The sequence below is a fragment of the Camellia sinensis genome, chromosome 4, assembly GCF_055761805.1.
Source record: "Camellia sinensis isolate YWXY chromosome 4, ASM5576180v1, whole genome shotgun sequence".
Classification (NCBI taxonomy): domain Eukaryota; kingdom Viridiplantae; phylum Streptophyta; class Magnoliopsida; order Ericales; family Theaceae; genus Camellia; species Camellia sinensis.
In genome coordinates this window covers 213,885,239-213,957,327 of record NC_138964.1, presented here as the reverse complement: position 1 = coordinate 213,957,327, position 72,089 = coordinate 213,885,239, and the positions used below count along the sequence as shown (strand labels likewise).

General features: G+C 38.0%; 2 protein-coding genes and 2 pseudogenes across 44 annotated transcripts; 3 read left to right on the top strand and 1 right to left on the bottom strand.

The window, feature by feature from the left end:
- Positions 1 to 16,790: 16,790 nt before the first annotated feature.
- LOC114289932 (endoglucanase 10-like) lies at positions 16,791 to 34,434 on the top strand (annotated as a pseudogene).
- On the bottom strand, positions 19,817 to 29,140 carry LOC114317376 (uncharacterized). 43 transcript variants are annotated; one of them, XR_014328379.1, is made up of 12 exons: positions 28,889 to 29,139; positions 28,718 to 28,754; positions 28,292 to 28,351; positions 28,063 to 28,134; positions 27,165 to 27,252; positions 26,890 to 26,970; positions 24,477 to 24,554; positions 24,126 to 24,320; positions 23,075 to 23,247; positions 21,805 to 22,239; positions 21,357 to 21,540; positions 19,817 to 20,105 (listed from the first exon to the last, which is right to left on the bottom strand). XR_014328379.1 is itself a non-coding variant. In XM_082867512.1 (11 exons), exons 1-5 carry the CDS (start codon positions 28,956 to 28,958, stop codon positions 26,928 to 26,930), a joined length of 306 nt encoding a protein of 101 aa, XP_082723638.1. In that variant the 5' UTR covers positions 28,959 to 29,138; the 3' UTR covers positions 19,817 to 20,105; positions 21,357 to 21,540; positions 21,805 to 22,239; positions 23,075 to 23,247; positions 24,126 to 24,320; positions 24,477 to 24,554; positions 26,890 to 26,927. The 43 variants fall into 43 exon arrangements, 11 of the variants coding, with proteins under 11 accessions (XP_082723638.1, XP_082723639.1, XP_082723640.1 ...); XR_014328381.1 differs by lacking the exon at positions 27,165 to 27,252; XR_014328396.1 differs by lacking the exon at positions 27,165 to 27,252 and having other exon boundaries at positions 23,075 to 23,245; positions 28,893 to 29,135.
- Positions 34,435 to 46,254: 11,820 nt separating the features above from the next.
- Positions 46,255 to 46,725, top strand: LOC114289933 (uncharacterized). The gene has a single exon (XM_028233779.1). It carries the CDS (start codon positions 46,255 to 46,257, stop codon positions 46,723 to 46,725), a length of 471 nt encoding a protein of 156 aa, XP_028089580.1.
- Positions 46,726 to 59,907: 13,182 nt separating this feature from the next.
- Positions 59,908 to 61,528, top strand: LOC145824438 (uncharacterized; annotated as a pseudogene).
- The last annotated feature ends 10,561 nt before the right edge of the window (positions 61,529 to 72,089 follow it).

Below are 72,089 nucleotides of genomic sequence, written 5' to 3'. Positions count from 1 at the left end.
TCCCAGAAAAACCCACTCAGCAAAGGTCCAGTCCGTCTGATCCGCAAAAGGCCAACTCAAAAAATATCCACTCAATGCCAAAAGACCAATTCTAAAAAACCCAATCCAGTCAAACATGTCTAAACTAATCCAGTTCAGATACATCAAGTATAATCGGGTCGAAATCCTTGTTAGTCAGCTCTCAGCTTACGCCCATCCATTTCCCCGATTGCCAACTTAGCAGACCCGTGATGACATAGAGTCTAGAAGAAGTTGTGGCCATGATAGCGACGTTAGGCCAGGGAATTGCCATGTAGGATACGACCAATGCTGAAATGCAACGCCCAACTAGGGCATTTACCACACTTCCAGTCTCGGGCCCCCAGCTGAACTTTGACCCACCTCCGCCAACTGATGATTTGCACAGCCCAAATCCTCGAGAAGGGTTAGCTCAAGCTCGAGTTTTCAGACCCCTTATGCAGCCTAATGAGGGGCTTTATTCCCTTGATATTGATGATCTCGACCCGACATTGTTAAAAATTATTAACCTTGAGAAGCAATTCAAAAAGGCACAGGGACTTAACTCCATTCCTGACATTGAGGATGGGTATACCGAGGCTGTTGTAAGACTCCTAGACAGATTCAAAATGCCACACATTGACCGTTTCGACGGGTCTGGAGATCTTATGGTACATATATGGATTTTCTTGGATGTCTTGAAACCGATGGGTCTAACTAAGCTTCAGAAACTCTCTCTGTATGGAAGAACCCTGTCGGGTATAGTAGCCACTTGGTACGCCAAGTTGGAGGATAAAGTGAAGCAAAACTGGGAAGAGTTAGCTTAGGCGTTTGTCAATCAGTATTCTTACAATACCTAAATTGAAATGACCACCCAAGACCTTGAAGCAACCCACCAGAATCCTGAAGAGCCTTTTGTGGAATTTGTTGCAAGGTAGAGAGCAAAGGCAGCACAGATGACAGATTGCCCTTTTGAGAGGGACCGATAGCGGATTGTGGTGCAGAATCTTGAGCCTAATATGTTTCAAAAATTGATAGTCACTCCACTGTTAGTTTCAAAAATTTACATGAATTAGGGGTTCAGATCGAGAGTGCATTCAACAAAGGGATTATCCTCAGAACAAGCGAACCAACAAGGAGGGTGTTTTCCGGGAGTACCAATGCTAGCAGTAGCACTAGTCCCAAACCCACTAAAATCAATACTGTTGTCGCCACTCCTAAAATTGTCGACCCGTTTGCCAATACAAGCCCACAAATAGCCAGCCCAACCCGAGCTTAAGGTAGAACTTTTACCCCCCTCTATATAAGCCTAACCAGCGCACTAAAAGTCCTGATGAAAAAAGGGTATCTCAAAGCCATTGATCCCTAACCTCTTCTTGACCCACTCCCTGCTAGACATAACCCCACCAAATACTGTGCGTATCATTAGCAACGTGGTCATGGCATCGATTGTTGCAACCGTCTTCGTCATGTGATTCAAAATCTCATTGACAACCAGATGATATCTCCACCTAAAGAACCTAATGTTACTGCCAACCAAGTACCTCCTCCTCACCTTAACCTCATCCATACACTGCCACCTCCCTTTAACCCCAGCATATACATCATCCCGGCCCATTTACCTAAGCCTAAAGTGTTCATTTCAGAAAGCACTGACTTGTGCATGATGGATGCACCCAATCTGGTTCAGGTACATCAAGAGCGCCAAACGGCCAAACCCACTACTGCTGAGATGTTGAGAATGATTGAAGACCTTCAAGGAATGGTAGCAGATTTAACATTTGGGGTTTTGATCCCATCAAAAAGCTCCCTAATCCTAGGGTGAGCTGCTGTTAAAAAGGGCCAACCCGAAACTATCTCAAGTCTGGGTGATGACAGATCAACAATAAGTGGGCCTCGCTTCGATATAGCCATCCAATCTGTTGGCCAAGCTAAAACAAGTAGCAAGAAAAAAATTGGGCCAAGTATTGATCCCTATGAACATCTTTGGTGGGCTATTGAAACTTTAAAGGTCAAAGGGTTGAACAAACAGCAAGTGCTCGCAGTTGTCGTAAAGACTGCAGATGACACTTTTATCGCTTAGGTTGAGAGCATTTTGAATTAGGGGCAAACAATGAAAATGGATGCTTTACCAGAAACACCCATCATGATTCTAGTCCCAACCCCATGAATACTCGACCAACACCTACCGACCCATTTGCCAATGTTTCTAAACCTAATGCTTCCTCCTCCAAAAAACGAACCTTCGCCCAACTCCATATGAGCGTAACCTGTGCATTGAAGGTACTGATGGAGAAAGGGCATCTCAAACCGCTCAATCCTCGACCTCTCCCTAATCCTCTCCCACCTAAACACGACTCTACCCAATATTGCACATTCCATTAGTAGTACGATCATCATACTAACCGTTGCTTTCGTATTCGCCATGAAATCCAAGACTTGATTGACAAAAAGGTCATCACCCCACTTGAAAATCCCAAAGCTGTCAATAACCCTCTCCCTAACCGTAATAGATTGCCATTCTATAACATAAAACCCATACACAGCTTGCCACCAACCAACCATTACCCTAGCCAACACATCATACCCGCCAATGAGCCCAAATCCATTGTGTTCATTCTTGAATCTTCTGATTCCGATCTGAGCAAAAGGAATTAAATCTTTGAAGAGATGAAAATTTTACTCGATCTTGGTGAGTTCAAGCTTAATGAAGTAGTGATGCCAACCCTGGTGGTTGGAATGATGAATCTCAGTCTCAGTTAAGGGAATACATTTGGAAAGAACCTTCTGAACTAGGGGCATGGTGTGAAGAAGCAATTGTTTTAGTCAAGAAGATGTGTGGGGACAACGTAATTATGAGATTCAATCTGTGAGACCCGATTTGAAAGTCAGAAATGAATCCTTCTGGGTGTGGATGTGTATTGCTGAATTGAAGGCAGGTCTGGACTTTCCCGTGGGCTACTTGAAGTTGTTTTTGAAATTCTACAGATGGACTTGGAGAAGGGAAACCCCCTTTTGTCTTAAAAATGCTTATTTTGGTTTGAGTTATGTCCTGCAAATAGTTATGTTATGAGTGTTATTTTCTTTGTCTTTTCTTGCGTTGTTGCATCAGTTGAGTCTTTTCTTTTAAGTCGATCTTGTGTACCCTCAGGTCTTCATCTTTATAAAGAAGTGGGAGTCAAGTTTCTGATAATTTTATTGTGCCTATAGTGATGCACGTGTGACCTTTTGCAAATAGAAAAAGGCTTTAAATTTGTTTTTCAATTTGTTTTTTCAATTTGAATGAGATTCTGTTAATAAGCTCGAGTATTGAGAAGGATCCCTTGAATGGTTTGAGTGAATTGTGACTTATCGGCGCAAAGTCATTCATGATTTCAAAAATTTTAAGCTGTTTCTTTTGCAAAACATGTGACGATAGGTTCAGAATTATGCGTGGTATTTTACATTGTCCTAGGGATTCTGTTCACTGTTAGGTGATCATTTTGGCAAGCACAAGGCGGTTTTCAGACCTGCAAGTACAAGGTGGCTTTCAGACCTTATAATCATAGAATTGTTCCCCTGGTGTTTTCATTATTTCAAAGAGAAAATGATAAAAGAAACCTAAAAAAAAAGAAGAAAAAAAAAGAAAATGATAAAAAAGAAAAAAGGAAAAAAAAAGAAAAGGAAAAAAGAAGAAAGGAAAAAAGAAAAAAGAAAAGAAAGAAAAAGAAAGAAAAAGAAAGAAGTCAATCATCAAGCCAGGGACATTCATTGGAATGAAATCCAATCCACTGTGAGGAAGGGAACTTCTGTCTGAATTCGAGGAAGCCAATACAAGAAGGTAACACATTGCGAGAAGAACCAACTCTGAAAATGGAGTGGAAAGAAATGAGGAAGACATGCATAAGAGAACGGAGGACCAAGCTCAAATCAAGGCGAAGCTAGCTCCAGTGTTAGGGCAAGGATGATTATTGATCGAATTCACCACAAGTGTTGTAACGTTATCCTTGAGAGGCTCGTTAGGCTGAAAACTCGAAAGGGTGACCTAGACAAAAGTTAGAGCATGAAAAATTAGAAATAAATAAAAACTGAGCTCACAAGGTTGAAAACCCTAAATGGGCGACTTTGGCAAAAGTTAGAGCGGAAAAGGAGAGTGTTAACACCTAAATGAACCTCAATCATGAACTGCGTTGACCTAATTTCCATTCTTGGGATACGTAGGCAACTTTATCCTGAAGTTTGGTCTCGATCATATCCATCTTATTCATCTCAACCTGATCACCTTGCCCAATTTACGTCGTCAGCTTTGCATCGATCCATGAGCTACAGCGATTGCTATACTTGCGTTAGGTAAGAAAGAACTAGCTTGAATCAACATGTGGAGCAATTTTCAATACTTGAACTTATCAGTAGAATCTCTAATTGGAGCAACAAAAAAGAATTGAAACTTGGGTTTTGCGAAATTGAGTTTAAAGGGAGCATAAGTAATACTAGGGGCACTATGAATCATTAGTTACCTTTGTGGGAGCCAGAAAAATATAGGTACTAGCTTGTTGGGCCTAACCCAAATAAAGCCTACAATGGGTCCAACCCAAACAAATATTATACCCCCCATTTATATAAAGGAGGGGCCATCCCAAGTGGGAGGTGTGTCTCATCTCTCTCTACAAAACACACACCCCTTCAAATGTATATACTATTTCTTCCTTGATTCAAGGACTGACTTCATCATCGGAGAGTCCCCGGCCGGCAACCCCGGTTGGGTGACACTGACTATGTTCATCATTGCAGATCTACAGGGGTGAAGCTCTTTTCTTCGTTAGATCTCCACAACATCCATGTGAGAGGATATTTCATGGTCTCACAATTGGTGCCGTCTGTGGGAACGACTGAATGAGATCAACGAAGAACACAACAAATATACTGCTGTAAGTAAACATATATTGGTTGCTTTGAGGTCAGTGCACTTTCTACAAAAGTAAAATCAATCCCAAGTAATACGACCCACAACTGGGTTTTTGGCTTCTTTCATTTTGATTATGTTTTTTGCTAAAGTTCAGGAATACATATATATATATATATATATATATATACACATCTATGTATGTATCTATTTATGCTCACAGATTTGATCAAAGCATTGTTGAATATTAATATTGCTTAGAAAGGTTGTCAAAACAAGATGAAGTTAATAGCTGTTTTCTCTCTCTAAAAATGGGTTTCACACCTTTATTGGTACGAACATCTTTTCGGCAAGTCAATATAGTTACTCGGCTAAATTAATACATACGTCTATCTATTTATTTATTTATTCTTTGTTTCACAAAACATATCTTGAAGGTGATTCTTCATATATATGCACATGTACACAAGTTGGGTTCACTTTTTCTCTAATGGCTTACGTTGATGCCAACCCAAATCTCGGCAAAACCAAAGATCAACGGTGTTGCATGCATAAAGCAGTCTTGCCGACCACATTCTCAGCAAAGCCAAATTCAAAGAGATGCCGACCAAGTGATTCGGCACATCGTGAAACTAAGAGAAGTTGCCAACCAAGATCCGACTATTACAAACTCAAGATCCAACTATTACAACTACGCCTACTCGGCAAGGCTACAAAGCTGCTCGGTAACCATTCCACACTAAGCGGCCATTAAATCACGACCTCTGGCCGTTTATTAATTCGTCTCTCAAACCATGTCTGACCTTCTGAACTACAATGCTGAGAACCAAGTGCTTCGGCCAGCCAAAGTGTTGTCGACACCGTTTACGTACCCAATTTCTCTCTCTAGCAAGTGGGTCTACATTTTTCTTCAAGCGAGCAAGAATTTGGTGGCCTACCACTAGGTTCACGTCAACTAACGGAGTCACAAACACCGACTAGTAAAGCCACGAACTAATCGTAGGCCGCGATAGTTGCAAAATCAACTAAATGTCCAGAAATTGACATTTTTCAGCCTTGTCGAACTCAAGTTTTGACTATATCGGTGTGAAGTCCTCATGAAGACGAGTCCAACGCCACAAACCGCGTCAAAATCAGACTTAAAATGAAAGAGATACAAGGCCTCAAAGTCACGAGCTCAAAACTGGAAAACTTTGCCTTTCACGGCATACATCATGAAGGTGATGAAATAAGAATTTATCATGCGCTTCTCGGCACAATGTGCTCCGTTGCATCTTACCGCATTCCAGTTAATCGGATGGTCCAGTAATTTCGAGGACGCCTACCCTCTAGTTTTTTGTTGTGTAGAATCCATTTTTGAGGTTCAATTTTGTGAATTTCGAGTATTAGCTTGGGATCAATCAATTGGCAAATCGAGGACGTTAAATGATAGTTCACCGGTCAGATCGTATCCGATCAACGTGCAATTTTGATAAGCAGGCTCCTAGAGCTGGGCCATGATCATCCATCTTCACCGATCACTCACCTCAACTTGAATTTCTTTTACATTCGGCTATCACAACTACGGATATACGGAAACCAACGAACCAACTTATATCCACAATTAATTTGGTAACTCACTAACTTAATCGGCTCATTGCTTACTCGACAACACTACTCGACCTCAAGACTACTCGGCCGCCCATACGTCACTGCATCGGACAATCCCGCCCCATTATCTACGTTAATCGGCTCAAAATGTTATATGTCAACTTATTCGGCAATAGAATTCGTCGGCGTTATGAACGCTGCTTGCATATGATCAACTCGACTTATAACTTATTTGGCAAAAATTACACCTCAACATTTCTTATTCGGCACATTCTTTGACGTCTGCAATATCATTCTGCAGCAATATGCGGCAACTTTGTGACTTATTCGGCACTAATATCTTGGCATAGAACTAGCATCTCGGCTTGCCGAAATCCACATCTGAACATACCACAGGATTCGTGTCGGCTCAAAGAGTCCAAACCCACCAACCCGAGAAGTCCAGAAGTAACCAAAGTATGCCGAAAATTGCGATACGGCTCTCATTTTCCGATAACTGAAATTTTCAAAGCTGTCAAACTCAAGTTTTGCCTATACCAACATGAAGTACTCATTGAGACGAGTCCAACGCAACAAACCGCATCAAAATCGGAGCTCAAACGAAGCTGTATAGGCCGCTCAAAGTTTGCCCAGAAAATGAGTTCTTCCTCTAGGAAGACGATCCAGCAAGATATAAAGAAACGATCATGTGCTTCGCGGTTGCATTACACCCTGTTGATTTGAACCGTTAGATCCATTTTGGCTATAATTAAGCCATCAGGAGTCTGATCACAGCGATCCAATAGTCCTTTCCAGCTATCTGACGCATTCCGGGTCCATTCGTATAGTCAGAATTTACAAATTCAGCTCAAAATAAATAAATAAATAAATAAAAAATTACAGATTTTATTAAAAAATTGAGCGCAATGACTCATTTCGCATTTACCAAGCACCCTACTTTGTCTCGGCTTCATTCTGATTTCGCCACGGCACCAAACAGGAGCACGAAGTCCGTTTCATTTTGTTATCGGTCTACTCGGCAATTTTGTCCCAAGACAATTTTATTCCTTCCGAATAACCAATGTCATTCAAAAGAAATGGGGCAAATATACGTTATACAAGAAGCTCAACTTCACTAAATCAGCAACCATTGCTAACCAAGTTCTTAGCAAATCTAACTCCAAAGGAATGCCGACACACCGTGAAGCTAAGAAAAAATTACCGACCAAGCGATCGGCACAATCACTGACCCAAGTGTAAACGGACACTGATGTTTTAACACTAGTTACTTGGCAGTGCATCAATTTTACTCAACAATATTATTCGGCACCATTATTAATTCATCATTATGATCATTATTCGGCCGTGCATCAACCTTCTTCGGCTAAACAACATTATTGGTCAACTTTATGCAGTAATGTTGGCCACAGTATTCGGCAACTTTATTCGCCTAACAACATTATTTGGCAAAACAATTGCCCACTGGGACATCAGTCAATTTTTTGCTTTCTAATTGGGGCACATCAGCCGATCATCATCTCGACACCTTTGATATGCATGCATACTCAGCCAACTTGGTACAAACATTACAATGACGCTTACTTGAGTTACAAACTCCCGCTTCTTTTCACACAGCTTGAAGCAAGCACCCGTTTTGGGGCAATACATTACACACTTGGCAGTCGGCAGTTTGCATATTTTTACGTGCCGTCATTTTACCAAAGCCGAATCTTCTCTACAACATAGGGCAATGGGAATCTACATTCCTTCTGACTAACAACTGTCATTCGAAAGCAATAGGGCAAGTCTACCTTGGACTAAACGCAAATCGAGCAACTCGGCAATTAAATAGTTGGCCCAATATCTACTTGGCAATTCCATACAAGCGGAGCAATATTAGTGGTGATTAACATGTCCACCTTATTCAGTACAAGATACATTATTCAAAGTCCTTGCCATATTGGCACTTGGTCGCCACTTAAAATCAGTAAAAGTCTCAGAGTACAGCGTAATCTTCGCACTCGGCATGGAGGGCCATCAGCAAAGGCCTACACCTATGCTTGGGGGTTATAATATTGCGGCCTACACCTACGCCCGGGGGTTAGAATACCGCGGTCTACACCTACGCCCGGAGGTTAGAATACCGTGGCCTACACCCTCACCCGGGGGTTATAATACCGCAAGTCTAAACCCTCACCCAGGGGTAATAATACCATGGTCTATTTTTTGGCTGATATATCTACCTTATTTAATTGCCTTCTTTTGTTCAGGCAATCATTTTCGTGCTTGGCATATAGAATATTTCTAGCTCGGCACGAAAGTTCATATTTGGAAGCAATCTTCGCACTCGGCACGGAACGCAATCAGCAAAGGCCTACACCTACGCCCGGGGGTTAGAATACCGCGACCTACACCTACGCTCGGAGGTTAGAATACCGTGGCCTACACCCTCACCCGAGGGTTATAATACCGCAGGTCTAAACCCTCATTTGGGGGTAACAATACCGTGGTCTATTTTTTGGCTGATATATCTACCTTATTTAATCTGCCTTCTTTTGTTTAGGCAATCATTTCTGTGCTCGGCATATAGAGTATTTCTAGCTCGGCACGAAAGTCCATATTTGGAAGCAATCTTTGCACTCGACAATATACTACATCCTTGCCCGGGGTTATAATACCGCGGCCTACACTCTTACCCGGGGGTTATAATACCGTGACCCATCGTTATAGAGATAGTATTACTCACTGAGCTTTAGCTCACTTCTCTCCTCTATATACATATATTGGTACATACATTCATACATACATGCATTCATCCAGCCATTCATTCATTTATGTTATTCATTTATCAAATGTATTCTTTGTCAAAGGACCTAACATCTATTTGAATAGCTTAATTCGGCAATAAAAACTCTCATTCCTTCTACCGAATACAATGAAAGTTTTGGGGCAATTGCGGGAGCCAGAAAAATATAGGTACTAGCTTATTGGGCCTAACCCAAATAAAGCCTACAATGGGTCCAACCCAAACAAATATTACACCTCCCATTTATATAAAGGAGGGGCCATCCCAAGTGGGAGGTATGTCTCATCTCTCTTTACAAAACACACACCCCTTCAAATGTATATACTATTTCTTCCTTGATTCAAGGACTGACTTCATCATCAGAGAGTCCCCGGCCGGCAACCCCGGTTGGGTGGCACCGACTATGTTCATCATTGCAGATCTACAGGGGTGAAGCTCTTCTCTTCGTTGGATCTCCACAACATCCATGTGAGAGGATATTTCATGGTCTCACAACCTTGAGCCTTTTTTTACTTTTGGGTCAGTTATGAGTTCTATTGTGTCGTGTCTAGTGTTTGTTTCAATCTGTGCTCTGTATCGAGTCACCATAGCATGTCACTATTCATCGAGTCACCATAGCATGTATGTTGCTCAAAGTCACTCTTCATCGAGTCACCCTAGTGAGTTTGTCGCTCAAAAGTTCAATAGAGTGGCATGGTCAAAATTCCATACACAAAGGTTTACTCTAAGCTCTAAAACAAATCCATGTGTGGAATTCATAAACAAACTAAGAGTGCCCATACAAGGAGCAACGCATTCATGATCGGTGTATATGAGGAATCCGTTATTGCTTTGGGGGGGGACTAGAGTAAGTTCTCAACATGCCGAGACAGATGGGAAACATGAGTCTGATTGGTTAGCAGCTGTTCTAGGATCTGATGATCCCCATCTCACGTGCCTGCATAATGTTAAAAACCGGTGGCCAATGACTGGACACTAGGGGCAATTTTTAGTATATCTGACCAGGCCATCCATCGAACAAAGTGCATAATGTTGAAAATGGTGGCCAGTGACTGGACACTAGGGGCAATTTTTAGTGCATCTGATTGGGCCATCCATTGAACAAGGGGCATGAACCCAACCGGTGGCCAATGATTGGACACTAAGGGCAATTTTCAGTGCATCTAATTGGGTCATCATTCGAATAAAGGGCATGAACCCAACGTTTCCCTCAGTTTGTTCAAAGCCTTTTGTTAGGCACTTTTCCCTGGATTAGGATGGGCTCACCCCCATCATGATTCTGATATGATTCAGCTTTCGAAAGTTATCTCCGACCATTTCAAAACTCTCTTAGGATTGCCATCTTCCCTCTGATTAATACATGTGCTTTGGATTATGCTTGCATGCTTATACACTCTGGCTGTTTTGAACTGTGTGATTGGTTGTTCTTGCTGTTGAGTTTGTTTTGTACTTAAACAGAGTTTTGTCGAGTTGCCTCTCTTTGTGTTACATTTCAATGAGTTGTGGCAAGTTGCCCTGCATTGATTTCATAAGGTACATGATGCACTACTCTATGTACTGCTCATTTCCCTCTACATACCATTCATCTTAGATCGCACTGTTTTGTGCACCTTGCATTGCACTATCTTGTGCATTTCACCTTGTATCACACTGTCTTGTGCAAACTTGCATCACACTGTTTTGTGCATTTAACCTACATTGCACCCTAACCAGCACTTTCTTGTGTATTCACTGGATTCATTTGCATCGCACTGTCTTGTACACCTACATCGCACTCTCTTGTGCACCCCGTATTGCACTATCTTGTGCACCTTAAATCGCACTGTCTTGTGCACTCTGTATGGCACTATATTGTGCATTTTGAATCGCACTATCTTGTGCACCGCGTATCGCACTGCCTTGTTGATTCTCATTTATTTTGTGCATTCATTCACCTCGCACTGTCTTGTGCAAACTTACATCGCACTGTCTTGTGCACCCATTTAGCACAGTTTTGTGCATTCGTCCGCATCACATTGTCTTGTGCACTTACATTGCACTGTTTTGTGCACCTTGCATCAAACTGTTCTGTGCATTCACCTTGTATCGCACTGTCTTGTGCAAACTTGCATCGCACTGTCTTGTGCACCCATTTAGCATTGTTTTGTGTATTTAACCTGCATCGCACTATCTTGTGCACTTTGTATCGCATTGTTTTGTGCACCCCACTCACACTGTCTTGTGAACTCCTTAGGTCTAGGAGACCTTAAATCCTCTAAAGACGCAATTCCTTTGGTATTTGTCGTGCCCGAACGACTTTATGAGGTCTGGTATAGCCACTTGACTGTGTTTGTAGTGAGTTCCTACGAGATCAACTGAGACGGAGGAAACTAGAGTTCGAATGATTGAGGCCTAGAACGTAAAGGTTTGGGATTTCCAAGATTAAAGTCTGGTTTAAATACCCAGGGGTGTATTCTCGGCTTGACATTTATATGGCAGCCCTATAGGTTGAAGTAGCTTGTATATGCCTCAATTCTGGATAATGAACCAACCTAGTTTGTCACCTTGTTGGAAAATAGGGAAAGTTGCGAACATAGTCAAGGAGAAAAGTAATACCTGTGGTTTGGAAGCACAACTAAGAAGAAGAGGAAGATCCACAGCAGCATAAGGTGAGTTATCGCCAATTGCCCCTGTAAGGTACTTTCACTTCCTTGCTACTACATCGCATTTTATTATCTATTACATCTATCGCATTGCATATAGAATTTATCGCATGCATCTATTACATCATACCATTTTACTACTGTATCCTTTCCATGTTAAGCTTAATTTGGCATGTGCTCATACCTTTCCCTTGTCGAAACATGGTTTTGTCATGTGTAAGTACCCATGCTACACTAAGGCCAGTATTGAGGGTGCCAACATCTTTTCTGTGTTAGACATAGTCTATTTTGTGCCTATACCTTTTCTAGGTGAGAAGTGGTTCGGCCTACGCCTTTATTCACTACATCCATTGCATTCATTGTATTGTACTTTGTCTTGTTGTATTCACCATTTAGGATAATTATCTTTCCCTAGCAGATCATTCCTCACTTATATCATACCATCCAATTATTTGTACTCTTTCTACCAAAAACATAGTTTTGTATGTGCTCGCACCCCTTTCATGTTAAAACATGGTTCTATTATGTGTAAGCATCCATGCTGCGCTGAGGCCAGTATTGAGAATGTAGGAACTTAGCCTGTGTTAGGCGTCGTTTGGCTGTGATGCAGACCATTCTTACGAAAGATGTGGAACACTTGTTGTTTCCTCCTCCAGTATTAGGATCCAAGTGTTCCTCCTCCTCGCTGTGGATGTCATCCCTCAATTCTCACTTCTTGTCTGTTGTCAGCCATTTATCCTTACTAGGTTCTCACAGACGGTACCAAATTGTGGGTATTGATTTCCAACTTCACAACCAAACTGGGAACTTAGTTGGAGAGCATGTGGCAGGATAGACTGAACCAACAACCTACCAACAAGACAATGAGAATACCACGGTGGCTCGTCCACTCAGGGGCACTCTAACGATCAAGTCAGTAGTCTTATCTCTCAAAGATATCACACAAACACTAAACTTCACAAAATAAAGCATACCTTAGACCCATAGGGGTGCCTTTCGTTTATAGCCAACAGTGCCCAACTTTCCTAGAGGTCTTACTTCATAGACTCAAGCACAATGCCTATCTCAAGATAGGGATAAACTCCTTAAGAGCCTTGTCTTTATCCAGACTAAGTCCCCTTTTTTATCTAGGACTCTTGTTCTCTATCCGAATATCTCGGGATTTCGACATTACTGCATCGAACCCAGGCAATGCCGCAACCACCTCGGCAACATGACTTGCCCACGTGGCACTGAGGCTAACACCTCGGCTGAACGTTGGCCACGCGGCGTCAGTCTTAAAGTACTTCCCCACAGTTAACATTCAGAAAAAAAGAAAGAATAATATTTAAAATTTGTATCAAAAAAATTGATAAAACAATTGAAACAGATGTTGATGTCATATGGCGATGAAAAAGAGATTAAAATCTTTGGGTGAAGCATCAATAAATCCTAAAATGTAATCTTGTAAACTATTTAGTCCTTTTTTTTTCTTCATATGAACCTAAAGATCCTATTAAAATGGAAACTACACAAAATGATAGTCACTTACATGTTTTGGTTTAATTTTTAGGGATAAAAGTGGATTTCTTTAAATGTGAAATTACATATTTGGACAATCTACACTATAGAGGTGTTGGATTTTTCCTCATTCTAAATCAAATCCCACATTACAAATAAGAACGTAACACTCCAATAACTTAACACTCCAATGTATCACACTAAAAAACTCCTTAGTATATTTTTTCCAAACGTAATAACGTAACACTTCAAAAAATCTCTTAGTTCACTTTTTCCCAAACTTAACACTCCAATGTAATATACAAAAAAATTCCTTAGTGTACTTTTCTTAAACGTAATACTTCAATATAATACACTCTAATGTAACACATACAAAAACATTAAAAAACTTTTTAGTATACTTTTCCCAAGCGTAACACTCACAGTTTGAAATTATATATTTGCTCAAAACTTATTAAGGAATTTTTGTACTCCTTTTAGAATGGTTTGAATAATCTCACATCCTTTTGGAATAGTTTGAAAAATCCCGTATACACTGAGGGTGTGTTTGTTTGAATGGACTGGATAAGGGGAGATTGTAATCCACTAGACTATTAATTTTGAGATACATTGTCCCTGAACTACGAGTTCTGGGATACATTGTCCCCGGACTATTTGACTGGACTGGATTTGTATCCTATGTTTGTTTAGTCATGTGATTAGATGTCTGGATTGGACTATTCTATTGAATCCTATGTTTGTTTAGTCATGAGATTATATATTTAGATTTTACTATTCTATTGAATCCGATGTATATCCTATTTTATTTAATTTTTTTACCAAACTTTTAAAAAATTAAATAAATAGAACACCAATAAAAATTATATAAATTTATTTTAATTTTTAGTTGAGGTTTTTTAATTTTATTTTAATTTTAACTTTTCAATAAGTTGAACTTTCAATTTTATTTTTAATTAAATAGATTGTATAAATTGAACTTTTAATTTTATTTTTGATTAAATAAATTGAATAAATTAAATTTTTAAAGGGGGATTGTAATGCATTGGAGTGTTAATTTAATTTAATTTTTAGTTGAGATTTTTAAATTTTATTTTATTTTACTAAGTATAATTAAAAATAATATAAATAAAAAATTGAGGACCAAAAATGTCATTTTAACCTTCCAATCTGAAGGAGGAATTATTCCACCTTTTTTTTTTATCTCACACCCCTCCATGGGACACAATAATCCCACAAATAAGGAATTGATAATCTAGTTAGACTATTAGTCCAACTTATATTTTTTGAATCAAATGTCGGACTATCACATAGAATAGACATGCAATTCTATCCCACGATCTAATCTCTCCAAACAAACACCCAAAGGGCATTATGGTCGTTTCACATAAAGCACAACCAGTTTAGTTCTTATCTACGGGGGAGCTTCTATTTACACACACTACTTTCTCTCTATACACATCCTTCTTAGTTCACACACAACAAATATATATATATATATATATATATTTACTCATTACACACTGTTATTCCAATTATACCCCCATATCTAAAGCATACATACACAACTTTTCAACACACTCAATCCACCCACATTCCCTTACTTTTTTCATTCTCCAAACCCTAATCCTAAACCAACCACCGTCGGCGACACCATGGCTTCCCTTGCAGTCGTTGTTTCCAGTCATCACCTTACTGTTCCCTCCACCCACTCCACCGTTCCCTCCACCTACCATTGCAGCCCACGCACCCGTCCAACCCCTCTGCCGACCACCCCTCGTCCCTGCTACTACCACCATCACAGCGGCGACCCACCATTGTGACACATTTGCCATTTGTTAAACCAGGATCGAAAATCACACATCAATTTAGCCATCAACATCTGAACAAAACACATTGGTTCGACCTTCAACATCTGAACAAAACACATTGGTTCGACATTGTACTTCCGAATCACTGTGCTTGGTTCGAAGGGGGTAGAAAGTGGAGGTGACGGCGATTCACTTGGCGGCCACAGAGAGAGAGTTGTAGATGACAAGGAGAGGGCTTCAATGGGAGAAAAGGGGGATTACGGAGTGTGAACGACGAGCGATGGGGTGAGGAGGGGCTTCCATTCGAGAAGAAGGGAGCTGGTGGGAGAGGTGATGGAGGGGGTGATTAGGATTAGGGTTTTGATTAAAGAAGAAAGAGATATTTTGATGATTTTATTTTAAGATAAACATGTAATAAAAAAAATATCATTAAGTGTGTGGGAAGAGGGGAAATGATGTGTGCAAATAGAAGCTCTCTATTTACGGAGCTTCCAGTAGTTAGTGAAGAGGAAGGAGTACATCTCTCTCTCCTCTTTGTTTATCTCCGCAGAAAACAAGAGTTCATCATCTTCTTCTTCTTCTTTGATTAGCTCCGATCTTCGTCGCATTGTTTAGATCCAACTCTTCAATTCCATTATCATCCTTTCTTGATTCAAATCACTGCTCTTTTTATATTGCCCTGTTAAGTCCCAAAACCCTGTGTCAAACCAAACCAAACCAAATCAAACCAAGCCTTAAGTCCTAGCAAATGGGGTCGGCTACATGAATCTTTCTTCTCCACGCGGTCCTATCAAAGGCCATTTCGTTAGTCAAATTAAGTAGATCCATATCTCTATTTACAATGCTAACCAACGTTAATCTAGGCCTACCTCATCCCCTAACACTTCCATTTACCATTATAGCGTCGCATCTCTTCACTACTGCCTTTGTTGGTCTCCGTTGAATATGACCAAAACATCTCAATCGATTCTCTCTCAACTTATCTTCTATCGGTGCTACTCCTACCTATTTCCGAATACACTCATTTTTAATTCTGTCTTGTCTAGTCTTGCCACACATCCACCTTAGCATTCTCATCTCAGCCACACACATCTTATCTATATGTTGTTTCTTGGTTGCCCTACACTCCGTCCCATACAACATTGCTGGTCTAATAGTTGTTCTATAGAACTTACTTTTAAGTCTAGTGGGTATTCGTTTATCGCACAGTACCCCAGACGCACTTCTCCACTTACACCATTCCGCTTTAATCCTATGGGCCACATTAGCATCAATCTCCCCCGCTGTTGGGATAATTGACCCTAAATAACGAAAATGTTCACTCTTAGGTAGTTCTTTGTTTTCAATCTTCACTTCTCCTCTGCTTTCATTGTTATTGTTACTAAAGTTGTACTCAATGTACTCTGTCTTAGTTTTGCTTATCCGGAAACCTTTAGATTCAAGAGCTTTTCCTCAAAACCCTGTTTCATTTCGATAAAATAGTAAAACATTGCTTCTGCAACTTGCTCTATTGCTCTGCTTATTGAAAATTTGATATGGGTTTGAGTTAGATCTTGAATTTTCACATTCTTTGTTGGTGAAATCAAATGTGGGAGCGTTCCAAGTCGAAAGGACTTTGCGGGTGGTTCCTTGTCTTAGTTTTGGTGGCTTGCATTGTGGTTGCAATTGTTCTTACCGTGAAAAAGAAGACTGACAAACACTCTCCGCCTCAGTTGGGTCTTGTTCCTGGGCCTCTTGGTGCTGTTGATAAGCAATACGGCAATGCTCTCAATCTTGTAATGCAGTTCTTTAATGTCCAAAAATGTAATTTTTCTCATCCTCTTCTTCTCTCTCCACTGTTTTTTTTTGTTTCATAGATTCTACAATGTGGGTTTTGTTCCATTCCAAATCTAAATTCTATACCTCATAAATGGTTTTTTTTTTTTGGGGTAAAATAGTTCCAAATTGTTTTGTCTTTGAACTCTTTATTAGAATATTGTAGACAAATTTTATGAATTTCAGCTTCTCTTTGTGTGGTTTTGTTGTTGTAATGTCTGTAGATACATCAATGTATTTGTATAGTTCATAACTTATCTTTTGGTCATTAATTAGTTATTCATGGTGATGACTGTATTTTTGTGTCATTTGATGCTTTTCTTAGTATTTATCTGTATCTACGAAGAGCCACACTAACTGACCTGGAATGAGTACTTGTTTAAGACTTTTAAGTTAATGGGAAGATGGTAGTTATTTTTTTATTGTACTTGAGATTGGGGAGATGGGGTTGCCATTTCATTTTAAATGGGGTATTTGCACGATGTTTTTTTTGGTAAGAAAGAAGAACAAACTAAGACACTGCTCCTCAAGGGGAGCCCCGATGAACTGAATCCCAAATCAGCAAAGGTCTAACCGACCAGGGAGGGTTCTGGACAAATTGTCTTCTATAGATTTTAGTTTTGGTTGCAAATGTTATTTTGGACTTCTTTTTTTTTTCAGTTGTCTTGTATAGATTTTGATTGTGGGTACAAATGCAATTTTGATCTTGTAGCTGGTAAGTTGGTAAATAATAACATATCTTGGAGAGGGGATTCGGCAGTTGATATGATGGCAGTGACGCAAAGTTGGATCTTTCAAAAGGAATGTATGACGCAGGAGATCATATGAAGTTTGGATTTCCAATGGCTTTTACTGCCACAGTGTTGTCATAAGCAATCCTTGAATATGGGGGGATCAGATGCAAACGGTCAATCAGTTAAAACCTGCTCAAGACTCAGTTAAGTGGATCATGGACTACCTTATTAATGCTCATGCTTCAGACAATGTGCTTTATATTCATGTCTCTCTAATCTTTGATTCCTATAAACTGCTCTTATCTATTTGTGAGCCTGCATGTGCACTTGTTTATGGTCATCTTTTGTCCTTCTTCCTTATTACCTGTCACATTGCTATATTTTAAAGCATTTTCATGATTTTTGAAATATCTAGTGCAATTTGGTGCAGTAAAGGTTAAATTTATTTGTCTATTTTTGGGAATGGCTATGTCAAATTTTCTGAAATGCTAACACGATAAGTAGTATTTTCATTTTGTTTTTCTTTAGAAGTATATGAAGAATCCTTGAAAGTATCTAGATATTTTAGCTTCTCTTGTGTCAAAATAGTAATAACTGAAATATATTATCTTGGACATGAAATACTACAGTTTGAAAACTTTTTTTTTTTTTTTTTTTGAGTGCTACACATGGGTCATACTTAGTATATCCTGTTTGATAGAGTTTGCACAAGTGAATTAAATGGTCAAACATTGATCCACTTTGATTGTAAGAGTAAGTGCTATTTTTTTTTTTTGTTTCTTTTTTTTCTAATCACTGTTTTATTTCTGGAATAGGTGGGTGATCCAGATATAGACCATAAATGTTGGCCTCTCACACAGGTGAACACTTCTTCCCCTGGAACATATGTTGTTGCTGAAACTGCAGCAGCTATGGCATCGGATGAAGGGGTGGTGACCACTATAATATGATGGGTGTTAGAGAAAAGAGACATTCATATGTTATTCATCGACCTTGAGAAAGCATATGATAGAGTGCCCCGATATATAATATGGTGGGTGTTACAAAAGAAATGGGTGATAAAAGGCTACATTGATGTGATTAGGGACATGTATGAAGGGGTGGTGACCACTATTAGATCGCCTGCTGGAGAAACAAATGAATTTCCTATCACTGTTGAGTTACACTAAGGATCACTAAGGATCTACCTTAAGTCCTTATCTTTTGATGAGTTGACGAGAAATATTCAGGATGACGTGCCATGGTGTATGCTTTTTGTAGACGATGTCGTGCTAGTGGATGAGACTAGCGAAAGAGTTAATACAAAATTGGAGATTTGGAGAAAAGTTCTTGAATCTAAAGGTTTCCGGAACACTACAACAAAATGGTTCTTTAATGACAAAATTACTTCGTCTCCAATAGTACAATTTTCGTCACCAAACTGATCTGTGACGAAATTATTTCGTCACCACGTTCGTCACCTATTGGTCGTCACAAAAAGTACCTGGTGACGAAATTTTATTTTGTCACCAATTATTGGTACTTGGTGACGAAACATTTCGTCACTAAATGTTAAATATTTTGTCACCTATAATGTCTATTTCGTCACTAAAATTAAATAAAATTTTATTCTATTTGTTTTGGGTGACGAAATATTTCGTCCTTAAAAATAGTGATAAAATTTTTAGTGACAAAAATATTTGTCACCAAAAGATGTAAAAAAAGACCCTTTAGTGACAAAATTTTTGTCAATAAATATTTTAATTTAGTGAAGAAATACTGAACATGTGTGACGAAATTATTTGTTGAGATTAGAAAATTTTAGCGACAAATTTTTTTTTTTGTCGCCAATAATAAATAAATTTTAAAAATTGTGGCATATATATTTGCAATTTATATATATTTTTTTCAATAAGCAATCCTGTGCATTTTAATTATTTATTCAATAAAATATCTAATATTAATCAATATAAAATTAAACTGTTCATTTTCATTAAATAACACAAGCAAAATACATGTCTCATAGTATCAAGAAATTAATATATAACATCAATTATAGTAAAATCAAAACTGCGACAACACAATCAAAATAACTTATGCATTTTAATATTCTGTTCAATATAATATCCATTACAGATCATTACAAAAACCTGTTCATTTGCATAAAGCGACAACATAGTCAAAATATATGTTTGATAGTATCAACAAAAAGATAAGATCCATCACAATATAATCACAACCCGTGACAACATAGTCAAAATACATGTTTGGTAATATCAACAAAAAGTACAATGGCACTATGATGGATACGTGTCTAGTAATTTCAACAAAAAGTTCTTGCTATGCAGGTTACCAAATTCGTTCATCTCCAATCTGCCATTTAAAAAAAAAAAAAAAAAAAAAAAAAAAAAAAAAACAACAACAACAACAACAAAAGGTTAAAGAAACCATTCACTAAATATGTGAATATGCAACCTAAAAGAGAAAATATGAAAACTTCGAAGTAAATTTCAAACCAAAATTTATTGTGTCTGTTCCGTAAATTTTTACAACTTACATTAGGTCCTCCCAAGGTGTTCATGATGTTTCCCGGGCCTTTTAACGACTATTTCAAGCTTTTACTCCCTAATGGCCTATTTTCAAGCTTAAATGTTTTCTAACCGAGAGTCCTATGATTGTTCTGTAAGTTTTCACAACTTATGTTGATCCCTCCCAATGCGTTCATGATAATTTCTAGACCTTTTTGTGCTTATTTAACAATTTTGCCCCCCGATGACTTATTTTCATGCCTAAGTGTTGGAAATTTACAAATTTGAAAGTAGTTTTTAAATTGGGAGTCTCATGCTTGTTCTATAAATTTTCATAATTTACATTGGTTACTCTCGAGGTGTTCATGATGTTTCCCAACCCTTATTCATATTTCATTATTTTGTCCCTCAATGACCTATTTTCAAACTTAAATGTTGGAAAAATACATAATTGAAAGTAATTTTCAAACTAGGAGTCGTGCTTGTTTCAATGGGGAGCCACGTATATTGTCACTCAACTCTCAACAAAAATCAAAGCAATACATAAGGTAAAACCCATCAACCCACAACAAGATAAAAGGAAAACACGCTAGAGAATTTAGAGGTACGTTCACTCAACCCTCAACCAAAAAGCTCCCTAATATAAGTAACTTTAATATCTTAGTAAAATCTACTGAGATGAAAAAGCTTTCAGCACTACATGAAAACAAAAAATGAAAAAAAATAAAGAAGAAAAAGCAGACAACGAATGATGAGAATCCACCACCTACTGTCAATGAAGATTTTGAAGTAGAAAAACATAAATCATTCATTATAATTTTGTAACTGTTGGCATGAACACAATGAATGTTGAGAATCCACCACCCACTTTATTTTTACCTAAATTACATATATATATATATATATATATTAACTCGCTGTGCTGAGTAGGGAAAAAAAATTAGAATGATGATATGACGTGATTATGGATACATGATATATTACTCAGTAATTATTATATAAGTATAATAACAAATCTCACTATATGTAAATGTGACAAGTACACATTATATTAATATAGAGAATTTCATTTTAATAGTAAAATTCAGCATCTTACCGACACTAGATTGGGGGGCTGCCTCCCTCTGTGCCTCTATATCGACATCAAGTGGCTGTGAGTGTTGGGTCTCCACATTGTCATGTAAATCCTCATTCCAAACAAAAATTGCCTCATGCGAAGGTTGAAGAGATGACTGCGCCAATCGTTTTGGTGGCATTGGTAAGCCCTATGAAAGCCCAACCTGGTCAAGCACCACATAACGAAATGATGAGGCTGAACAAGAGACATAAACTACCAATAAACTCAAGACTACAAGATCTAAACCAAAATAACATCAACTAAACACCTCTAAATAAAAAAAAAAAACTCCAAGCAGAGACCACAGTGACCTCTAGCCCAGGACACTAACACAGCAGAGGCATCAGAACAACATATACACAGATTACACAGCATATACACAACTACAACATGTACCCACTTCACTTAACAGAGCAGCAAACCAGACCTGCCCAGCCTAAACACAGCAGCAGCATATACACAGGTTGTAGCAGTAGGTAGCTCAACCAATGTATAACTGAGCAGCATAACTACTCAAAATTGTTCTATAACAGATGGACAGCTTGCTCCAAAACATGTGTCAGGATCCATATGTGTAAAGCAAAATATTTTCTTGAAGAGACAACAAAATATATCATAAGCATGTAATGGAATTGGCAGTAGGGGTCTCACTCTTTTCTCTTGTCTCTTGTTTCAATTATTATATATATATATATATATATTTTGGAATAAGTAGAACTTTCTAGATATTTGATAACAAACAACATAACAAAAACACACACGGAAATATAAAAGCTAAAATAATCATACCCAGTGTAGTAATCCTTAGGTAGATAAACATCCTCTATCAAACCAAATTGTTCAAATGAGATTCTAAGATCTTCTGGCCAGTAAAGAATCAAGTAGAATCATTAGATTTCCTCTTTCTTCTTTTTTTTTTTTAAGAGGGTGTAAGAGAATAATAACATTTAAAACAATCATATAATGACAAGATCGAGGTTTAAAATGATACTTGTTACATATTTAGAAGAAAAACTCACCTACCCAAAAAAAAATAAATTACAATTTGGGCATATGGGTCTATGGCTCCACTTGCCATGTGGCTCGACCATGTCACCACTACATCACCTTCTCCAAGTTCTCTAACCACGTGTGAGCCTCAAGAGGTGACACATGGATCAATAGGCATAAGGCTTTTTGACCCTGCCCCATTGCCAATTCCTACATAAGGTTCCTATGTCAACCTACCAATTCCCTACACCCACAACCGCAAATCCCGTTAAGTTCATAACGATTGTGAACATTGAAAAAATGAACTCCAGTGCCATGGATCATATTGACATTAGATTGAACTCATATAAATTGGGACAAAAAAGTTTTTGCTAAACCCACTAGAAATTCATGAGAAACCGTAACAATGAAATGCTAAGCAACAAAGAATCAAATACTTGAGGTAGCCCCTGTAACTGTTGGTGAATCTATTCAATTCCTATTTGGTTGTTCACATCCAGCCAACATTTCTTCTCATTCATCAAAATGCCCAATATTGCTAAACGATTTTACTCATCAAACCATCCCAAAATTTAAATGCAAACTCGTAAACCACAAATCAACACACTAAAGTAGTAATTATATCAATATGTATATATATATATATATATATAGATCAAGGGATTGAAGGATGATAAAAAAAAAAAATAGAGAGAGAGATTAGAGACCTGGCGTTGAGGGAGATGTTGCGAACGAGGAGACCAGAAGGGGCAGGGGAGCGTCGAGACCTGGTATCGCTTGCTACGCCTTGGGCCGTAGCTTTGGCTTCGGCTTCTGTACCTCCCCATTGCTGTGCTAATCTTCTATTGTCTTCTTCTTCTGCTTCTTCGTCTCTCTCTCTCTGAATTGAAACCTTAGTTGGATCGTGAAAAACCCTAACCCTAGAAATTACTGGTGCGTAGATAAAGAGAGTTCCACCCAGAAGGGTCTAGAAACAACCATCACTGAAAATAATTATTTTATATATATATATATATATATTAATTAAAATTTTATTTTAACATCATCTTAATATTTTATAATATAAAATGATATAATTTTTCTTATCACAAATATACATTTCGTTTGATTGGGAAACACTATAAATATTCGCAACCCTCTCATAATAGCAATAACAAGTAATTCAAATGAAACATAGTTTAATTAATTAGATCCAAAATAAATGAAGTTTAATAATCTAAAATAAATTTTCGATTGAGACTAGATTACACAATATTTTAGATAAGCTCAAGATGGTCTCCATCATTTATATAATTAAAAATGATTATATAATTAAAAAGGACCAAACAGTTGAGTAAGATTTACATACATAACAGAACAGTCTCCATCAAGGTAGAGCTGCAGCCATGGCCACAGCTCAGAACAACAGAACAGTTGCAGCAGTTGCAGCCACAGCTCAGTCCAACAAAGCAATTACATTAGATTGCAAATACATTCAAGTTCTTCTCTGATTTTCTTTAATTTTAACATGAGGACCAAGTGTAAAGCAACAGCCAGCAATCTTTCAATTGAATTGAATGAAATCACAAGCTTTAATAACATATGGCTTTAACCAATGAAACCAAAAAGGAAAATAGTAAGTAAAACTTATAGGAAAATGCAGACCAGTTTAAGCATTCTTAAGGAGAACTATGTCCATGTGCATTTGTTTTTACATAAAGGTGCCTATGTGTGTCTCAAGGTGAACTTTCTGCATGTGTGCAAAACTAGAAATTATACCTTCTACAAGCTATCACCGCTACCAAGTGAAGAGTTCAAAGGAGAACTTCTTCGAGTGTATGTTCGGGGACTATTAGCTTCAGATGGAATACCATCACTCCTTGATTCTGTTCTCCACTTCCGTTGATGACCACGCGAAATTAATGCTTTTAAACAAATAAACCATTGCTCAGCTTCATCTTTATCTTTACAAATCTGGAATGAAAGTCATTTACCAAATTACAAATAGAGTAAAATATATATCTATTTGGAAACTACTCTAAAATAGTAGAACAGAATTGGTATTTTAGGAAGATCATTGCAGCAACTGAAAATTAATAAGGAAATGGATATGTCAAATGAGATGCTTACCAAATCTAGTGACCTGTCATTCTATATAAAAGAGGACTGGTACTCCTTCTCAGGCCGTGGATACCTTTGAAAGATTGGCTAAAAAATATTACACGATGAAATGAAATTTTAGGGCCTTAATTTAGTCAATCCATATCAAGAAGAATTTATGTTTTATTAGAAGTGCTGAAACTAAGTCTACAAAAACTAGCTGGCAATACAAGGGCAAAAAGGTCAGTCAAGAACACAAAAATTCTAACAAAATTCACCATCTCCAGGTTTGTTGCTTCCATCAACACCACAACAGAGGTACAAGATTAAAAGACATCAATGAAACTAGTAGCAACAAAACAAATACAAGGATTCAGAACTCAAGAAGCTCAACATCAAAAAATAGATAAGAGTAGTGAAAGTTTTCTCTTTCCTTCTTCCTTTTGAGACACAAAAAGAAAAACCAGTAAAGGTTTTTGGAACAAGAATACGATGACAGGTACAAGCAATGTCCATTACCTCAAGGGACTAATTCTTATTGCTAAGAATTCTCAATATGATCATTGAATGCTTAATTTGTTGCAGAAAGCTAACAAAATCATAACTAAAGTGGCTTCTATTAGTTTCATTAATTTAAGTGAAAAAATGCAGTTTTTAAAATGTCATTTCATTTCTGAAATATTTTCCAGATTTTCAATCCAGAACTGAATTGACAGATCTAGTGGATGAAACTAATAGAGGAATTAACACTAAAATAGAAATCTGGAAAGAACAAAAATGCATTTGGCAAGGAAAAATCAATTAGGGCACATAAATTGCAATTTATAGGGCAAAGAGAGAGAAGAACCCCAGCTGCGAATTTGTCAATAGAAAAAAGAAGCTAAAATTGTTGAGGGAAAAACAATGAACCATAACCATAACTACCTAACTTGACTATAACTGTCTAACTAAACCATATAGTTAACCTTTAACAAACTAACAGCTAATTTGCCACTTGCTTTGCAATTCACACGTTCTTGAAATGAGAGAGAGACTTTAGCTGATGAGAGAGGGCTGCAGCTAAGGCTGCAGCTACTGTAGCATTAGCAGCTCTGTCTGTTCTGAGTTGCAGCCTTCGCTATGGCTGCTAGCTGCTAAGGTGTGGCCTTGGTTGCTGGACTGTGGCCTTAACTGCTCTGCCTTATCACTGTGGCCTTGGCTGCAGCTATCTAGTTTTCACTGCCTTGACTGCTGTGGCCTTGGCTATGGCTCGCTGCTGTGGCTGATCTGTATCACACACAAGGATACCAAATAGCCATTCTCATTTTAATGAGATCACACAGCCACCCTAACCTTCACTACTTCACCCAACTCAACACAAGAAGGTTGCCCATTATTAAATACACAGTCATTCTTGAGTTTCCATCTCCTCTCTTCTCTCCCCAAAAACCTTCATCCAATGTTCCTAAATTGGAGACCATTGTTGAAGAAGGATCCAACAAGTTTGACCTAGTGCACAACCACAAGTTGATGTATCTTCTTCATGTGGTTCTTTCTATTGTTTCCTACATATTGATAGACAAATACATCATTGCTTGAATTGTAGTCCTTTTCACACATATCATATCCCTCCTTTGATGGACGAAGAACCCCTTTGTTGTTCTACCTCAAAACAATCCCAACCGTTTGATCATTTGATGACCTGAAGCCATGATCTAATTGCTATGAATATTTCGGGACAACAAGACAAATGAGGTGAGATATGTGTGTCTATGAATTTGGTTGAGATTGTACCTGCCCTTTCAAATCTCTCCAAAGACATTCATTCTATAAAAACAGACACATTTCTTGAAGAAAAGATCTAACTAGTTTGATGTTGTGCACATCATGTTTATGTGATCCTGTGTTTCTATCTTTTCTCTGTATAGCTAAATAGATATGTTCTTAATTGATGTCAACAAGATTGTAAAAGGGATAAGTGAGATGTGAGCTGCAAGAAAATTAGATATGGAGAAGTGTACTAACAGATTATATGCCCCCACAAGGGTTAGGTGTTTCTAAAGATAGCATCATAAAAATAAAAATAAAAAATCCTATTCTATTCATAAATATATATAGAAATAAAAGAACTTCAGTTTTAATAAAGTAACATGCAACTAATCATAAACACGATTAAACTAGAATAAGGCTGCAAAGATAAAATCAAAAGCTTCTTGAGAGACGGGAAAGCTTAACAGCTTCTTTAGGCGTAAAAAATATTACACACAAAATCAAGTTGTCAATGGAGTCTAAAATGCAATATGAAGCAAGGGATGATATCAACAAAGCTCACTTTTTCTTTCCTCCCATCAGCAAAACAAGATTAAGACAGTCAATATGTATGTAAATAGCATTCTATTGAAAAGCAATCCAAGCAAAGTCGAAAAGCACAAATTAGAGATGCTGGTTATCAAAGAAATATCACCCTAACACGCAACAAAACCAACCCAACTCCATAAGTTTTCAACCGTCCAAGAACCATCTACTCCATAATCTCTGAAGAAGCCTACAAAAAATGAAGCCATAATTAACAACACTACTTCATTCATATATACAAGTAAATTTCCTTGCACCTTGAAGAAAAAAATTAGGATGTTTCTTTAATTAGGTTTGAGGGGATTGCTAAAATAAATTATCTTCATAGTTAAAAGTAACTTTTTCCGAGCAAATTTTTTTCAACAAAATAGAGTGTCAACTTGCCTATTTGCTACAAAGAGAAACCAAGAGGACCAAGATATTGTGGGGGCATCGGCATGGATTCTCCTATCATTGTGTGGTGTGTTGTCATCTATGAAAAAAACAGTTTGAAGTCAAGTCAATGTTTCTTTTCCATTACTTCAGTGCATTCTCTAACAAAACAACATCCTGTTCTGTAGGATTTTGTTTTCCTTTCAAAATTCAATGATTGATTATAAACAAAATATGATTTAATAATTTCCACGACTAAAAAAAATACATAACAATGTGCATATAGTGCATCCAAGTTAGAAATGTTTCAACTTAATTCTGTTAGCTCAATAAGCAAATTCATCCAATTGTAAATTAAACATGTCCAAATAAGCATAATTTGCAACAGTAAATACTTACCAAATCATCATAATTAGCCCCAAAAAATAAATTTTTTATAGGAATCAGGCCGTCAATTTTCACCAAATCAACACCACCAAGTTCACATACTACTTCAATCTCTTAGTCATATCTTATAATCAAGTAACACACAAGTAGAACTCAGAATTTGCACGATCAATGCAAAAACGTGTGCACAACAGTAGATATATAAACAATAAATGCACAGGTCACCACTATAATCAATGCTGCGATAGCACGAACCATCGATTTGCTGCCACAAGACATAGTGGAACATATACCCCTTGTTTGCTGTGCTCTATAAAGGAACATAATCTATGTCTGATAGACAAAAGAAAAGCTAAGACGAACAGCATTTTCTAATAAAATAAATTATGAATGGAAAAGAAAATTAAGGTAGGTTCTTTGAGAGGCAGATTAGCTAGTGATTAATGTAGAACACTGCAGCAAACATCAATTGTGGGGCCAAAAACTGATTACAAAATATTATTATGAACAATATAAAGCATACCTACAAGAGGGCAGTGATAGTACCAAAAGTGTTCGACAACAGTGGATCCAAATCTTGAAATAATTCTCTCTTCTAAACATATAAACAAAGACAAACACAAGGCATGAGTAACAAGGCATAGTACAAAACAATTCTCTCTTCTTTCTAGATTTTTTTCCCTTCTTGGTAAGGTACAAGAGGAAAGGGAAAAGTTGACACAGTAAATGAGCTTTAGCTCTAATTTTAGAACCTGGTTCGAGCCTTCAATCCAATTATTAATCAAAACCCTCAAGCCTTGAATTCCAATACCCTGAATTGGTGTGAATTTGAAACTAAGATTTCATTAACTAAAAAGAAAAATTAACTTAATCAATTCAACAAATTGCCACAGTATTTTACCAAAATTTTGACCAATGAACCAGTGGATAACCCAATATATGTGAGAATGAGGAAACATATCAAAAGGATCATTATCAAAGGTCAAAAAAAAACTTGATGTAGCACCAAAAGATCAGAAGAGAAAGAAACTGTGGAATCAAATCCCAAATTAATATACCAATATTCAAAATCATATCCTAGTCCAATAAAAACCCATTACATAATGCTACCAATGCCTTTTCGATCCCCTTAAGTAATAGAAAAAACATGAGAAAAAGAAATTAGGAGAGGGTCATACCCTTTCCAGTTTGATGCCAATAAAGCCCCAAATTCCCCTGTTTAATGTCAAATAGTGAGCAAAATGAAGAAAATAATTAGCCCCAAATCGAAGGAGACAAAGAGAGGAAGACAGAGAGACACACACACGCACAGAGAGAGAAAGAGAGAGAGGGCGAAATAGAGGACATACCTACCCGAGACAAAGCGACGGTGGTGCTAACCCTTACAGTGTGCTCACCTAACCCTTGCGTTGTGCTCATCTAACCCTTGCGGTGATGCTCTAGTAACAGAGAGGAGGGCAGCGTGAGGCGTGAGAGAGAAGAGACACAGAGGCGTGAGGCGTGAGAGAAGAGAAAGGGGGAGGTGAGGTCATGTAGGGTGAGGTTTGGAATCTGTGTGTGAGAGGAACAGATATATCTAAAGGCGCCAATATATTCATTTCCTTCTAAAAATCTTTAGCAATTAAATCATTTATTTGGTGACAGAATTATTTTCTCACTAAAAATAAAATTATTAGTCACGAAAATAGTTTTTTCATTAAATAATATTAAATTATAAAAAATTATTGGTGACGAAAATATATTCGTCATTAATAATTTTATTATTGGTGACCAATTTTTTCTTCACCAAAAGTCTGAAAATTTTGGCACCATCCGAAAAATTAGCGGAAAAATATTTAGTGACAAAAAAAATATAAATAATGATGAAAAATAATTTCGTCACCTAATTTTTTTATTATATATGCAGATTGGTGACGAAATTTTATTTTTGTCTCTAAAATTGGTACATTTGGAGACGAAAAATTATTTTCTTCACTAAAATGTACGTCTTTCGTGACAAAATTTATTTTCGTCATTAGTTTTCGTCTCCAAAGACACTTTTTGTTGTAGTGGATAAGTAGAAATAAGACATAGTACATAGAGTGTAAATTTAGTAACAGTAACAATGAAAGCAGAGGAGAAGTGAAGATTGAGAACCAAGAATTGCCTAAGAGTGAACATTTTCGTTATTTATGGTCGATTATCACAACAGCGGGGGAGATTGATGCGGATGTGGCCCATAAGATTAAGGCGGGATGGTGTAAGTGGAGAAGTGCGTCTGAGGTACTGTGCGATAAACGAATACCCATTAGACTAAAAGGTAAGTTCTATAGAATGGCTAATAGACCAGCGGTGTTGTATGAGACGGAGTGTTGGGCAACCAAGAAACAACATGTAGATAAGATTAGTGTGGTTGAGATGAAGACGCTAAGGTGGATGTATGGCAAAACTAGACAAGATAGAATTACGAATGAGTGTATTCGGGAATGGGTATGAGTAGCACTGATAGAAGATAAGTTGAGAGAGAATCGATTGAGATGGTTTGGTCACATTCAACGGAGACCAACAGAGGCAGTAGTGAAGAGATGCGATACTGTAACGGTAGAGGGGAGTATTAGGGGACGGGGTAGACTTAGATTAACGTTGGCTAACGTTGTAAATAGAGATATGGATCTACTTAATTTGACTAAAGAAATGACCTTTGATAGGGCCGCGTGGAGAAGAATGATTCATGTAACCGACCCCATTTGATGGGACTTAAGGTTTGGTTTGGTGTGAATGAAATAAATCCAATATGCAGTTTTGTGATCTTGCATTGGCATACCCATACTTTGCCAGAATTATAGGAAAATGGCCGAGGCTGTTATATGTGGGCTCCTGCCAAAATCTCCAAGGGCACATTGAGCAGAACAGAAAGTAAACTTTTATTCCATTGCTACTCAATTTGATTAATCAAATGCTTAATTTTCTTCTTTACTCCTTGTTCTTTCCCCGCTCCTTATTTTTTCTTGGTTGGTTTGAATTAAGTGATTACTGTTGCATGTCTAACTCCTCGTAAACCTCCACTAGTATGCGTGCGCGCGCGCGCGCGCACACACACAAACCTTGGTAGATACATACCATTAATAAGTGGAAAGTTACAGTTAGTTTGAGAAATATATCTCACTTGTTGATAAAGTCATTAAATGATTTTACTCGAACATTTCAATGTCAAAAACTCCTTGTCCCATCATTTTCAATCTTACTTTCTCTATCATTGCTGGAAGATGTCAAGCAATTGGAATGCATCAACTAGTTAATAAAGTCAGGGATGGAATGGAATCATCCAGTCTATAGTACCTTTAGACCAAAGTTAAACCTATTTATTATATATGCCTCCAAGTGTATGGCATCTTCTAATCATACTCCTTAGTGTTTGGTTTACTGGAATGAATGTGGAATGGAATAGTCATTCCTTAGCCTCCCTATGGAATGACCGACTCTGCTCATTGTATGAAACTTTATGTGGGCTATGAGGCCCATCTTATGGTGTCATTTATTTAAATTACTTAATTTATTCTTAGGGTCTTTATGACTCACCATCATAATCTGTTAATGTAGGTGGTCTGATATGGGTCAGTCAATGGAATGCTTTGCAGCATCCTATGGGTTCTGTATTCTTAGCTGTAATTTACAGTGATTATATGCTTACATCCCGGACTCCTATGGACCATCAGATCTTCGTAAATTTTCCGCTTCACAGGTATGCTTTGATTGTTGGTTTAGAAGCACATGCATAAGCTCAAAACATGGGGTAAGGATTAACTAATGATTGTTATACACGACCAATATATATATATATATATATATATATTTCTAACCTATGTTATCTGGAACGTGGATTGTTGTGATATATGAAACTAGAATGAGAATGTGGTGTACTACATGTTTTAAAATGTGGTACAATAGGGATAGACTTATCTAGATTATACTAATAGAATTTAAGGTACTTCTAGAACAATGAGGCATCCAATAGTGTAGTTTACTTTTTCAAATTAATCATGTAAAAACCTATGATACCTAGAACATGGATTGTTCCGGTATACGGAACGGGAACTAGAACGTGATACGCCACATGTTCTAAAATATGGTATAATAGAAAAAGATTTGTATATATTACACTTAAGAATTTAAGGTCCTTCTAGAGTAATTTTTTTTTTTATTTTTCTGTCATGTAGCAAATCATTTCAATGAAAATTATTATCAATTTTTGATTTTTTTTGTTTTGTCAAAACTTAACTCACCTTAAATTTTAGTTCATATATTTAATTTTTTTTCTCCTAACTTAACATTTAAGAAAATACATTTGGAAATCGTTTCGGATCACTAAATTTATCGTTTTGGAACGAAAGTGTACCATGTTTTAGAACGTGCGTACCAATATGTAATGGGAAATTTGGCTATAAACCCCCTTTACATTCCTTTCATTGTTAAAAGGACTAAGAAAAAAATTATACTTTCTAAATCCCTCATAATTATAAAGTCTCGCATAAAGGACAAATTTATTATTTTAATATTTTATATGACTATTATACCCACTCTCTTCCTTTCCACAGATGGCCTCTTCAAGAAGACCGGTGAGCTCTGCAACTTGTGCGGCACTGAAGCCGCCATCATCACCTTCTCCAACGCCGGCAACACCTTCGCCTTGGGCAACCACTCCGTCGACTCCGTCCTCGACCGTTACCTCTCCATGACTTCATCATCCTCCAGAGCCTCCGCAAGCTTCTCTTCCCTCTTTAGACATAGGGTTTCAACTCAAATCTGTGCACCATGAATGATTCTGATCTCTAATCTCCCGAGATCGACCTACGTGAACCGTTGTAGAATCGGCGAATCCCTCATCAGCAACCGTTGATCAAATACAGTTCCTGCAAATCGCACTGATACATATATATTATATATATATATGTTTTGAGTCTTTAAGATTGGAGATTTGAATGATTTTTTAGTAGAAGAGAGACCTGTTAGATCAAGTTTTTGACAAAGAATTCGAATTGTGAAAGAGTACAGAGACGAATCGCACGGCTGTTCAAAATTTTCATATTTGAACACAGTTCTTCAGATTTTTCATATATATATATATATATGTGTGTGTGTGTTTGTGTGTGTGTGTGTGTGTGTGTGTGTGTGAGAGAGAGAGAGAGAGAGAGAGAGAGAGAGAGAGAGAGAGATATTTCATTTGGATAGTGTTGTTAAGTTCTTAAATTGATCTATCGATGAGTTGTTACTATGTTCTCTCAACTTTTTGTTGTAAAATTGTTTTTAATTTTGATAAATTTTTGTGTCGTGAGTGAGCAATATGGATTGTGTATATGTAATAGATAACAGAGAAGCCAAAGAGGTGATACGAAAGAGGCAAGTAACTGTGAAGAAACAGAAGAACAGTGGTTGTGAATGATCTAATTTCATTTGATAAAACCAGAGTAAAATTTTACTCTAGTTCTATTGCTCTGTTTTTTTCATTTGACAGAACCAGAGTAAAATTTTACTTTTATACAGAGTAAAATTTTACTTTTAGCTTCAGAGTCTCACAGTTTACTTGTTTTTCAGAGTAAAATTTTTCTTTTATACAGAGTAAAATTTTACTTTAGTTTTAGAGTGTAACATTTTACTCTTACTCAGAGTAAAATTTTACTTTTATACAGAGTAAATTTTACTTTAGTTTTAGAGTGTAAAATTTTACTCTTATTCAGAGTAAAATTTTACTTTTATACAGAGTAAAATTTTACTTTAGTTTCAGAGTGTAACATTTTACTCTTATTCAGAGTAAAATTTTACTTTTATACAGAGTAAAATTTTACTTTAGTTTCAGAGTGTAACATTTTACTCTTATTCAGAGTAAAATTTTACTTTTATACAGAGTAAAATTTTACTCTGAAATACACAGTGAAGATGGCTTAATAGGAGAGCTGATAGATATGAGGGTAATATAGTAAAAGAAATAAGTTTTAAAATATTAGGGGGTTTTGAAAGTACTTATATAATTCTTGTCCTTTTGAAAGACAAATTAAATAGTGAGGGGGCTATCACCAAATCCCCCATATGTAATTCGTTAGGGTATTAGCTTTTTCTGGTAACATAGGTAAAAACATATTCCTACCAGTATTGTGACCAATTTTTGTACATTTTATTATCCAAAACTTCGCTATGATATCTTAGTTTATTATATGTGATTTTCTTTCCTCCTAATGAGACTACAAGGCTGTGTTAGGTTCATGGAATTGAGGAGAAATTTAGAAAGGGAAAGGAAAAAGATAGGTGAAATGTGAATGGAATATAACTATATTTCACCTACTTTCATACACATTTTTCCTTTCCCTTTCCTTTTCCAAATCTCTCTCCAAATCCATGAACCAAACACAGCCTAAAGAAATATATTGAAAATAAATTTTGGAATCGCTTTGGATTGCAAAATTCACTTTTTTGGAACGAAAGTGTACTATGTTTCGGAACGCGTATACCAAAACATAAATCATTAAAGAGTATTAGCATTTTTTTGACATTGCTTCTAACCTTGCACTATTTTTTTTTTCCCTTCTAGGCTGATTATGTCTTGGGCAATAATCCCATGAAGATGAGTTATCTTGTGGGGTATGGGGATAAATACCCACAATATGTACACCATAGGGGAGCCTCAATTCCAACTGATGCAATCACCGGCTGTAGTGATGGTTGGAAGTGGTTCAACTCAACTGACCCCAATCCCAATGTTGCAGTTGGAGCACTCGTGGGTGGGCCCTTTCTCAATGAGACCTATGTTGATTCACGGAACAATTCAATGCAAACGGAGCCAAGCACTTACAACGGCGCCCTTATAGTTGGCCTCCTCTCCGGTTTGGTCACCACGCCATCGGTTGTTCAATCTTTCACCTAAGATTGCCTGAATATGTGATTGATTGTATTATATGTGTAGTTTTGTGCACGGTCAATTCTATTCTAATTTAAGTATGTGTGCATTACACAGTGAATTGGTTGATTATACCGTTGTGTTTTGTAGGTTTGTTTGTTAGGTGAACCTCAAATATAATTCTTTTGTAGCAGTGATGTGCCAATTTATGTTTACTAGAAAAGCTTTCTTGTTGTAGACCTGAATAAGTTGATTATCAAAATGCTCAAAAAATGTTGCAGAACCCTGTATGAGTAATATAGTTGATGATCTCTCTCTCTCTCAGGGAATTTTGAGTCTCCCAAACAAAAAATACCATTTTAAAGGTCTTTGGAATGAGAACATTCATGTCCATAGTAATACTGTGGTGATCAAATCTCACTATCATCTAATGTGACCTTTTATATGATACTAATCATATTATTTGATGTAGTTACACTAAGGGTTTTTTAGGATGTTCTAAATAAGTGCACTTTTTGTCTTTTTATACTAAAAAATTGAAAAAAAAAAATATGGATGTTTGGGTTAACTTTTTGACTTTTTATGAAAAAATGTGTATTAAAAAATTGTATAAATTAGTGTGAGAGGAAAATTAGGATTGGGAATTGTGCAGCCGTAATTTTTGACTTTTGGTGAATAGTGATAACTTTTTACTTTTTGAGTAACTTTTTGACTTTTTGACTTTTTATGGACTTGCCAAACTTGGCCTAACATTGAACAATGAGGAAAATAAAATTTCAGCAATACAATGGCGAGTGAACTTTTCTCGGCACAAGAAGAATGCAAATCACTAGGGGTGCGTTTGTTTTGAAGGATTAGGGGGTGAGATTGAACTATTACTCCCATCGGACTAATAGTCTATTGTTTGTTTCATTTTTTTTGCTCCGGACTAATAGTCTCCCCGGACTATTAGTCCCACAAATATGAGACTATCCTATCCCATGGGGGGATGGGATAGAAACCATGTGATTGGTATCCCTTGAGATTATTTTGTGAAATGTCCATTTTACCCTCCATGCTATTACTTAGCAAACAATTAGAAAAATATAAAATAGTCTTTTGAACATTTATAAATTATTTTTTTAGTGTTGTTAATTTAAAATTATATATTAAATAAAAATTTTAATTATAAATTATAAATTATAAATTAAATTTAATTAAAAATAATAAATTATAAATTATGGCCTTATAAATTAAATTTTTTTAGTGTTGTTAAAAAATTAAATTTACATATTAAATTAAATTAGTTTTTTAGTGTTGTTAATTTAAAATTATATATTAAATAAAAAATATAAATTATAAATTAAATTTATTTAAAAATAATAAATTATAAATTATGGCCTTATAAATTAAACTTTTTTAGTGTTGTTGAAAATTTAATTTATATATTAAATAAAATTATTTTTTATTGTCGTTAATTTAAAATTATATATTAAATAAAAAATATAAATTATAAATTTAATTTAATTGAAAATAATAAATTAAAATAAGGGAGTTTTTTTGATAAATCCACTTTCTAAGAGTTTTATTCCATCCCACCCATATTCTTTTTGACTATTCCATTAGGTCCTATTTGAGATAAGAAAACCAAAATATCCTTTTCATCTGCTTATGTTCCATTTAGTTCACACTATTTTCTTATGTTTCAATAAGTCCTATGGGTGACATAATTACCAAAATACCCCTAATGTGAATGTTCACACCGTCAATGTGAATGTTTTTATCGTCAATGCGTAGGGGCCCGGCCCATGTCGATCCTCGTGGGTGTCCGGAAAAATTCGAGTCAGGCCGGGGCGGGCCCGACCCGTTGACAATGTGAATATTCACATTGACATGTTAACATTCACATTAATAGGAATGTAAAATTGGCCCGTTGTAACAAGCCCGCGGGGGACCTCGCTACAGGTCGGACTCGACTTTCGTAGTCACGGTTCTAAGTCTGAACCAAAGAGTCCAAATCCGGCAAATCGTTTTGAGAAAAACAGATTTTGAAAGAAGTGCCAAACATGGACTGCTTTGCCAGATACAGAGTCGCCACCTAAATGTTTTTTAATGGGAAATTTAGGAAACCCTGACTCGGTGCCAAAGGCCACGTGTCCGTCATCACCAAAGTTGCCTCGGCTCGGGAACTTGGGTACGATTGGGGAAGGTCACTTCGTGAGCACCCCCGCTCGCCCGATCAAAGATCGGCCTCTACTAATCATGATATCAATTTTTGAAAACTTTGTGTGTTCTTATTCCGGTTATTAGCCTAGGTCACTATGTGATGCACACAGCATATAAGTATAGACCGGGTTGCCTGAATTGGAACAAAACATTTCATGTTTGTTTATTTGAAAGTGGTTTGATGGTGCTACCCGCAAGTAGGCTAAGACGTGGATTTGCCACCCTCGGGTGGGCTTAGAAAACATGATTTTGCTACTATCTAGTGGGCTTAAAACACACATTTGATGAATTATTCCAATTCAAATAACCCAACCTTCACCCACAGGCATTCAGGCAGTTATATCACGTTAGCAATTAGCCTCATGGTAAGCATGCTATTCATGGCAGTCACTCACACGCATGCAAGGATGCTAAAGCATAAAACTCACCGAGTACTCCAAGCTAAAAAAAAAGAAGTTTATTAGAAATCATGCATGATCCTAAATATACAGAAATGCCTAATGCAACACATGCAAAAATGCAACTATAGCAGGCTCGGCTATTCTAAACATGGCATATGAAATGCTACAACTAACATGTATTCAATTTGGAATTGAAAGTACGATGCAGTTAGTATGGTGCGCCGAGCCCGGTGCATGCAAAACAGATGAATGAATGCAAACATGCTATCATACTGTATGCTAATTGAAACATGCCCTAATCTAACCATCGTAAGCTGGTAAATAAAAGGGAAGAAAGACGTGGGGTTGGAAGACATACAACACACACACGCACACTTATTATAGTTGTGCCCTCTCGCAGAGGGTCTGAATAAATAATACAGTCCCAAATGAAAGAATATTACAGTCCAAATATTACAGTCCGAATAATATACAAATTCTTAATTAATTAATGAATTAACTAAGAAAGCAAGTAAAACTGGCGTGCAAGCCAGGGACTGCCTTGCTTCTGATGGATGATGCATGTCCGGGTTGCCTTGCGCGGAAATCCACCGGAATGCCCCAATTAGCCTCTGTTTACACCTGTTCTTGAAATGCGTGCCAAGCCCCAAAAAAGTTTCTAATTCTTCATTTCGTTGCAACAGAGAGCAGGAAAGGGGCATAGCAATGTATTTGCACAGATATATGCATGTCTCGGTCCTCGTGCCACCAATCACGCGTACCGAGGCATGATGGCCGAGGAGTCGAAATGCACAACTCAATATAGAATGAATGCACATGAAACTACAGCTAAAACCTAACTCCATCATGGATAATCCGGAGTGTCGGTGACTGGGGAATTGAGACACATTCGGTCACTCGGAGTACGAAACACACCTCGTTTCCCGTGCACGGGCTAACTCCTATCCCGAACACGATGCAATATGCATGACATGCAACTAAGATGCAATCCTAACATACACCATGCTATGAAAATGAGGTGTCTCGAAATGCGTGCACACGGGCACGCAAACCGAGAAAATGACAGAATGCAATCTAAGATACAACCTAGTATGCACTATGCTATGAAAATGAGATGTCTCGAAGTGCGTGCACACGGGCACGTAAACTGAGAAAATGATTGAATGCAATCTAAGATACAACCTAGTATGCACTATGCTATGAAAATGAGGTGCCTCGAAATGCGTGCACACGGGCACGCAAACCGAGGCAATGGCATACATAATGCGAATGACATGAAAATGTGATATGGGCTTATACCAACATGAGTGAGCCTCAGCCACACTCACATAGGATGCCGACGGATGAAAGTGAAGTGCCTCGAAATGCGTGCACACGGGCACGCAAACCGAGGCGATGACAAAATGCGATGCAATGACATGAAATGATGATGTGGGCTTATACCAACATGAGTGAGCCTCAGCCACACTCACATAGGATGCCGACGGATAAAAATGAGGTGCCTCGAAATGCGTGCACACGGGCACGCAAACTGAGGCGATGACAAAATGCGATGCAATGACATGAAATGATGATGTGGGCTTATACCAACATGAGTGAGCCTCAGCCACACTCACATAGGATGCCGACGGATAAAAATGAGGTGCCTCGAAATGCGTGCACACGTGCACGCAAACCGAGGCGATGACAAAATGCGATGCAATGGCATGGAAATGGCATGAAATCATTCTAATGGAATTTCAGCACTAAAATATGGGGGAAAACAGTCCCAAAATGAGGCGAAATGACACCAAATGCATGGAATTGTCCCGAAATGCGAATTTAGGCACCCGAAATGGCCTATAGCTATGCCAAACATGCACAATATGGACATGCAATGCAAATAAAGAAGCTAGACAGTCCCAAAAAAGGCACTTTCACAGTTATAAACATGGCCAAACATCAAGCATAGGTATGGCAAAAATGGCATGCAAGAATAGGGGCCAAGAGAGGGGTAATGAAGCAAGTGATATAAGCAAAATCCAAAATGAAAAATTCCCTTCTACAACACTTAAGAGGGACCAAAAATATGAATATTTACAGTATATGGAAGCCCCAAAATCAGTATACAAACATGATAGAAATCTGATGCAAAATGAGGCTCAAAAGTGGCTATAACATGAGGTATGCAAAATATTCACCAAACAGCCAAAGACCCTTAATAAAACATGTATAATGGGCCAAAATAGGACTATTTTCAGAACTGTAAAATGGCCAAAAACAAAAGTATGGTAGGCTTCCATTGCATGCAAGAATGGGGAATAAAAGAGGAGTATAAAGGTAAGTACAACATGGAAGTCCCAAATGGTGTTAAGCCCTTCTTCAATGTTGAAGAGGGCCTCAAAATAAGCCTAATATCAGTTTACAACATGCTCAAAAACAGATTACTCATGGGCCAAAAATAGCATGCAAGATTATGACATATAAGAGGATCAATGAAGCAAGTGCATCATGGAGGGCTCAAACAAGGTTGAGCCCTTAATGAAAAGTGAAAATGAGCTCAAAAGAGGTCCCCTTTCATTTAGGGCCGGAGCTTGAAACAAAAAGCATATAAGGCTTACAAATGGATCAAGAAAAAGGGTCAAAGAGGAGAAATGTTACTCACCCTTGAAGACTAAAGCTTTTGTTGCTTCTTGGATCAATTTGCAGCTCCTTTAGCCTTTGAGAAGCCTTCCTTGTTGCTGGAAATGAAGTGGTGGTGGTAGAGCTTGGTGGTGTAGAAGAAATGGTGATTAGGGACTTGGAAGTTTTCAAGGAAATGAGAGGGATAAAAATGGCTTTGTGTATGGAAGCTTGAAGAACAATTTTTCTAACCCCTACAAGTGAAGCCACCAGCTGGTTATAAGGGCCAAAAAGGGGGTGTAAAGGTGGGGGAAAAGGAGAGCAACTTTCCCCCACAAAATATCCCCCGGATATTGATATTTTCTGGGGGATAAAGCTCCACAGCTGTAAAGGGAACAGTGCAAGGAGCTCGGCCGGCCTGGTACTTTTGCTGCAGGTGGCCGGCCGGCCACACCCCCTAGCCGGCCGGCTAGGGGTCAAAAGGGTCAATCAGATTTTCTGGCCGGCCACCAATTGATGGTGTCCTCCTATGTGTGTACAACACAACCCTGTGGTTAAAAGTCCAAGAAAGTGGGTCCAAGGGGTTCAACATTAGCCCGGAAAGAGGGGTTCAAAAGGGTCAAGTGGAATTACTGGCCGGCCACCAACTTTTAGGGTCCTCCCATGTGTGTACATCACAAATATGTGGTTCAAAGTTCAAGAAAATGGGCCCAAGGTGTTCAACATTAGCCCGGAAGGAGGGGGTCAAAAGGGTCAAGTAGCATTAATGGCCGGCCACCATTTTTTAGGGTCCTCCCATGTGTGTACATCACAAATATGTGGTTCAAAGTTCAAGAAAATGGGCCCAAGGTGTTCAACATTAGCCCGGAAGTGCGAAAAACGGGCGCCGGAGGGCGTCGGAGGATGTATAACTGGTTGCTACAACAATTGCTGGCCTCCCACCCTTCAGTGACCTCCCCGGTGATAAAACAGAGGTACCTGCCAAAAATGAACGAAAATCGTTGCAAAACGAATGTTCGGGGGCCAAAACGCGCAGTTCGGGGTCCCGAAAATGGGTTGTTAAGCACCGAAAGTGGCATTCGGCCACGAAGTGGGTTTCTCAGACCCCAGTGTCCCTCAAAAGGGATTAAATAAGATGTGTGCCAAAATTTAGAGCAAACGGAGATGGTTAGGCGGTCTCGAACCGAGGCACACGGCCAACAGTCCCGAAAAACCAGAAACCGGACTCCAAAATGGGCAAAATGGCCTGCGGCCACAAAATGTAGCCCACGGCCACTAAGAGATGGTCTACTGGACCTCTCCCTCCCCTCAGGAAAAGAAACAGAGAAAACTGAGTCTGGTTCGCAAACCGAGACAAGGCACAAAAGAGGGTTCGGAAGTCCGGAGGCAGGGCTCACGGCCGCGACTCTGAAACTTCTGAACGAGCACAATATGCAGCGTCACCGAGCGCTCAATCGGTGATGTCTGAGTCTTAAGGTCGGTCAAAAATGGGGTGTCTACACCCGTGTCCCATGGCAGCGCGAAACCCGCCCGCGGCCCATGGACGGCCTGGGGCGGGCCCAGTTCAGCTCGTTGACAATGTGAATATTCATATTGACATGTTAGCATTTACATTGATAAGAGTACAAAATTGGCCCGTGGTCCATAGGCGGCCAAAAGCCCGCTCGCGGCCTGGGGCGGGCCTGGCCCGGCCCGTTGACAATGTGAATATTCACATTGACATGTTAACATTCACATTGATAGGAGTGTAAAATTAGTCCGCGCTTCGTGGCTGCCCGAAACTCGCTCATGGCTTGTGGGCCGCTCGGGGCGGGCCCGTCCCGGCCTGTTGACAGTGTGAATATTCACATTGACATGTTAACATTCACATTGATAAGAGTATAAAATTGGTCAACGGCCCAGGGTGGGCCCGACCCGGCCCGTTGACAATGTGAATATTTATATTGACATGTTAACATTTACATTGATAAGAGTGTAAAATTAGCCTGCAACCCGTAGACGGCTCGAAGCCCGACCGCAGCCCGAGGCGGGCTTGGCCCGACCCGTGACAATGTGAATATTCACATTGACATGTTAACATTAACATTGATAGGAGTGTAAAATTTGCCCGCTGCCCGAAGCTTGCCCACGGCCCGGCCCGTTGACAATGTGAATATTCACATTGACATGTTAACATACACATTGATAGGAATGTAGAATTGGCCCGCGGCCTGTGGGCTGCCCGAAGCCCGCCCACGGCCCGGGGCAGGCTCGTTTGGGTCCGGGCCCGAGCATGTCCGAGACCGTAGGCCAGGGCCTAGGCCATCACTTTGAAGCCTGGCCCATCGGCCCGCTTAAGGCCCATTCAAGGCTCGGTCCGAGGCCCAGTCCGCTCGAGGCGCAATGTCTTTTTTTGTGGAAAATAATAAAATTTTGGTAGAAAAAATTAAACAGAATTAAAAAAAAATGGCCAGGCCCGCCAAGCTCGACCTAAGCTCGAGGCTTGGCCCAGGCCCACTGGCCCGACCCGAGGCTCGATCCATCGGCCCGTCTAAAGCCCGAATACCTTTGTGCCAAGGCTAGGGCCTAGGCCTAATTCTTTGGCCCGTGGGCTGGGCTGGGCCGGGCTGGCCCGGATTTTTTCGGACACCCACGAGGCTCGATATGGGCCGGCTCGGGCCTCTACGCATTGATGATATGAACATTCACATTGACAATGTGAACATTCACATTATGGGTATTTTGGTAGTTATGTCTCCCATAGGACTTATTGAAACATAAGAAAATAATATGGACTAAATAGAATATAAGTAGATGAAAATAACATTTTGGTCTTCTTACCTCAAATAGGACTTAATGGAATAGTAAAAAAGAACGTAGGCTGCCCGAAGCCCGCCCGCGACTCGGGAAAGGCTCGTTTGGGCCCGGGCTCGAGCCTAGTCCGAGACCCTAGGCTAGGGCCTGGGCCATCACTTTGAAGCCCGGCCCGGCCCATCGGCCTGGTTAAGGCCTATTCAGGGCTCGGTCCGAGGCCCGGCCCGCGCCGAGGCCTAGTGTCTTTTTTTGTGAAAAATAATAAAATTTTGGTAGAAAAAATTAAAAAGAATTAAAAAAAATGGCCAGGCCCGCCCAAGCCCGACCCAAGCCTGAGGGTAGGCCCAGGCCCATCTGCTCGACCCACCGGCTCGGGCTCGGATCCAAAGGAGCCTGCCCGGGGCTGTGGACAGGCTTCGGGCAGCCCACGGGCCGCGGGCCAATTCTACATTCCTATCAATGTGCATGTTAACATGTCAATGTGAATATTCACATTGTCAACAGGCCGGGCCTACCCCGAGCGCGGCCAAGCTTCGGGCAGCGGGCAAATTTTACACTCCTATCAATGTTAATGTTAACATGTCAATGTGAATATTTACAATGTCACGGGTCGGGCTGCGGTCGGGCTTCGGGCCGCCCACGAGCTGCGGTCAATTTTACACTCTTATCAATGTGAATGTTAACATGTCAATGTGAATGTTCACATTGTCAACGGGCCGAGTTGGGCCCGCCTTGGGCCACTGGCCAATTTTATACGCTTATTAATGTGAATGTTAACATGTCAATGTGAATATTCAAATTGTTAACAGGCTGGGCCGGGCCCGCCCCGGGCCGCTCACGGGCCGTGGGCAGGTTTCTGGCAGCCATGGGGCTCGGGTTAATTTTACACTCCTATCAATGTGAATGTTAACATGTCAATGTAAATATTCACATTGTCAACAGGCCGGGCCGGGCCTGCCTCGGGCCCTGAGGGGGCTTTTGGCCGCCCATGGGCCGCGGGCCAATTTTATACTCTTATCAATGTGAATGTTAATATGTCAATGTGAATATTCACATTGTTAACGGGCCGGATTGGGCCCACCCCGGGCTGCCGGTGGGTTTCGCAACGCTATGGGACGCGGGCCAATTTTACACTCTTATTAATGTGAATGTTAACATGTCAATGTGAATATTCACATTGTCAACGGGGTCGGGCCCGCCCCGGCTCGCGGGCGGGTTTCGGGCTACCCACGGGCCAATTTTACATTCCTACGAATGTGAATTTTAAAATATGAATGTTCACATCATAAAATTGCTAACCGTTCAAAAAATATTTATAAGGGTATCAAAATTAAATATAAGGGCATAAGTGTTCAAGAAAATAGTGTAAATAAAAAAAAAGGACTTTATGGAATAAAACTATACGTACATGGGACTAAATGGGTTAAAAATTCCTTCATGGACTTCTTGGGTTAAAACACTTCTAAATGAGATTTATCAATAAAAATCCCTTAAAATAATTAAAATATTGTGCAAAAAATAAAATAAAACAAAATTTTATTTAATCTAGCTAAAAATAATTAAAATATTAAAGCTATGTTTAATATTACTATTACTTAGTAAATAATTGAAAAGGATAAAATAGTCATTTGAGCATTTATCCTTCTCCATAATATCCCAAACAAACATTGGATAACTAAAATAGTCTAATCCAGACATCTAACCCCATGACTAAACATACATAGAATACAAATTAGTCTAACCAAATAGTCCAGGACAATGTATCCCAGAACTAATAGTCCCTTGGATTACAATCTCCCCTTATCCAGTCTGTCCAAACAAACGCACCCTAGGGGTGTACATGGATCAGATTGTTTTGATTTTAGATTTTAGAGTAAACGAGGAACTGAACTGGTTCTTATGGTTCTAAAAACATTAGAACAGTAATCAAACATTTGAACAAGAATTAGATTATATAAACTGGTTTGGTTCAATTTGGTTTTTCCATTCTATAAATTTTATATAATAATAAATATGATGCATATTTTATGTTTGTAAACAAACTAACAATAACTAGTTAAAAAATTCTCCGGTGTGTAATGCACGCCATATACAACCCTAACACGAAATTACGTAAGTTTGTTACGAACTTACATAAGTAATCTCACAAAAATGTGTAAATTGACCACAAATTCGTATAAATTCACATGATTTTGTGAATTTAGGCGAATTTGTGTTCAATTTACACATTTTTGTAAGATCATAAATTCGTGAAAACTTACGTAATACGGTGTGCATTGCACACAAAGTATTTCCCTAATTAGTTTGGTTAAGTTAGAATTTATCAATTTCACAATGAAGATTAATATTCAAATCTTATTAAAAAAAAAAATTATATTTTAAATTTTACATTTAAAAATCACTTCAATAGTTTTGAAAAAAAAAAAAAAAAAGAGTGACTTGCTTTGATATCAATTGAAAAATCTAAAAACTCTCAAGATATTGATTTGTGATTATATTTCAATTTTAAATAATGAATGACAATCTCAATCAAACAATCAATGATAAATCAACACAACCATTTAACGTGAAAAAATTACAATTGGAGTGCCTCCAATTGTGATAAAAAAACTACGTGCCAAAGCTACAAAACAATTCACTAAGAAGACAAAAAAGAATTACACAAGTTTACTCTCAATTACCTAGCGAATCCATGCCCAAATTTAACCGACCCTAATGTGCATCTTCTACCACCGTCTTCACCTCGGAATTGTCTCGTCCAATGTTGAATCCACAATGCCGATGTCGAATCTACGATGATGAGCCACTCTGGAATCCACTAAAGTTTTAGGTCCAAGTTCTCCAGAATCTACTAAAGAACAACTCTCTCTTTTGTAAATAAAAGAAAATAAGCAAACCCTTGATGATGTTGATATGAAGTTCACGAATCCATTGATCACTCTTAAATCATCAAGGAAACATTCATAAAGCACCCTCCAATATTGAACACTTTGTTTATTCTTCATTTTTGAAAATTTCAATGGCTCAAACCCTAGTAACAGCAAACTGCACAGTTTATAGTAAACTAATCGTGTAGACCGCTCGAGCGCACATTTCATCGCTCGAGTGGTGTGACTAAAGGCGGTGCGAAACATATAGGTTGACTGCTCGAGCGACCACTTCATGGCTCGAGCAAACTCATTAAAATGAGGGCCTATCACTTGAGCCAAGACTCCATTGCTCGAGCGCATATACGATAGTCTCAGAAGTTTGGATGCTTTGCAAAAGTACTAGATGATGTCATTCACCGCTCGAGCACACAAACGATCACTCAAGCGGCCAAATAATTTCGATTACATTTTTTTCTTTGGGGGGAACTGTCCCTCAACCCCGCCATGGAGCGCTGTCCTTTGAACCCCTGCGAGTTGACCAGTTAGTTTGACCCTAGTACTTAATCAGCGAAGTGGCAAACATGAAGGGATTAAGATTACAAACTCCTTTGCGAGGCACAATTCGGGTTGGATTCACATCTAAACACTCATAGCCTTACTAAAACAAAAGAGCGAACAAAATTACAACTGAAAGAATTTTTATCAAACGTGATTGCCATTTACAAAAACCTAACAATACCATCTTTCAATTTCTATAGAAATTTGATTCAATCCCAAGACAAAACCATATTGGCTATTAAACGCAGCTCCTGGATTCTTTTGTTTGATCCTGAAGCTTGTGTACCCAATATTGAATTTCTGTGAGAAGTGGGTATGCCAAATGAGAAAAATTTTATTTGTTAAGGAACACATGTCGATCTCGAGGTTTCATGTTGAATGTTGTTACCTTTAGAAGGATTGTGGAAGAGGTAGATAAAATGGGTTTTAATCCTTGTAAATTGAATTTTGTGTTAGCAATTCATTTATTGAAGTCAATAAGTAAATCAACATGGGGGAAGAAGGTTGAGGTTTATAAGAAGTGGGGTTGGTCTGGGGATGAGATTCTTGAGGCTTTTGGGAAACACCCCTTGTTTATTATAGTGTCTGAGAACAAGATCATGAGAGTGGTGGATTTTTTTGTCAATAAAATTGGTTGGGAGTCCTCACTTATTGCAAGAAAGCCGGTACTGGTGTCACTGAGCTTAGAGAAAAGGACTGTTCTGTGGTGGGCAGTTTATGAAATTTTGTTATCGAAAGGTTTGATTAAGAGCAACAATAATAGCTTAACAAATATGTTGGTATCTCCTGAAAAATGCTTCCTAAAGAAGTTTGTGAACTGTCATGAGGAAGAAGCTCCCAAGCTATTGAAATTGTACAAGGAAAAGTTGGCTCTTGCAAAACAATTATGATTTGGTCTGCTGATGAGACTGGATTGGCTAAGGATGTTTTCCTTTGATGTCGACTCAACATACAGTTGCTCTTTTCTTCTGATTCTCATGATTTAACTGTGGTTATTGAATTCTCTCATTTTGAATACAATGGGGTTATCAATTAAAATTTGTCATCTGTAAGCACATTTCAGTTCTTTGTTTTCACTCTGACAAATGGTATTGAAGTTTCACATTGATGCATTGAATGTTGATCATTTTGGAATGGCTTGAGTCTTGAATCAGTGTACCAATATATGTTCATCTAGGTAATTATATATAACTAATACCTACGTATGTATATATTTTGTTTATGCATTACCATATTGTTTGTGTACAGGGGACCTATTTCTTTTTCTAAGGCTTACATTGGTTTATTTTTCCCTTTTTCTTTGTATTCAGTTTATAATCAAGTTTCAAATTGGCAACTTATAAAAGATCCTTTTTTTTTTCCCTTTGCGTTTCGCTTTGATGTTCCATATTTCATATTCATATGGCCATTTGATTTGGTATAATTGGTATTCTGTCGGAATCGTTTAGCAACAAGAGTCTACCTTTATCGAAGGAAATGCATGGCTTCGGATTTTTGCCCTATTTGCAACAAATATCCAGAGACAGTTGAACACCTATTGTTTGATTGTGACTGGACCAAAGCTATTTGGTTTGGAAGTAATTTAAGACTTAAAATCGACCAAGGTTCAATCTCTAATGTGGCCATGATTGAGTTTATCTTCAACAGCACTCCGGTGGACACTGGTGCAACTATTCAAAAAACTACCCAAGCGTGGGATTGGATGAGTTCCATGACCTCTCACATCTCCGCGAACCACTAGTTGCCACCCCTGTTTATGTGCCACAAGGTGGTTCTAATCATAAATGGGAGCCTCCTCTTAAGGGTCTTTGCGAATTCAATTGCGATGTTGCAGTCAAGAAAGGCCTTTCAAAAGGCCTTCATTCAATGCATCATTTTTTTAAAATCCCTCTCCCCTAATGGAGAAAGTACAAGCCTCAAATGGCTGTTAATATCATCATATGACCCACCTTGTTTATGCTAAATCATTAGTCTAATTCACTCACCAAATTATTTAGGATTTATTTATCAATAAATGCAAAACACAGTTGTGACAAAATACAATATACGAAGAGATTTGTGATTGCAATCATTTTAATTGTGAATTTAAACAATTTCCTTTTAAAGATTATTCAATTCTAAGATTAGTATGGCTGGTTTGTCCAATACAACACATTCTTTGACAAAATTTTGTAGTTAATTTTTAGATTAATGATTTAAAAAGCTTTGAATAAATTATAAAAATGTTTGAAATAGGTTTTGGAGGGCATGCAAAAAAAAAATGAAAACATTTGATATATAATTTTAAAAGTAAAATTTTGTAGTGTAAAACCCAAAACTCAATTCGAAATCTTCAAAAATTTTAAAAAGTGACATTGCCTACAAGTGTTGTCCTTCAAAATTTAATGGTTTGTGTAAGGGTTTTAAAAATTTAATCCATTCTTTTGTTAAAAAATCATTGCTAATTACATATTTAAAACACATTGTACTATATAAAGAGTATTAATCTACTTGATGTTGATGGTATGAAATCATACCAAACAAATTTTTTTTCCCCTTCTAAAAGCTCTTAAATTGTGTTGGAGAAATTAATTGACTTTTTGTATAAGTTTCTATAATTTTTCAAAGGAAAATTGCACATCAGTGGTAAATTTACAAAGTATTTATAAATTCATAGAAAAATTTATGATTTTAATTATTAAAGTTGATAAAATTTATCATTAATTTGAAATTGTTTTTGAAAATTATCAATTTTTAGTTACACCACTTGTGAAATTTTATAAGTTTACAAATATTTCAAAATATTCAAATAATTTTATAGGTTTATAAGAAATAAGCAACGTTATCGCAAAAACAAAATAAAAAAAGGAGTAAAGTATAAAAAAAGGGGTAAATTACATTGATCTCTATGAAATTTGGAGAAAATACAACAAACTTCACAAGTTTAGTGTAATTACGTTAAAATTTCTACAAATTTTAATTCACATAATACTTTGCTCCCTTTTCATCAATAATACATTAATGATATGTACGAGACAATGACATTATCATATCTTTTATAATAAAATATATATATTTTTTCATTTATTTTTTCTTCACACTATTTGCATTAGTTTCGATAAATTTTAGGAGCCGCTATTTCCACTCTACTTTGCTTCAAATATAATTTTTTTTGTCATTATTATACATAATTATATTAATATCCTTTCACACAAAATACACCCCCTAAAAAAAAAAAAAATCAAAATTCAAGAATATTAACTATATATAACAAGGATAAAGAAGAGAGTATATTTAAAGTAAAGTAGAGTGAGAATAGTGATTTCCATAATTTAACGTTACTAAAAGAAAGTTAATATAATTATGTTAAAACTATAACGCTACTTGTACTTTCACCAAATTTTAAGGTGCTCAGTGTAATTTACCTTAAAAAAAAAGAATTAAGCAAACAGCTAATTCTCTACTCGGGCTAAGGACAACTATGTATAATCAGGACAACTTTAGGGTTCATGAAAGAACAGGGTTTTAGAGGGGAAAAGTTCCAAGATTGTGAAGATTTCCTCTATTGAACAGGTAATTCTCTACTCCTTGGGCTAAAATTTCAATCAATGTCTAGGTTAATTTGCAAAACTTTACACCATGTAAGGTCTTCTGTTCGAGCTTGTTCATCAACTTACAATAATCTCAATTTTAGTGATAAGAACATGAGACAATAGAGAATGCATCATTCCTCAGACAACACCACCAGTAATAACACATCAAACCCTGTTGATCACCGAGATCCACTGAATCAAGGAAAGTCTTCCGAAGAAGAAGACTATATGGTCAAAAGCATTAAGAAAATCAAAAGCTCTGACTTCGATAAGGAAACTAATGTGGATAATGTAGCTGATATGGATATGAAAATATCAAAAGAAGATTTTGGTGACCAACAACTCCCAGCTTTGGGTCTTCCTCCTCCCAAATCTTTCAAAGAAGCTCTGGCCATTGTCAGAAATTGTGATTATACTTTCGATAGTAGAGTGGAAATCCTCTCGTCAGATGAGGAAGACGATGATGTTCAAGAGGGTCAATCTAAGACCCAAGGCATCTACCCTGAGCTTTGATGACTTCCCAAAATCTCTCTACCTAAGAAGCTTCTGGTGAAGATTAGAAAACCATGGAAAAATGCACTAATCATTCGACTGTTGGGAAAAAATATTGGTTACAAAATGCTTTGCTCCAGAGTAAAAAATATCTGGGTCTTCAGGGAGAATTTAACCTGGGAAGTAACTATTTCCTCTTTAAATTCTCTGAATAGACAGATTGTACTAAAGCCTTCACGGGGGTTCCATGGATCATTATGGATCACTATCTGACTGTGAGAAGGTGGGAACCAAATTTTAAACCATCGGAAGCTTTTGAAACCACAATCGCCGTTTGGGTTCGGTTTCCTGAGCTTCTGATTGAATACTACCAAGAGAAAGTCCTATTTGCGATTGCCAAAGCTATTGACAAACCACTCAAATTGATTGGACCACTGCGATGGCTACGAGAGGAAAGTTTGCTCCTTCTGTGAAGAAATGAATCTTAAACCTCTAAAACCAAAATTCATATTGGAAGGTAAACTTTACAATGTTGACTATGAGTCCCTTCACTTATTCTGCTTCCTTTGTGGGCGCATTGATCATAGAAAGGAAGCTTGTAGATTCAAGGCCTTAATGCTCTACTAGCGGAGAAAAATCTAGCCGTTTTTGACAATAGAACTTCTGACCACCAAACAGTGCAGGCTAATAGTCACCCGTAATAAGAGCATGAGGAAGATGAAACATTTGGCCCATGGATGCTTGTGATTAAGCGTTATAGGAAAACAACCCAACCCAAAAGGACACAAGATTCATTTGGCCCAATTACCACAAACAATTTATTTAGATATTTGGAAGAGGGCCCTGTAGACCGCCTTGAACTCGCTCCGCGCGCCCTCCCTTTCGGAGAGGGCGCGAATTGGGTTCTTAGCTACTACAGTTCAGACTCCTGTCACGGTTCTGAATCTAATCTCACAAACTGCAATGTAAGACTGATAAATCACCAAAGAGTTCAATCCAGCAAATCATTTTGGAAAATCAGATTTTGAATAAAAAATGCCAAACTGGACTGCTTTGCTAGATTACAAAGTCGCCATCTAAATATTTTGTTTTGAGAAATTTAGGAAACCCTGACTCGTGCCAAAGGCCACGTGTCCGTCATCATCAAAGTTGCCTCGGCTCGGGTACTTGGGTACGAGAGGGGAAGGTCCTAAAATGAGCACCCCCACTCGCCCGATCAAAGGATTGGCCTCTACTAAACATGATATGTTGTTTTTGAAAACACATGTGTTCTTATTCTGATTTATTAGCTAACTTACTATGTGATGCGCACAGCATATAAGTATAAACTAAATCGCTCGATTTGGAACAAAACATCTCACGTTTGTTTTTCGAAAATGGTTTGAAGATGCTACTCGCAAGTAGGTTAAAATGCAGATTTGCCACCAAACAAGGTGGGCTTAAAACATGATGATTTGCTATTTCAAGTGGGCTTAAAACTCACATTTTGATGAATTGTTTCAAGCAATGAAGCCTTCATCCACAGGCATTCATGCAGTTAATCACTTAAGCGCATAGCCTCATGGAAAGCATGCTGTCATGGCAGTCACTTACACACATGCAAGGATGCTAAAGCGAAAACACTTACAGTGTACTCCGAGCCAAAGCAAAAAACTAGTTAGAAATCATGCATGATCCTAGCTATGTCAACAATGCCTAATGCAACACATGAAAAATGTGACTAAGTAGGCTCGGCTATCTAAAATGGTATATGAATGCAACACTTGATAACATACTGTTAAACACGTATTTCAAGTAAATGTATTGAAATACAATGCAGTTTGAATGATGCGCAGAGCCCGGTGCATGCAAGACGAATAAATGATGCACGCATGCAAGCATAAGGTATGCTAATCGAAAATATGCCCTAATCTAACCACTGAAAGCGGATAAATAAAAGGGAGAAAGACGTGGGGTTGGAAGACATTCACACACGCACGCACCCTTATTATAACATTATGCCCTCTCGACGGAGGGTCCGAATGAAAGCTAAGCTATTCTAAGCTAAGCTACTTAACTAATCTAATAAAGATAATTTAGACTAATTATTACAGAACAATAAAGAAATAACTAAACTAAGCTACTTAATTATTACAACACTTAATTAATTAACAAATTAATTAAATTACAAATTCAAGCTAATGAACAAATAAAGCTTTAAACTAAGCTGCTCCAGCTCCGTTTGAAGATGTTGAACATGCATGCATGCATTCGGTTTCTTGCCCTGAAAAGCTCTCCGATTGCTCGCTTGAGGCTCTGTTTGTAGGGTATCCTTGAGAACTTGCTGCTGGATCTTACCAAAACCATACTGGGGAGTGCACCAGTGGCCTGCCGGCCATGAAAGGTGGCTGTCGGCCACTTGCCGGCCAAGAGTGGGCCTATATCGGCCAAGGATGGAGGGGTGCCGGCCATCAACGTGGCACTGCCGGCCACTGGTGTGCTGTGACACCATTCTACAACAGAGCATAAAAATAGAGGAAATGGAGGGTCTCCCTAGGGCATGTATATACTGTGCCACTTCATATCACTTCAAAACATAAATAGACAGGCATTATTGGATCTAAGACCATCAATCAAGCATGTAATGCATGTTGGCCAAAGATTCAATCTTGTACACATTCAATGAATGCACAACAAACAAGACACTAAGACCACGACCTTATCATGAGTGATCAAAGGCAATGGAGACAAAGGGGATTGGCTCACTTTCATCACTTTGAGTATGAAGTGGGCTAATCTGCCTTGTGTTCAACGTAACGCCCGGTTGAACACGATGCAATGCACACAAACAACATGTTATGCAAACAATCATGCTAATCCTGACATGTCAAGATGGCATGCATGAGACTCTATCATGCAAGCAATGCATGCAAGACATGTTAAGGGGCCAAGAGCACTAAAGCAAGTGAAGAACATTACACATGAGGCATGCAATACAAAGCACAAATGACCAAACCAACTCTGGACAAAGCTCAATCATGCCAAAATAATGGTCTAAACATGCTGAAATGGGAGCTCAAAATGCTAGAAGAACATGCACTCATGTTGGCCTATAAGCAAGGCATAATACACAACCCTCAAAAGCTATGAAGAAGTGAAGTATATGAGAGTGTGACTACACTATATGTATTGAAATTACATACTAAATGGTGCCATACCATGCAAACATCACATGCATAACATATCAAAGGTCTCAAAACTCAAAGCTAATCAAGGCCCTTTACACTACAACCATACTAAGCAATGCTCAAATGACCTTGACCATTAAAAACAGACCTAAGGCAGGTCAAAACAGTAGCAAAAACATGCTAGACTTGCAGCATAGATGGCAAGAAAGATGTGCTCATGTATTGGCTCACAAACAAAGCATAATGCTCAACTTTTCAAAAGCATTGAAAGAGTGATTTAAGTGAAAGTATGGCAAAGATATAAGCTCTGAAATTACCTACCAAATGATGCCATATCATGCACACATCACAAATATAGCATGCTAAGGGTCTCAAAACTCAAGACTAGTGAAGCCAATTACATTATAACTATACAAAGCTAAGCATGAATGACCAAAACCACTCAAATCAGACCTAAAACATGTTAAATCAAAGCCAAAAATGTGTTGGAGTAGAGCATACACATGCTAGATCAATAGGCTAAAACACCAAATACACTAGGTTAGTGAACAAAATTGCACTACAAGTGCAAGAAGCATGCAAGAGGCAACCAAACCAACCCAAATCAGAGTTATGACATGGAAAATAATGGCTAAAAACATGCTGAAATGGAGCCAATTCAAGGCACAAAGACATGCTACTTTGCAAGGCTACAAGTAGGATTACACTACAAGTATATGAAACATGCAAGAGGTGACCAAGACAGCCCAAAATAGAGTTATGGCAGGTCTAAAAATTCACAAAAATGAGCCTAAACAAAACCTCTAAGAAGTAGAAACACATGCTCATTTGATGGGCTAACAAAACATGCAAGCAAGACAAGAGGAGGGGGGACCACCCCCACCCATTTGGGACCTCAAAACTACTTTTCCACCACTAAAATTCCTCTAAGTTTCAGTGGTGAGAAGGCCAAAAAGAGATGGTCTCAAAGGCCTTAAAAGATGGCACAAAACATGGCAAAACAAGCCACCAAAGGGGGTAAACCACCCCTAACTCAAACAAAGCCTTAAACAACCATTTTAAGCACTTAAATATAGAACTTTTTTTAGTTGAAAGCAAGGCCTAAAGTAGCATGCAAAGGGGGCCAAATATGTAACCAAAACAAAGCTTAAAAGGGGGAATAGGACTCACCCTTGAAGAACAATAAGAACAACAGCTTCTTGAGCCCCAAACTAACTTTTAGAACTCAAATACACCCTGCAAGAACCTCAGCAACAAAGATGGTGGTGTTTGGCTAGGAGTCTCCTTGCAAAAGTGTGAAGAAAGCTCACCTTCTAGCACTAAAAGAGAAGAGAAAGAGGATTCTAGAGAGAGAGAATGGAAAATTGCTCAAAATTCTAGAGAGAGAGGATTCTAGAGTGAGAAGCTCCCAAATTTTCTAACCCTTGAATATGAGAGAAAATGGCTCATATATACAAGAGCTTTGGCTAAAAATATCAATCCAGAAATATCTAGAGCAGTATGGGACACAACTGGAGGTAAAAATCTGGAAAAATATGAGACTTATCATTGTTGGCCGGCAGGGGATCATTTGTGGCCAGCAAGAATCATCAATGGCCGGCACTGCATCATTCATGGCCGGCACCCTTCACTAGTGGCCGGCAGAGAAAATCTGCTCTCTAGGTCCAACTTCAAATGGTGGTGGCCTCACATCAAAATCTCCTTCATCTGGACTCCTTTGTAGGTCATTCTTGTGTCCAAATTGAAGCCCCGGAAGTAAGCTTTCCAATGGTGGTGGCCTCACATCAAAATTCCAACTGTGCTAAGAGATATCCCTCTTTTCGTGAAGCCGCTCAGTTTTGATCCTACCCGGATTGATGCCCAACTTTAACCAGCCATATCTCCCCCATTCAGACTCGGCTTTAGGAGATTCTTGAGTGTAAAATGAATCCCCGGAAGTGTTCTTTCCAATGGTGGTGTCCCCATAGATGAAATCCATGTATACAAATGGATAGGCCTAATTTAGCGAGTGCTGCTCGACTCTCTCTTAGCGGTTTATGACTATCTTCTTCCCCAACTAGGTTTCTTCCCTCTCCTCCAATTTTCTTCAACTCCAAACCCCTAAGTAAGGTGTTTTGAAAGATTTTTCAAAGATTTCATCTCTCTCTCATTCATTTCCACTTTGTACTTGCTCAGTTTACCGAAACGCGCAACATTTAACGAAATGTGAGCCTCGGAGCATCGCAGAAACATTTTTCAAAATATTTTGAAAGAGAGGGTTTTAAGATTCAAAATATTTTTTAGTCCAAAAATGGGGTGTGTGGTTTGGATTTGACACTCTCCTTGCCGAAGAAACCGAACCTTTGCTCTGCACATCTTTCATTACCAAGTAAACAATTAGTAGCGCCCAAGTCTTAAGGGCGGTAAAAAATGGGGTGTCTACAGGCCCAGATAGTCAAGTTAATACTCACAGGGGCAAGAAGAACAATAAACTTGGAGTGCATGAGGCCCAAGGTGAGCCTAGTCTCCTAATAGGCCCAAATCAAGCTAATGACGCTAAAGGAAAAGCCAAAATAGGGACGAATCACATTAGAGCAAAGGAACCAGATACACATGTGAGGCATCAATCTGTCTGGAAGAAAATGAGGGAAAGCTCTATATCACACGCCAAAGATTTCAATATAGAGAATCCACTCTGTGAAGAAGTCAAGGTGAGAAATCACTCCAGTGGAAATCAATTGCCATAGAGTACTTCTGACATGATCTATAAGTTGGAAAACACCCTAGGCCAATAAGACTCAACCATGGTCGAAATTAACTCACCCCTTGTATCTGCAAACATACCAGAATCCACTTCCACTCCCAAGGCTTTAACACCATTGCATCAAGACAAAGAACCACCAGACCCAGGTGAAGCAAACAATGGAAGGGGAAGGCAACAAGAAACCAAAGGAATCAATGAAAGAGGTGACAGTATATCGGAACCAGACCCATAATGTGAGTCTATTGTTAGAACCAGGGAGCGAAGCAATTCACCTAGTCACTTTCGCTTGGTGGATAGAACAACTCCGATTGAGAATTGAGCCAAACTGGGCAGACCCCCACCTGACGTCATTTCACTCGTTCCAGCTAGTCTCCATGAGATTAGAACAAGCAGATCGGTGGAGGATACACCACATCGTTAAAGATCTGGTAACTGACTCCTCCCTCCATTACCCATTTATGGATTTATTACGACTTCTTTTATGGAATTACTGCGGAGCTGGCAATAATACTTTTAAAAGAAATCTTGTGGAAATCATTTGGGCCCATAAACCTGAGATCGTAATTCTGATGGAGACTAAAGTGACTTTTAGCAAAATGGGTAATTTCTTCAATAGATTGGGCTTTACAGCCTCATCCATTGTAGATCCCATTAGAAGAGTATGAGGGATATGGATCATCTGGGACACAAATTAGGTAAATGTTAGGGCTTTCTTAGTTAGTTCTCAGGCTATCCATGCAACTATACACAAAGAAGACTATGAAGAATGGGTCCTTGCTGCTGTTTATGTAAGCCCAAACCCAGTTATGAGGAAGCATCTGTGGGTTGATCTGGAGAATGTGGCAGACAACATGGATAAACCATGGCTAGTAGCTGGGGACTTTAATGACTATACAAGCCAAGGAGAAAGAAGCTTCACCCATCTTAGAGTTCAGCCAGAACTCAAAACTTTTTAGAACAGATTAACAACTGCAATTTGATTGACTTGGGAAGCTCTGGTCCTAAGATGACCTGGACTAACAATAGACAAGGTTTGGCTAATACTATGGAGAGACTTGATAGAGCTCTTAGTAATCTAGAATGAAGAACAATGTTTCCATAAGCCACTATTAGAGTTCTTTCCCGAACCTATTCAGATCACTCACCCCTTGTAATCTACACCCAAGGTATGCATACTCTTAATCCCTCTAATAGGCCCTTTAGATTTGAAGCTACATGGATATCCCATCCTGGCCGTATAGATATTGTTAATTCCACCTGGACTGATATGAACAACAACCTCCATGATTCTACAGTTGAATTCACAAGTAGAGTTAAAGAGTGGAACAAAGAGGTTTTTGGGAATATTTTTAAAAGGAAAAGACATCTTCTTGCACGGATTGAGGGCATTCAAACAACATTAGCTGCTAACTTTTCCCACAATTTGCTTGTTCTTGAAAACGATCTTATAAAACAATATAATACTACTTTGTTCCAAGAAGAAATCTTACGGTTTCAAAAATCTAGGGCCAAACATATTACGCTTGTTGATAGAAATACCGAGTATTTCCATATTTTCACTATTACTAAGAGAAGGAAAACCAAAATCAATGCCCTTAAAGATAACCCTGGATCTTGGATTACTGAGACTGATGAAATTAAGGCTGCCATCCTTGATTTTTTTCAAAACCTCTTTAGTAGTGAAGATATCACTCATCTAGCTCATTGGAAGGACCTAACTCTAACTCATTTTACCCATGATGATAATATTGGGCTCCTCAAACCCATCTCCAATTCTGAAATTCTTAGAGCTGTCCAAGACATTGGTGCTTTTAAAGCACCAGGTAAGGATAGTATTCAGGCCGTTTTCTACAAGCATTATTGGAGCTCTATAGGTCACTCTGTGTGTGAGTTTGTTAAAAATTGTTTTCGTAACAAAATTGTACCTCATGAGATTAATGAAACTCTTATCGTCTTGATCCCCAAAGTTGATAGCCCTGAAACCATTAAGCAATTTCGACCCATAAGCTTGTGTAATGTACCCTATAAGATTATAACCAAGATCATTGTGGGAAGACTTAGACCCCTCTTGGACAACGTAGTGTCTCCTAACCAGAGCAAGTTTACACCTAGTAGAAACACTTCTGATAACATCATTATCACACAGGAGATTCTACATACTTTAAGGTATAAGAAAGGCAAGTGTGGTTGTATGATTTTCAAGATTGACTTAGAGAAAGCCTATGATAGGTTATCTTGGGATTTCATCAAAGAAACCTTAATGGAGTTCAAACTTAATTATGATTTGGTTGAGTTGATTATGAGCTGTGGCACCAATAAGCATTCATCCATCTTGTGGAATGGGGAAATCATAGATGGGATTCATAATAGTAGAGGCCTTAGACAAGGGGACACTCATTCTCCCTATCTCTTTGTCCTTTGTATGGAAAGATTGTTTAATGTGATCAACTCTAAGGTCCAGGAGGGTTCTTGGAAAGGTATTAAGGCTTCTAGAAATAGCCCATCCCTATCTCACTTGTTCTTTGCAGATGACTTGATCTTTTTTGCCTAAGCTACCCATACTAACTGTGAAACCATTATGGAAATCCTTTTCGAATTCTGTGAAGTGTCAAGACAAAAAGTTAATCTTCTGAAATCTAAACTTTTTGTCTCTTCTAATTTCCCTAAGAATGTTGCCCAAGCTCTCAATTTCCAAAGTGGTATTTCCCTTACCCTTAACCTTGGTAAATATCTTGGTTCCCCATTACTGCATCAGAGAATCTCTAAAATCTTGTTCTCTGAAATCCTTGATAAGATGAAAGCTAGGCTCTCAGGTTGGAAAGCTAGAAACCTCAACTTAGCTAGTAGAGCCACCCTCATTCAAGTTGTCACTTCGGCCATCCCTACTTATACCATGCAAACCATGGAACTCCCTAGACAACTTTGTGATGACATTGATAGAATTAATAGGAATTTTCTATGGGATGATACTGAAACCCAGAAAAAAGTTCATTTGGTCAACTGGGACAGTGTGTGCAAAAGTAAAGCTGTTGGTGGACTTGGTATCAAGAAGGTTAGAGATCAAAACACAGCTCTTCTCCTTAAATTAGCATGGAAAATTCTGAGTGATAAAGAGAAACTTTGGTATAAAGTGTTTCACTCCAAATACCTTAAACATCATAATCTCTACACTTGGCCCATGAAGAGAACTTTTTCACATTGTTGGAGAAGCATTTGCAAAAATAGAGATGTCCTTAGAAAGGGTGTTAAGTGGATTGTTGGCAATGGGAAAGACATATCTTTCTGGACAGATTAGTGGTGTGGAAAACAATCTTTATCTCAACACAATAATACTTACCAAATTGATGATTCTGTTAAGGTCAGCTCTGTCCTAGATGCTGAGGGAAATCGGGACACTAATATCCTAACCAATCTTGTTGGTCAACAAGATCTCAATGAGATTCTCAAGATTTATAGGCCCAGATTTGTTACTTTCGTTGATGCTCCTACTTGGGTTCCTTCAAACTCTGGTAACTTCACTTCAGCCTCTGTTTTTAATTTCATTACTGATTCTGATCTGGGTAACAGGGACTGGAAGTGGATGTGGAAAATTAAGATCCCTAAAAAATTGAGAATTTTCCTTTGGCTGATCTTAAAGGGCAGATTGTTGACAAATCAGTTACGTCTTGTAAAACATTTAGCCCTAACTAACATCTGTCCCAGGTGTGGCCAACATAGTGAGGATATGAAGCATTTGCTTAGAGATTGTTTTATCTCCAAAAAAATTTGGACCCACATTCAAAATCTTACTTGGTGGGAAAAAGGGAATAACCAGCCTCTAATTGATTGGGTTATCATGAATATGAAAAACAAAAATATTTTTTTATGGAAAAAAATGGTATCTTGTCTTCATTGTTACTTTTTGGCAAATTTGGAAAGATTGTAATAAATTGATTTTTGATAACCTTTCCAACCCTATTCAGGTCAATCTCAAGAACATTTCTACATATGTTTAAGAGATTGATGAGGCTTTTCAGTCCCCTCTTTGCCCCCATCCTGTAGAACCTAAACTAATACATTGGTATTGCCCAATTACAGGTAAGCTCAAACTGAATACTGATGGCTGCTCAAAGGGAGACCCAGGCTAGGCAGGTTATGGAGGAGTGCTGCGAGATGAAATCGGCACTTGGATTTGGGGTTACTGTGGCAAGTTAGGACATTGCATGAGCTTAGAGGCAGAAATTTGGCCCATTTACAGAGGGCACACCATACTTTTCCAGAAAGGCACTAGAGATGTGTTAATAGAATCAAATTCTGAGCAGGCCATTAATTTGCTTTTTCATGGTCCAAATCATAACTCACCTTACAAGGCCCTTATTGAAGATGCTAAGTTCCTGCTGAGAAGGACCAACTACTCTCTTGGCCACACCCTACGTGAGGGTAACAGAGTTGCTGATCATTTAGCCAATATGGGAGTGTTACAGGATGAGCATGTTGTGATCCTTGAAAATCCTCCAGACGAAGTTTCAGCCTTAGTTATAGATGACATGACTGGAGCTAGCTTTGTGAGGGACTAGCCCTCTGTCTTGTTGTAGCTATTTCCTTTTGAACTCTTGTTTCTTTTTTCATATGAATCTAAAAAAAAAACTTACAATAATCTCTATTTCATTCAAATCCACCCGTTTTCATCATCATCACTCGAAACCACTCTAAATCAACACTCATTCGAAGTGAATTACTTCATAAACTCATATGGGTTTCCTCTAGAAAAGGTTCACTCAGCATTGAATTATGTCAAATTTGAAACTCCAAACAAACCTGACTCTGTCCTTGCATTTTTGGACAACCACGGCTTCTCCAAAACCCAGATCTCAAATCTCGTCAGGAAGTATCCTCCGGTAATCTTATGTGATCCGGAGAAAACCCTTTTGACCAAATTCCAATTTTTTAAATCTAAAGTTATTTCGTGCACTGATGTTGCCAAAATACTATGTTTAGTTCCAGCTATTTTGAAAAGAAGCATGGAAAGCCAAATAATCTCACCTTTCAATTTCTTTAAAAGTTTTGTACAATCTGAAGAGGAGACAATCCCTGCTATTAAACGCAATGCCAAGCTTCTTTTAGTTGATCTTCAAGCTTGTGCATTACCTAATGTTGAAATTTTGAGAGAAACCAATGTGCCAGATGCAAAAATTTTGTTCATGTTAAAGTTCATGGCTGGAGCATTCAATTCGACTAGTGATAGGTTTAGAAAGATAGTGAATGAGGTAAAGAAAATGGGTTTTAATCCTTTGAAATTGAATTTTGTGTTAGCAGCTCATGCATTGAAGTCAATGAGTAAATCAACTTGGGAGAAGAAAGTTGACATTTATAAGAAGTGGGTTTTGTCTGAGGATGACATTCTTGTGGCTTTCGGGAAGTATCCATGGTGTACGATAGCGTCTGAGCATAAGATCATCAGAGTGATGGAATTTTTTGTCAATAAAATGGTTGGGAGTCTTCACTTGTTCCAAGAAGTCCATGGTTTATTTTGATGAGCTTCGAGAAGAGGATTGTTCAAAGGTGTGCAGTTTATCAAGTTTTGTTGTTGAAAGGTTTCATTCAGAAAAATGATATTACCTTGGAAACTATGCTGAAGTATATTGAAAAGGTTTTCCTAACGGAGGTTGTCAACTATTACGAGGAAGAAGCTCTTGAGCTATTGAAATTGCATAAGGAAAAATTGGTTGTTGCAAAGTAACTAGGATATGGGCACATAGATGAGAGTGGATAAGGATGTTTCTTTTGATACAAACTCAACAAACAATTGCCCTGTTGTTTTGCTTCTCCTGGTTTGACTCTGGTTATTGAATTATCTCATTTTGTCATCTGTAAGCAAGTTTGAGTTCAATGTTTTCACTCTGACAAATGGGATTTGAAGGTTCACATTGCTGCATTGTATCTTTATCATTCTATAATGGCTGAGGCTTGAAGTAGTGTACCTATATCTGAAGATTAGCCAACTCCTTATTGCAACATTCATCTTTTGAGTAACCGTTGCACATTAACAGTGATAATATAGATTGTTGTGTCCAGTAATTTGTTGATGTTATGCCTATGAGATGTTAAGTAATCTTTCAAAGTTTAAATGCCATGATTTCAAGTGGCGACTGACAAAGATTGCCACATATTCTTCAAAGATGCATCTTGCATTTTCTTAAGTTCACTCTTCTATTGCAAGGTTCCCAAATTTCGTATACTATTTATTGCATACAATAAGTGTAGAGGCTAGACAAGAACTAATATTTAGCTTCAATTTGAAATAGCAATGATAGTTAAAATGGTTCACAACCTATGAAAGTGCAGAGAAGCCTCTGGAATTTGTTGAAGGCTAATGGACTAGATGAGTGATTGGTATTAGAACCTCATAACAACATCAATAAAGGAAAGCATGAAAAATGCGGGAATCGTGTTCTAAGCATGAAAGCAATGCATATAATTCCAATTAGGTTGGCACCAAAAGCAAAGCCCTATCTTCTGCAACATTATCCAAAAGGGTGGCTAAAGAGAATTCAACCATAACAAAGCATACAAAGGCTGATGTCGAAAACAGAATAAGGCTGTTGCTAGCTATCCCTCCACCTGATAAGGCTAAGATTGTATACCATATTAGTGGCAGAGTAATCCAAATTTAAGACCTTGTACTTAGCCCATAAAGCCAGTCTTACTTTGATCAGGTCAAACAACTTCTCTCTAGTGACAGTAGAGTCCTGAAACTTAAGCTCATTCCTAGCTTTCCACACTGACCACATCATAGTACATGGAATAGCTTTCCATAGCTTCCCAAATGGTATTTTGAGTCTTAAACCTTCCCACCAATGCAACAAAACTTCAATAGAGCCTGGAAGAACCCACTGCAAACCCCACTATGATAACAAATCTGACCAAATTCTCCAAACAAAAGGGCAATGGAGCAATAAGTGAAGCATTGTTCTATCATGAGAGTCACAAAACACACAGGCTGTGCTGATGCTAGGATCAAGAAGACCAATTATGAAGAAACAATAAGGTTTTCAACCTACCTTTCCAAGCCAACCAACCCAAAAATTGGACCTTACAAGGAACAATAGTTTTCCAAATAATAGGAAAAATATTGTTGACAAAACCATCTTTGAAATCATTCCACTTAGATACTAAGTTCACAATAAGGTTTTAAATAGCGGTGTTACATAACGGTTGTGGCCATTACGTAACGATTATGGCGGTAGGCACTACCTGTTACACCTGCTTTTGCGATGTGATGAAAATTCACATGTGTAACGACTGTTTCGGAGTTATGCAATGGCCGTAATGGCCCATTACATACATGTACAATATTCTAAACAGTTTCCTTCTAAAAGAAAAAAAAAAGTCACAAAATATACATTATACACATTTTGCAATATTCAGTAGCTTAAAAATAATTTTTGTTTACATCTCAATTTTTATTATTATAATCATTTCATTTAATAATTGTAAACATTTTTTTATTTAGTTAGTTCAGGTATTGGTCAAAAATAATTTTGTAGATATTTAAAATCAATTATTCTTAAAAAATAAATAAAATAAGAGGTACAATATGAATTTATGACATATAAAGTCATTAACTATTGAAATAAAATATAAAAGCTCATTTTATAGTGATTTAAAGATATGAAATATATTGGATCATACTTAAAAACTAACAAAAATTGATCAAAATATATTTTAAACCCCGATAAATGTGATTCTAGAAAAAAAAAATATGCATATCAAATAAGTTTTTTCAAATTGTGTGAAAAATAAAAAAAATCATGATTCTAGTACCGCAACCGTTATGCTATGGCCAAGGTTTTAAAAAGTGATGTTACATAACAGTTGTGACAGTAGGCACTACCTATTACACCCGCTTTTGCATTGTGATGAAAATTCACACGTGTAATGGTTGTTTCGGTGTTACACAATTACCGTAACCGTAATAGCCGTAACAACCCGTTATACACATTTACAATATTCTAAACAGTGTCCTTTCTAAAAAAAAAAAACTTACAAAATATACATTATACATATTCTGCAATATTTAGTAGCTCAAAAATAATTTTTGTTTATGTCTCAATTTTTATTTTTATAATAATTTCATTTAATAATTGTAAACATTTTTTATTTAGTTAGTTTAGGTATTGTTCAAAAATAATTTTGTAGACATTTAAAATCAATTATTCTTAATAAATAAATAAAAATAAGAGGTATAATATAAATTTATGACATATAAAGTTATTAACTATTGAAATAAAATATAAAAAGCTCCTTTTGTAGCGATTTAAAAATATGAAATATATTGTATCATACTTTAAAACTAACAAAAATTGATCAAAATATATTTTAAACCCCAATAAATGTGAATCTGAAAAAAAAAATGCGTATCTTGTAAGTTTTTTTTTTTCAAATTGTGTGAAAAATAAAACAAATTCACGTTTTTGATTACTGCAACCATTACACTATGACCTTTACACCCTGCAACCGCAACCGCATTACTGCAACTGTTACAATTACAATTACAGCGACCGTGACCGCAATTGCAACTGCAACTGCTTTTTGAAACCTTGAATCACAGTGAATTGACTTGAGGGATGAGACTTCCACAAAAGTCGATCTATTGCACCAAGCCTTAGCAGTGGAGCAGAGTTTAGCAAATGGTGGAGTGCTGCAAAAGCATCAATTTCCCAAGAAAAGAGGTCCCTTCTAAAGGCCATTGTGCCATCTTGTTCTAGGTGACCGCTCGAGCGAAGGAAGTGTCGCTCAAGCGGAGAATTGTTGCTCCCAGTATCTTGCAGGTGTACAGATGAGGCCTCGTGAGCGTATGTTGATACCCTATTTTTGACCGCCCCTAAAACTTGGGTGCCTCAGGTTGATCACTTAACGATGAAAGTTATGTTGTACAAATGTTCAATTGCTTCAGCAAGAAGAGCTTCTAAATCCCAACCTAACACCCCATTTTAGACCAAAACTATTTTAGACCTTAAAACCTTCTTTTTCAAATGTTTCTACGATGTTCCGAGGCTCACATTTCGTTTAAAATATTACACTTTTCTGTAAACTGAGTAAGGACAAAGTGGAAATAAATGAAAGGGAGGTAAAATCTTTGAAAAATATTTAAAACATCTTATTTTTAGGTTTGGAGTTGAAGAAAATTGGAGGGGAGGGAAGAAAACTAGTTGGGGAAGAGGTTGGGCATCAATTCGTTGAGAGAAAAATGAGTAGCCTTCACTAAAATAGTCATATCTTTTTGCACACTTAGAATTTAGATGTGAGGCTACCTCCATTGGAAATTTGACTTTTGTGGCTTCAATTTAGACTCAAGACTTACCTGAAACCAAGTTCGGATGAAGGAGATATGCCCGTTTGAAGTCGGACCTGGAAGGAGATTTTTGTGGACGGCCGACCACTAATAGTGTACAGCCGACCAGTTATGAAAAATTAGGTCATTTTGAGTGGATTGCCCAACCAAGTGTCCTCACAAGCCAAACTAGTGGCCGGCCGGCCAGAAATAAGTGTACGACCATCCATTAATAGTGTACGGCTGGCCACTTGTGTCAAAACAGATATTTTGCTGCCATCTGTGTCAGCTGTCTCCATAGGGGCATGCACTGTACCAGTTGTCTCTATACAAATATTTTCGACCTAGTAACATGTTTTTCTAGATATAGGGGACCTTTCCTCTTGGTTTTAGGTTAGAAAAAAAATTCCAAAAACTCCAATACTTGCATAGCACTCTCTCTCTTTCTATCTTGCAACCTACACACTCTCTCTCTACACTTCCTAAACCAAAAATTTAACTCTTCTTGTTGAGGTTCTTGAGTTCAAATCTTAGCCATTGAGAGTGAGAACTTGCGGATTTGTTAACAAAAAAGTTACCTTGCTTCAAGAGGTATAACTTTGACTATCTTTACACTACTTCTTTTATATCTTTACTTGCTATTTGGGCTGTTTTTCATCTGTTTTTATGGGCTGAGGCTTGTGGTTTAAGCCTATTAAATGTAGATGGGTTAATTACTCTTCTTTGTACTGTGTCTCCTAAGCCTTTCCCCTTGTGTTTCCCATCTCTTCCTCAACTTTTTCCCAACTTTTTGCAATTGATTTTCAAGGGTTTTCAAAGGCTAAAAATGTAGTTTTAAAGTCCCAAAAATAGAGGGGTTAGCCATCCCTCCTTATGCTTGTTTACTAGCTCAACTTCTCTATTATTTTAGCTAACATTTTTTCAAGCTTTTCTATGTTATTTCCAGTACTGTTTTAGCTTATATTAGGACTATTTTTATGTGTTTAGTTCATTTATGCTTTGCATAGTTGGCTTGTAGTGTAATGGTCCTCATAGGTTTGGTGTTTTAGGCCTTAGGCACTAACCTATTTGAGTTGATAGCATTTATTTCTTACTTTCCATACTTGTGTTCACATGTAATCACCTCTGTAACCTCCCTTCTTTCTTGGCTTTTTCTTTGCTTTGAGAGTCGTTTCAACCCATTGTTGTTTAAGCTTGAGATAGAGATCCTTGTGCTTAATGGTTTAATCTCTTCGGAGATTCATTACCAAAGGCATAACATGTCTCTCATGCCCAAAACAACCATTTTTTTTGACACTTCTCGCCATTAACATCTCTCTCATGCCCAAAACAAAACCCTTTGGGCAGCAAAACAGAGGCATTTTCGGGTGGAAACCACCTTCATGCATAAGCATTCCTTACTTCTCGAGGTTGATTAGTTAGAGTACTTAATTACTTAGCTTAATTACTTTTAGCTAGTTAATTTTGTGTTGTAAGTAATTAGTTAAAGTAGCTAGTTAATTTTCTGTTGTGATTAATTAGTTAATTACTTAATTTTGTGTTGTAATTATTTAATTAGCTAGAATAGTTAGTCAAATCCGGACGTTGCAATAATTAGTTAAGTAACTTAGCTAATTCATTTATTCTAATTAGCTAGCGTAGTTAATTTATTTCATTTGGTTTGTAATCGTTAGTTAATTCGTAGTAATTAGCTAGGGCATTTATTCAGACCCTGTTGTGCGAGGGCAAATATGTAATAATTGTGTATGTCTTCTCTTTTATTTAACCGCTTATGATGGATAGTTTAGAGCATTATATTTTGTTTAGCATTTTTCATGTATAAAGCATTCATTTGTCTTGCATGCATTAGGCTCGGTGCATCATTCTAACTCACATTGTTGTTTATTACTCCTTTGAAAATGTGCTCAAATCGCATGCTATCAAATTGATTCACATGTCATGTTAGTAGCCGAGCCGATTTAAATTGCATATCGCATGTGTTGCATTAGTCATGTTGCATTATTCAGGAGCATGCATGTTTTCTAATTCTTTTGCTTTGTTTGGCTTCCCTTGGAGTACTAGGTGAGCATTTCATGCTTTAGCATATCGTATGCGTGTGATTGTTGCCATGTCAAGCATGAACACCATGAGGCTAAGTGCTTAAGTGATATACTTGTTTGAATACCTGTGGATGGAGGCTAATTGCTCAAATTGGGATAACTTGATCAATGTATATATGAGATCACTTTTTCAAGTGGTACATATTCAACACAATTTTCAAAACAAACATGAAATCAAAGTGTTCTAATTTTTGCAAATTAGTCTATACTTGTGTGTAACACATAGTAATGTTAGTCTAATAACCGGAACAAGAGCATATAATGTAAATAAGAATACCATCATGATTAGTAGAGGCCGATCTTTGATCGGGTGGGTGAGGGTGCTCAATTCATGACCTTCCCCTCTCGTACCTAAGTTCCCAAGCCGAGACACTTTGGTGATGATGGACACATGGCCTGTGGCATGAGTCATGGGTTTCCTAAATTTTTCAAAAATATTTAGGTGGCGACTTTGTAATTTGGTAAAGTAGTCCATTTTTGGCATTTTATTCAAAATCGATTTTCCAAAAGATTTGTCGGATTTGGACTCATTTGTGTTTATCTATTTAACATTGCACTTGTGGAATCAGATTCAGAGCTACGAGTATCGTATTCGAAAGAAGCAAAAAAAGCAAGCTATAATGTAGAATGTGAGCTCCTAGTAGTTTCACTGTAGCTCTGCAAAACTTCTAGGACCTTTCATTTTTCGCTCGAGCAATGGAATTGTTGCTTGAGCGATCCTTTCGTAGTTGTGCTGTTCGCTTGAGCGAAGAAAGTTGCGCTCAAGCGGTCTGCGCGAAATTAGCAATTTAAAAAGGGACATTTTAGATCTTTTTCTTACTCCTTTCTCTCTATCTTCTTTTTCTTCTTCATCTTTTTGAAAAACCTTAAGTTTTCACCCCAAAATATTCCTCATTCTCCTAAGATCTGACGTAGATCACTTGCAAGGAGTGGAGTACAAGTGAAGATCTTCCTTCTTATCGATTGGATTCCATTTTTACGAAAGATTCTCTTAGAAGCTTGGTCTTTTGTTCATAACTTGAGGTAGGGTTACATTTAATCTGGTATTTCTTTGTTTTGGAGATGTATCTACGGTGTTATTGTGAATTGAAATTTAATTTGATGATTGGGTTGGGTAAACTCTTAATTCTTACAAAGAGAATAAATTACTCAACTTTTATTAGAATTTTTTCAAATCTATTCTCAAAATGTTTATATAAATGTTAAGGAGATACTTATATGTGAAGATGGGGAGAAAACCACAAATTAGATAAAATCCTGTGAGACCATGAAATATCCTCTCATATGGATTGTAGAGATCCAACGAAGAGATGAACTTTGTTCCGGTATATCTGCAAAGATGAACATGATCGGCGTCACCTAACCGGAGACACTCCGATGGTAAAATTAGTCGTTTGATTGAAAGCATGAATGTATAAAAATGAAGGGTGTTTGTGTGCTGTGTGAAGCTCAGAGATGTCTCTCACATTCCATGAAGTGCCTTTCTTTTATAGATGGGGAGTGGGCAAAATAAGCCCAACAGTTGGCCCTATTTGGGTTAGCCCAATAAGCTGATATATATTTTTTCTGGCTCTCATAGTTGCCCCAAAACTTTCATTGTCTTCGATAGAAGGAATGAGAGTTTTTATTGCTAAGTTATGCTGTTCAAATAGATGTTAGGTCTCTTGACAAAGAATACAGTTGATAAATAAATAACATGAATGAATGAATGATTGACTGGATGAATGCATGTACAAATATATGTGGTAGATTTAATAATGCACGGCACGATGAGACCATATAGGTCTGACATAAGGACCCCTTGGGTCTACATTCGATATCTCTACAACGATTGGCCACGGTATTGTTACCCCAAGCAAGGGTCGTAGGCTGTGGTATTGTTACCCTCGGGCAAGGGTGTAGGCCACGGTATTATGACCCCTGGGCGAGGGAGTCGGCCACGGTATTATGACCCTCGGGCGAGGGTGCAGGCCACGGTATTATGACCCCCAGGCGAGGGTGTCGGCCATGGTATTATGACCCCCAGGCGAGGGTGTCGGCCACAGTATTATGACCCCCGAGCAAGGGTGTCGGCCATGGTATTATGACCCCCGAGCAAGGGTGTAGGCCACGATATTATGACCCCCAAGCGAGGGTGTAGTATATTACCGAGTGCGAAGATTGCTTCAAAGTATGGACTTTCGCGTCTAGCTAAAGATATTTCTATGTGTCAAGCACGAAAATGATTGCCAAGTTGGCCGAATATGCATGCATAGTAGAGGTGCCGAGATGATGATCGTGGTAAAATTAGTCATTTGATTGAAAGCATGAATGTATAAAAATGAAGGGTGTTTGTGTGCTGTGTGAAGCTCAGAGATGTCTCTTACATTCCATGAAGTGCCTTTCTTTTATAGATGGGGAGTGGGCCGAATAAGCCCAACAGTTGGCCCCCTTGGTAAGCCTTATTTGGGTTAGCCCAATAAGCTGATATATATTTTTTCTGGCTCCCACAGTTGCCCCAAAACTTTCATTGTCTTCGATAGAACGAATGAGAGTTTTTATTGCCAAGTTATACTATTCAAATAGATGTTAGGTCTCTTGACAAAGAATTCAGTTGATAAATAAATAACATGAATTCAGGTGAAAAATGAACAACATGAATGAATGACTAGATGAATGTATGTACAAATATATGTGGTACATTCAATAATGCACGGCACGATGGCACCATATAGGTCTGACATAAGGACCCCTTGGGTCTACATCCGATATCTCTGCAACAATTGGCCACGGTATTGTTACCCCCAGGCAAGGGTCGTAGGTCGTGGTATTATGACCCCTGGGCGAGGGTGTGGGCCACGGTATTATGACCCCCAAGCGAGGGTGTAGTATATTGCTGAGTGCGAAGATTGCTTCAAAGTATGGACTTTCACACCAAGCTAAAGATATTTCTATGTGTCAAGCACGAAAATGATTGCCAAGTTGGTCGAGTATGCATGCATTGTAGAGGTGCCGAGATGATGATCGGCGGATATGCCTCAATTGGAAAACGAAAATTTGGCTAAGATGTCCCAGTGGACAATAAATGGCCAAGGTAACAAAATGAATGATCGGGAAAGACAGAGGATTATCTCCTAGCCCCAAGATCCTGTCACTGAAATTGCACGTCGATTGGATATGATCTGACTGTTGATTTAGCATTTAATGTTCCTGATTGGCTGATGTATTGATCTCAATATGCGACTCAGAATTTGCAAAATTAGACCGTATGGATGGGTTTAGAAGGCTCCAAATAGTTGGACATGATCATTGGATCACTGTAATCAGACTTAAATATGATCAATCTAAATAGTAGTAGCAAAAATAGAGCTGATGGCTCAGATCGGTTGAGAATTGTGCTCCGCAAAGCAGTGGATAATTGCTCATATCTTGCTGAGTTGCTCTCAATCCCTTGGCCCCTATAGATCCATTTGTTAGTATTCGGCAAGATATATATTTGAACTTGATTGTGATACGATGTAACTTAGCCACAATACACTGAATAATTTCTTATATGTGCCAACTTTGTGTCGTCTATTCCAGCTGAAGTGAAATTGCTCGGTAAAGTTCGACTGGCTCATACGGCTTCGTTTGAGCTCTGATTTCGACGCGGTTGGTTGCATTGGACTCATCTTAATGAGTACTTCACCCTGATATAGTCAAAACTTGAGTTTGACATCTTGGAAAATTTCAATTTTCGGCACATGTGATCCATTTTTTCAACTTTCGGCAGACTTTCATTACTTTTTGGCTTGTCGGGTTGTTGGGTTTGGACTTCTTGAGTCGACGCGAATCCTTAGGTATTGTTAGATGTGGATTTCGGCAAGTCGAGATGCTAGTTCTGTGCCGATGCCAATATAGTAGCGCCGGGCAATATTACGTAGTTGGTTGCCGAGAAGATCCTATGATGTAGAGTGACGCATGTGGCCAAATAGTCTTGTCGAGTAATCAATGTGCAGAATAATGTTGCTGAAAATGTTCACCATGGTTTTCTATTGCCGAGTAATGCGGAATAATGTTAGCTGAATAATGTTATCTATGGCATAACCCACTGCCGAGTAATCAATGAGCTGAATAATGTTGCTCTACTGCCGAGTAATCAATGAGCTGAATAATGTTGCCGAAAATGTTTGCCAAACAAGGTTTTTTATTGCCGAGTAATGTGGAATAATGTCAATCGAATAATGTTTTCTATGGCATAACCCACTGCAATCTCTTGAATTCATCACCACACTTTTTTGGTTTGTCGAACAGTGTACTCGGCAAAAGAGCTTGGTTCACGTTGTTGGCTATGCACTCAGTGCTGAAAATTCAAGCCTTTCTCGTTGCCAAAGAATATAGCTTGGGGTTATAGAGCTATCGAGTAGCTTTGTTGAATTGTCGAATAGCTCTGTTGTTAAACTCATGAACTTGATGGTGTATGAACTTCGACTACACATGGCAATGGTGTCGTCAATCAGCTTTGCAGTCGGTTAATTTAATTACTTATGTTGGCAATACTTCGATTTCCACGACTATCTTCTTGGTGCTTGCTGTTGTTGGTGCCGATTGACACTCCTCTTATCTTGCCAAAACACTAATCGGTGTCTCTTCGCATGCCGAAACACTTGGGTAGCAGTTCTTGAATTTTTCTTTTTGATTTCACTTGGTCGGCCATCAGAGAAATGGTGGAGTATTGAACTATATCAGTAAACATCTTCTAGCAAGGCATAATATTTTAATTAAATTAAAGGTTATATGCATATATATATATATATAAATCACACTGTAAGACAATAGTTATAAAGAGAAAAGAATAGAGGTTCCATGTCATTGACTTTGGCGGTAGTTTGTCAAGTAGCTTGGCTTGG

Coding starts and splice junctions, on each gene's coding strand:
- LOC114317376 (XM_082867516.1), bottom strand. CDS start 28,958: ATGAGCACAACGCAAGGGTTAGGTGAGCACACTGTAAGGGTTAGCACC. Junction 28,755..28,892: donor CCACCGTCGCTTTGTCTCGG/GTAGGTATGTCC, acceptor GACATTAAACAG/GGGAATTTGGGGCTTTATTG. Junction 28,135..28,717: donor TTGGCATCAAACTGGAAAGG/GTATGACCCTCT, acceptor TTATATGTTTAG/AAGAGAGAATTATTTCAAGA.
- LOC114289933 (XM_028233779.1), top strand. CDS start 46,255: ATGGGTTTTAATCCTTGTAAATTGAATTTTGTGTTAGCAATTCATTTA.